Source organism: Saccostrea echinata, unplaced genomic scaffold, assembly GCF_033153115.1.
Source record: "Saccostrea echinata isolate AGI-Se365-2 ecotype Australia unplaced genomic scaffold, CSIRO_AGI_Sech_v1 ptg000002l, whole genome shotgun sequence".
NCBI classification, from domain to species: domain Eukaryota; kingdom Metazoa; phylum Mollusca; class Bivalvia; order Ostreida; family Ostreidae; genus Saccostrea; species Saccostrea echinata.
Genome location: NW_026889751.1, coordinates 19,782,373 through 19,836,886, shown reverse-complemented (window position 1 = coordinate 19,836,886; position 54,514 = coordinate 19,782,373). Strand labels below are relative to the sequence as shown.

The window sequence follows — 54,514 nt, the reverse complement described above, 5'->3', positions numbered from 1 at the left end:
TCGCTGCTGGAGTAAAGAAAGAGGCTTGACAGAACATATACTAGAACTTGCTATGCATCTTTGCAGGGACTTTTATGACATTTAGGGATCCAGTATACATTGTAGGTATGGTAATTTCAAATTCAATTTTGTTGTTGGAAATGTTAAAAAAATATTTCAAACTGACGTATGATTTTGAAGAATTTCCTCTATATAAGGGAACTTTAAGTTAGATTACCACTCATTTTAAAAGGAAGTTCCTCAATAATACAATATTGTTATAATGAGCCTTACAAGCAAAGACTATGTTGTTACCTGCTTTGTCATCTGGGACCAGTACATATTGATCGTGTAAACTAATTAATCAAAAGACCCAATTTTAGTTTATAAAATAAAATAGAAACAGAACTTCTTTTTTTTTTATCTTTATACTCCTTATTTTTTAATTGCAAAATTAATGTACATTTACCATCGGTTATAATTATTCATAAATCAAAATATAAATTTACTTAACAATCCGTTTGGTTTTTTTTTTTTTTAAGATATTTCTTGCGCACGGAAAAACGACCAACTTTATACAATCTACTTGTTTGCATGGTACGTGTCTCGTCAGATTTTTGACCCGAATAAACAAACAAGCTACATGTAGCTGTTGAAATTAACAGAAACCTTCAAAATCCGCGATTGCCTCAACAGATTGTTTATAACTGCCACAGACTTTCTTTTCGATTATGCAATAATGCAATTCCTCTACCGCAATCCAAACATAACTTTGTAGTCTGGCAAAATATGAAAGTCTGACATATAGTTTCAAAAATTTACTACCTTACTTATACTCTGATTTTTTATTATAAATCTTTATCACAGTAAAGATCTAGGTGATAGGGGACACACTGCTGTGTTAAAATTTTCAAAAGTTTTAAAATAGGCTAATGACATCATGTTCATTTTTGAAGAGGATTTAAAATTTTTACACACACACACAGTAGTTATTTGTGTCTATTTGTGATTTACTGAAGGATATTTGGCTGTTATTTCATAGCTGTAAACACAGACTTTATATCGCTATAATCCGAGGCGATTGACATACCGGGGGTATAAAAAAAATTATCAATTTTTATACCCGCATTATGTCAGTTGAATTAAAAAATGTAAAGGACTGTGATTATATTCAAGATCTAACATTTTAGAGATGCATTCTGGAAACTTACGTAAATTACAAATGTATAATTGATTAAAACTGATATAAAATTAAAGATAGTCCAAGGCCTTAAATAAGGTCTGTTAATAGTTCTAAAAACTATAATCACGAATATTATATTCAATATTTTTTTTCAAATGTAGTTTCCTAAAATGTTTTGACCGGCTTATTTTCACATATATAAAAATCTATATTTTATTTTTCTTTATATTTTCATTCTCAATGCACGAAACTTGGGTAGGACAAAATACTTGCTATCTTATAAATAAAAATACTTTCATTCATTTATAATCAATATGTGGAATGTTTGTTAAATACATTTGCAATTTACACTCCCGACTCCTGTGCGGCACTTTTGATGACGTCATCTTCCACCGAACAGACGACGTAATCAGAATTTATTTTAATCTCTTCCTCTTTCATCACATCTTCTTGAAATTCCGGAGTTTCGTCCAACTGGACGGAACTATAATATCCCCTTGGAGTTTCTTTCGATGACAGATGCCCTTTTTCATGTGCGTTTATTCTACGTTTTAACGTAAAACAGAGTATAGTATAACCTCCGTCTGTTCTTATGACAGGTGCGCGGGAGCTGGTGGATGACTGACGCTCAAGAGGAACCCTTACACTGACAGAGTAATTCTAAAAAGAAAGTGTCAATAAAATCTAAATTTTTAGAAATAGTTCTGCGACTTGGACATTATTTGTCCACTTTATACACGATTTGAATTTCAGTTAAAACGAATCTGATTCATTGTGTATCAATTTCTTATAAAACAAATTAATTTTTTGCTTGCTTGTGAATCGAACCATCTTCGCGTTGTAAATTATTGCTAGTCGCTCAGGTAAAATATTATACATGCTGTAGCATTGTGTCAAGAATATTTATTTCATAGGTTAAGAAAACAATGAATTTACTTACTTGTTTCGCTTTTCTGACAACGAATGCAATAGCAATGAAAACCAGTCTAATACAATGTAAAAGAAAAGAATAAAGTAATAAATTGCAAATCACCAAAAACTTAGACGCTAATTTCTCAAATATAGAATTAAAAATAAAACTTACAAAATAATTATAACTACAACTATCGCAATGGCTGCATTTGGGGAATGGTTTTCGATCTTCAGTGGGTGGAATGGAATGTAATTCGAAGTGTTCGTAAAACTTAAAATGGAATCATTTACCATCGCAGTGAATGGATTCGTGAAGTTTGTTACGTCAGTTATCACGTGACGATTGGTCGTCTGCGTGATATTCACTTGAGTTGTGGAGATTGAAGGTGTAGAGAGATATTGTGTAGTAAGGATACGGTCCGTTGAAGGTGTAGACATGGTTAAAGATGGTGTAGTAATGATGCTCTCCGTCGATTCTATACAAGACACATTCAAGACTTTAAAATCACTTTCAAGGGAGTCACAAGATGGGTGTCGATCCAGACATGCCTGTTTTTCGGTACACTTGATGTCCTCTGTAAACCACTGTTGGTAGTCTGTGTCATACTGTGACAGACAGACTTTGAGAAGGCTTGATAACAGGTCACAGTCATCGGGTACGTGTGAACACAACAAAGAAAATTTCCCAGGAGGCGGACATGGTACACAGCTATACCACTCCTCCACGGAAGGAGGGTATCTCTGAAAAAAAATTCAAGCTATCTACATTGTATAATCTTTTATTTAGGACTAATCTTATCAGAAAAGTTAACAATGTCTAAAAAACGTTTACATGTAATTCCTCTACTAATAGTCGAAAAGGTTATAAAATAGTATGCCATCAAACAAAATAGTCCCATTGTTACGTGCACTCGGGGGTCTGATCCAAGACTGAATGACGTACACTGTATAACTGCTTAGCAATTCCTAAGGAAAACTATGGGTTAATTCATGGGGATTTGTCTTCGTGGTGAAGAATTAATGAGTAATAATTATGTATATGACATTTTACATTTCGTGGAGGGCATGAATTCGAGGGTCTCTTCATACCTCGAATATAACGAAAATTAAACCCCACGAAAATTCATGATTTTAAAGTATTTTGTATTGCTTACGTTACAATGACACATCAAAAATGTATCCGCTTGACGTTACATTTAAAATTTTACAATTTTTGAAGGGAAATTGTCCTATTTTATACTTCATGATATAAAATCAAATTATAAGGATACATTCTATAGCTACCCTGGTTTTATTTGGATAACCTGGGTTGGGACCCTTTATGCGCTTTACGCTTATTTATTAACCTCTTCTCGGTTTATAAAGCGTAAACTGCTTCAACCCAAGTTACACAGTATAACTTGGGTAGCATTAAATTCATTTTTTAAATTATGTCTTTGAGTAATTGGAATATTCACGTGACACTTGTGTTCATGTGAAATGTATATACATGTATTCTCATTCGTAATTAAATAAAAGTTTTGTGCTTTAGTATTTCCTAATTAGTTAGCCTCTTGTGAATATAAGGGTCAATGCCGTTAAACTTTGAAGGGACCTGAAGTTTTCTATTGATGTGAATTCATCGGAGAATATACGTGAATATCTAAATTAGGCTCAAAAATATGTATGTTTCCCGACCGTAACTCGACCGACCCTACTACTTTTTATACCAAATCTGTATTTTGAACTGTCCTTTATTCACTAGACAGTTTTCTCATGCTGCAGTCAATAAAATGTATGTCTCAGACACCTTCAAAAGTGTCTATTCAAGTGTTTTAAAGAGTACATTTTATTTTTGTGTATGTTTATTTATAAATGACAAAAAACAGTGACCTGTGTCATTTTGAAATCAACATAACACATGTATAAATATAAAGTTATGTCGGAAAATAAATAAATGTCCTGAAATCAAGCCATTAGTGTCATCAATATACTCATGCAAATTACATGTAAAATATAATTAATTAATATAAAAATGTTTGCTCTGAAAAATTTGTAATTTTTTCCCCTGCCGACATTACCTTGATTGTACACATGCTTATAACTTCGCCAGCCCAACACATCAAAATGACGACTGGGCAGAAATGTCTAGTATTCATAACCAAACCGGTTCCTTGAAAATCTCTTCATGATGTAATTCAGAGATGTCGTAAATTTCAAAACTGTATCGATAAATAGTCACATAAATCCAAAATAGTATTTTCCTCTTCATTGCTCACGTAATCCATCTCTAAAAGAAATATTCTGTTCTATGTGATGTGTAGTAAGATGGCTAACGACTTACATAGATTCTTCTACTTTTTTCCCTTACAACTGAATTTTCCTTTTTCCAGAATGATGATATATGAAGTATGATTCCTGATTTATGAGTAATATTCCAGTGTCTCTTGATCGTGTGTCTTCGAACTCCTGAAATTGAGAAGAAAAATCAACTGTGTTGTGTGTGACATAGTTTCAGCGATAGCTATCGGTTTTGCAGACCTTCCCCCTTCCTCTTTACTACAACTGTTTGTTGTAGATACTTGACTAGAGAGTTTTTGTCGTGTAACGGATATGACAAAAGATTGATATATAAATGTGATAGTATGCGGAAATGACGTCAGCAAAAGAAAGACTGTTCAATATGGATATTTTGATCAGGAAGAAAAAATCAAGACAGAATCCACTGCAGTTTGTCAATATTACAAAGGATAAATCGAAGCTTTGCCCTTTTTTTGCAATTGTAACTAGATGCAGAAGTAAATGCAAATCAATTTAAATTGAAATTAAAAAATAAATTATCCAATAACCCTATCTATTCATTCTAATTAAAAAAAAGAAAACCAAAATCTCTTATCTAAATCTTGCATACGTATATTAAAGTTATCAATATCAGTGTCAGTACTTACGTTTCACTTACCTTGGAATCCTAAGTTTGCTTGCTTTTAAGTTCCAAAAACTTTGTGATCCGTATAACTGTGAGTTTTGTACACAAACTTGATGTACAAACTTGATGGATCAGGTAAGCATAATTACACCCACGCATACTGTTCAAATGCGCAGATCCCACTGGCTTGAAGCAACAGGTAAGGAATGTGTAATACACACATGTATATCAAAGAAGATAATCTGTAGCTTCTTACACACTTTGATGATTTTATGTTTTTTTTTAACCTATCAGAGAAAAAGATATATTCTTTGTTTCCTTCGATTGATTTCTTTTCTTTTCTTATTGAATGCCTAATTTGTTGCAACTTTTCAATAAAGAAAAGATAAAGAACAAGATAAGGTTTTGTCCAAAAACCTGCCCTGTCTAATCAACCAAAAATCAAGCAAAACACAATATAAAGTAGAATATGACACTGTACCTTTTTGCGTTTTTTGAACAGAATTCTTAAGGTTTCATCTTGAATAAACCTTTTTCTATCGATTTTTTATTTAACATTTTAGCTACTTTCCTTATGATTTAATCAGCAGTAATGTAGAGTTGCATTTATACAGGATTTTACATACATGTATATAGTTAAAGGTGGTTATAACCCTGTGATCTGGTCTCAACATTATAACACACCTTAATGTCAAGGGCAACTTGACATTGTTAAATTCATGACACACTTTAAATTCAGGACAACAATATACAAATACAGAAGTTTGAAAGGTAATACAAAAACAGTCTGAACACAATTTTTGACATAATTTCAACACCCCAATGTTCCCTTGCATTAAGATCATGACACACATTTATGTCATACTAGTATGCAAAGCAAAAACAAAAACGGAGAGCTTTGAATACAGATAAGTCATCAAATGTACAAAATTGTTGCTAAGACAACGTATTTGACATAATTCAAACCTCTCACTGTCCTGAAATCCAAGATACATGTATAATCTGGATTTAATATTTTGATTCACATGTAAACAAAAGAAAAATATAAAAACTCGAAATCGTTCTTAACCTGACAGACTAACTTGCATGATCATCCTACCAGATTTAAGAGATTTAACCTTGATTCATGACATTTTAGTCTGTCTGATGCCCCGAAATTTCGAAAATAAGCCTCAGTTTATGTTAATAGAACACTATCTGGGCGAACTGTCGTAAAGAAACTATGAAAGAGTTTAAATTTCCTACAGTTACTTTTCTAAATGATTGAATTTTTTTAATTGGCATGAGTTGCCTTGTATGTTTGTGTGCAATATCTACTTAAATAAAATGTGTACAAAAACTTCTCATAGATGCCCAGGTTTTATTAAAGATACTTGTTTTCCCCTAAATTGTACTCTGTTGTTGAAAGGGGATAAGGACATTGAGAAACAGATTATCTAGAACATTTTACATATAATAAGTGGTTATAAGCACTTGTGGAGTGTTTTCAGTTACATGTAATTGTAAATAAATGTTTATCTGTTATAATGATATATGTGCCAAATATTTGGTTATATTTTTGACAATGTATTAAAGCTAATCCTGAATTTTGTTTATTTTTGACATGGTAGTTAAAGTTGATCCTGAATTATGCTTATTTTTTGACAAAGAATTTTTAACTTGGTCCTGAATTTTGACAATTTTTTGATAATATAGTTTGAGGTTGTCCTGAATTTTGTCTATTTTTGATATCATAGTTTAGTTAGTTTTGAATTTTGTCTAATTTTTTTTTTTACAACGTAGCTAATTTGGTTCTGAATATTGCCTATTTTTTTTACGATGTATTCAAGTTGGCACTGAATTTTGTCTCGACTTTTTTTGCATTGTAGTTAAGTTGGTCCTGCTCAGCTACGTTAAGGAAACAAGTGAAAATGAGCTCGCGCTGGAAAGACCTATAGCTCCGCCTACCTCATGAATATTAATGAGGGAATACGTAAATCTCTATAATATTCTCCAAGATTTAAATGCACCAAATAATAAAACATTTCTTAAATACTATTTTGATTAATAATATATTTTTCCACCATATATATCTTCAAAAAACAAAGTATTTAAAAAAAATACAAATTGTTCCTGTCGTTTGGTTGCGTATCTACGTTCTCGCGACGCTTGGAAAACGCACATGGCCTGTGTGGTCCGGGGAAGACATGACAGGTGCGATGAGCAGTTGGCTTAAAAACAGCAACAGTTTGCAAGGATTAATGCATATAACTGAGTTTTGGTAAGCATAAAATATGTATACATGCAATTGTTTTTATGCATAAATATTAATTTTCCATCTGACATCAAAATGTTCTCGTATTTATCAGTTCACGGAAATGCTCCCTGTTAGCAAACTATTGCACAAGTACACAGACGTAAAATAATTTTTGGGGCATAATATCAAAGAATACATTTCCTCTGTAAAATATTTTTTGGTCATTAATGATTGCGTGGCAGAATTTTTCACAACAGTTATTTAACGTGCCGGTAATGGGTAAATTTCTACACTGCTAGACCTGACCTTGATTTCACTAGACCTGATCTTATATCTATGGTTTACTGAATTAATTAATATTACAATCTGAAGAATATGATCATGAAGAGAAAAACCCAGAGTTGAATAACATCGTCAGTCTAAGCAAATCTATGCTTATCATAAGTTGGTTTTCCTGCAAAGAAAATTAAAGAAAATAAACATCATTTTAATAAATTCAAGAAAATATCAGAAAGGAAGACGTATTTCAATGCGATTTAGTTCTATGACTGGTTAAATTAAATCACACCATGCAACAGTTGTAAAGAGTTAGCATTTAAGAGAAAGTCAAATGGCAGCACGATTTATGAAATATTGATATGTATACTAAGGCAAAAAGTGAAACCTGATCTAACACATCGGTAAACAAGAAAAATCTGTAAATTTGTTGTTAGTTTTGCTTCATTTGAACTTCGTCGAAATATTTTACACGACCATTCTGGCCACCATGAAACAAAATAAACTAGACCGGACCTAACTTTTACTAGGCTGAGTCTGTCGGACGTGCTTTAATGTTGAGCCCTGCATGCATTTAAAATCCCCCCCCCCCATGCATCATAATACCGTAAAGCTCATCTACTGGCTTTATGGGATTTGATCACTTTATTTTTAAGCCATCTTTAAGCATAGACATGCTTAAAATAAGCATGTCCAAGAAATATTATTATGATGACTGAGGGTAAATACTTCAACCAAAGCACACCTTTTACAAAATTGCGCAGTGACCTACATTATACATTTAAAGAAAAAAGAATACAGGGGTGTCCCTTAGAATTCAAATAGCAGCGGATATTAAAAAAGTAGACAGGGGTCTGGGGTTCCTCCCTTAAGAGGGAGATGAGAAGGAATACCAGAGTAACTGGTGATTACATTGGCAGGGAAATCCCTCACCCAGGTCTTCGGGACAACCATGAGAATATGTTTTCAAAGTATATACATATAAGTATTAGTGCTGCATAATGTGCACCCTTTTTGTTTAAAGATGACTAAAAGGCCAGTATAAATTGTGCCAGTCTATGCGAAAGTCTAAAATTTTTACAGGACATAATGTCTGGTAAAAATATATATTTTACCAGACCAAGCATTTACTTACCAGACCGACCTAAATTTTCTCTAGATACATCATTATGACAGAGATTGTTATAAGGAGGGGGGATTCTCACTGTTAAATTGAACCTCAAATAAATTCAGATTTGAGATTAAAAAAAAATTATTTTATTGAAATGAGCAAGCTTACTAATAATAATTTTCCTTTTTAAAAGGTAATAAACAATCCCATACAATTTTCTCTTTTTCTGGTTATTTGACACATACAAACGAAATACATCTTGTCAAAAATTTTTTTAAAACTTTAAAATGCACTTTAAAATATATTTATTTATTTCTTGAAGTAACTCATTACGGTACTCTTGTTTAATAATGAAAATAATTTTGCTCAACTGAATCTACGTATGAGCTATCTATGGATCTTTATTCCACGAAAGAGGAAATTCGAGTTGGAAATAAACGATCATGAAAGGATTCTCATAGATTAAAATTAAACATGTATTACTGCTAAATGGATCAAATAAAGGATATGTGTGGAAAATAAGACCATATGTACATGTAAATTCAGATTTTTAGGCCTTTATTTTTTTATCGGACAATTGGTCCTGTATCATGAATTTTTTTACTGACACGAACCAAATTTTACTGGTAAAAACTGACGGTCCGGTGACTTTCGAATAGACTGGTGTGCATGAAGAAAGCATGCAAAACAGAGCACATAAAAAAATATTCAATGGCTTTGAAGGAAAATACGAATAGCAACAAAAGTTTGGTGTTAAGATCTATTTTAAATAAGATAAAGTATGCAATTGTTTACTTTTTTTGAAGTTAAATTGACAGTTAATTGAAAATTTATTTATTAGGCCATAATAAAAAAATTACTAGAGATTGTCATCCCCGTCCGCCTCGATTTTTTTTTTTCCCCGCCTCAATTGTTTAATTTCTGTTTTCCTTCATCTTAATTCTGATCGGAATTGGTATGTAACTTACTATTCAACTGCTGACAAGATGGTTAATGCTGTAACATGTATTCAACAAGGATCATTGGTGGTGAAAGATTGGTTTGTGATGTTGTGTAGTAAGAGATATACATATTTAAATTGACCTCCAACTATGACTTTTATTCAGACATATTAAATAAATCTGCACCGATTGATCAGGTCAACAAAAAATTTTGATTTATAGAAATAAAAACAGAAATAAATGCCTCGATTTTTAAAAAAAAATTGGATGAGAATCTGCTTTTTTTTTTAATTATAGTTTTATTTAAATTTAAACATGTTAAAAAGAAATGAATAACCCTTCTGTAATTTAATTTAAATATAAATTCAGAAACAATATGTACAAGTAATTTGAAAGGCACACTGCACTCTTTAATTCAATAAAATTTCCCCCGTTCTTAAAAATTTCTTGTGGGCTTGGACACAGATTTGATGTTAATATATTTCAACCTAATATCATGATTTATATGTTGCAAGAGCATTTCACTCCAAAATGTAATAGAAGCATGCTTAAAAACTTCTTTTACCTGCAAATTGAATTTCAGCATGAAATACTTGCAAAGTGGTAGTTTTTAATCAATGACATGTTTATGAAGTTAAATACAGTAGACTGTTAATTCTTTTAATTAGACAAAATACATTTTATTACTCTTGAATTTGGTTTTAATGTATATATTTTATAAATTTTATAATGCTTTACCAGGTAATTCTCATGAATCATTGGTGTAAGATATATTTTATTACACAAAAAACTTGCTGCTCTCTTCTTTGCACTTTTCTTAATTATACTTTTATATATATTTTAATTTACCCAAACATAGTTCTAAAAAAATTAATTATGTTTTTGCTTATTTCATTATTTGTTAATAGAAATACATCCCCCATTGTCTCATTAATTCTTCAGCATATTGTATCAAGGTGTGGTCACTGTCAGTTGCCTTCAGCTGTGAATGACGCCTGCTAACTGCAAGTTGAAGCTTAGCCAAAGCCACCTCACATGAATGTTGAAGAGTTTTGTCCCCAGGTTGCTGTTTCAAAAGCCGTCTGTACTTCGCATACTCATTAACTGTAGGATCACCTGGGAGAAGGCAGGATACCTTAAATGTCATGGACTCCTGAAGGCTCTCTAAGTGTGGAAACAAGGATAAAATAAGTACATGTACCATTATGTTTCACTTAGTTGATAATTTATCTAAGGTTATATCATCATTATTATATTATCATTACATTAAAGACATCCTTATTGTTGTTAAAAGATTTTCTTATAAATCAATACAAGTCTCTCAGTGTCTCTGAAAAATAAAGCTGAACACGACTCGGAAATGGGCATATGTATGCCATATTAGATTTTTTATTGCTAATATCAACACGGGGGTATACCCTTCACATTGCTTACGCCTTACTGCTTTATTGTCAAGGGTGCCAGCGTGGAATGGTGATGTGTTCGTGCAGTTTATCTTACATGACCATATTTACATTTTATTGCTTTTTGAAGGTATTTGTTTGTATACTGCACTGACCTGTGCAACTGTTGTAAGTTTCTTTGGTATCTTTCTCTCTTGTCGTGGCAGATGTACACAGTTATTTTGTCGCTACCCAGTGTTTTACAATAGATAGCTTTATATTTATACATTTGATGTGCTGTTCTACTAAGCCAACTGTGAAATTGATTTGAATGCCCATTTTTGTGTATAGTCCTGCATAGAAATATACACAGAAAAACTCCTGTTTAAGTAAAGCCACAATGAGGCCAGTGGATCCATTAACGCATATTAAGCATAAAAAATACTTTTTACTCTCCCCCCCCCCCCCCCCCCAAAAAAAAACATCACCCAAAGGGTCTTCATGACGCAGAAAAAATAGCGAAAACAATTTTTTATAAAAATCCACTTTAGCCTTATTATTGTTGCCTTCATGAAAACAGTTTATTAGTTTACATTCCAACTTTCTAAGAATAAATCGTTGCTTTATTTCAAAGTGGCAGTGATTGAAATCAGCATTTCAACGTTAACAATCTATTAAATTTTATGATCTATCTAATTCTTAACGAAACAGGAAGTCTAAGTAAAAAAAAAAGGTATGCATGTGTATATGACATATGTATATTTATTTCAGCTTGGGTTGGTCAAAAAGGCTAATGATGATAATAAAACAGTGAGCAAAGCTCAAATCGTTCAAAAACAGTTGTGCAAAATGTTCAAACCACTTTCAGATGTTCTCTTTTGATCGACGTATTCCACGAAACCCAAATGGCGGAATCGGTAAAATGAAAAAAAAATTATATTTTACTTTCTGTTTCATTTTTAGATGTCAAATTATGATTTTAGAAAGCATAGCTAATATAATAGTTGAAAACAATCCCAAAATATAATTCTGGCCTTCAGAAATTCTCTTTGACTCCCAAAAGTTTACTTTGAAGGGTCATAATGACCCTTGGTTTTCAAACTTAGCAGAAACACTGGAGGCTACATAGATGTTCATAAAAATATAATGATATAGGGCAGGGAGAAATTCAAACATTGAGTATACTTTTGGTTTGTTTTAACATGTAAAATGTTAATATAAGGAATGTTTTAATTGGTGTGTAAATCACACAGACTTGCACGTAAGCATATTTTTTATCAAGGGCTATAGCGCTTCATGAAATATCCCTACATGACAAGTTGGTGTGTTTTACACACCAATAACACACAAAAATCTTTAAAAATTCCTGAAGTAGCATTCGTCCGTCTACGCAGGTGACAGTTGATTGAATAATGTTCAACTCAAGTGAACAGCTTATATAGGGGCCCTCAGATATAGCAACTGAATAAAAGAGTATGGTGGACAAATTCCTTTTATGAATCGTGTTGGCTTTAATTAGAAACTGAAATAACTGCTATGGCACTGGTTAAGGATTCACCCTATATATACCAGGTATAGGATCTCCCATGATTTGAGGTTTGATGTGATTTTTTGTCAAACTCGGGAATAAAAAATGCACAACATGTTGGATAAAAATTCTTATTATGTACCCAAGTGGGTATCACTCAATTTTACTGTAAATATCATACAATCACATGACGGTGTGATCCGACTTTCCAGATCACCACACTGTGGACTTCTGAATCCATATCATCCCTCTCTGAAATTGATGACGTAGTATACAGTCTTCGAAATGCCCGGGACTTGGTAAATTTGCTGGCGGGCATGTAAAAATTCTCAAATTAGATGCCCGGAGGGCATGTGTGAATTTTCATTTGCTTTACAATGTTTACTTGTAGTGATGGAAAATCGGAAAAAAATAAGAATCGATTATCGTTAATAATTTTTAACTTGAATGAAATAAATTTAGAAAAGTTAAACTTGTTCAGATTTCAGGCAGACTTTTACAAAAAAAATCATTAATTACATATAATATTCAAAAATGTTTATTAATTTTTCTTTTAATAAAGAGGAAAATAATATTTCTTTACTTAAAAAAAATTATTGTTTTGAATCAGAATGCGAATTTATTTTTTAAAAATCTCATTAATTATATTGAATGGGTATATTACTGATATTAGTCCCACCCTTCATTTACCTATCATTATTTATTTCTTGGAATTACAAGTTTTAAAAGTAGTTATCCAGAAAATGAAATTATACTTGTATTCCTGATAATAATTACGTTTACAGATTGTCTGTACTAGAATTGTTTTCCTGTGTATAGTAAAACCTCGTAATATTGTCCATTTTCTGTTATTAGTCTTACCCTACATTCAATCATGGCGGTAAATATTTTAAACATTCATCACTACTTTAAAACTCTTTTACATTACCTCTTTCATTATTTCTTTTTGCAAGAACTTTTTCCATTTTCTTATCTTGCTTATGTTTATCACAAGATGACATAAATTCAGACCCTAAAAGAAATGTAAAATTAAGCCAGGTATTGCCAAAATGAAGTAAATGATAAAATAAAAGCTAAAATTACAGTTGTGATTCTGTTCTGATATTTAGCAGAATTCTGCTAATTTGAATCAGAGTCTGACTTTTGATTTTCATCAATGCAAATTTTAAAGAAGTTATATTTTTTTTTAAAAAAGGATTGAAATCTTACATCTCTTTTCATTACTAGATTTTCTTCTACAGGATTTCCTTCCTTCTGTTGATACTTCATTGTCTGAACAGAAACAGAATTAATTACTGGAAGACATATTTTTTAGGTGTTGCTGTGGACAAAGATATTTGACCAATATTCCTGCAATGAGGATAAGAGCTAAAAGGATTATTTCTTGAAGAGTTAAAGTAAGTGATTTAGAAGACTGTGTATCAATTTTCTTTAACTTTTTTGCAGCAAAGTTTAAAATGGTACACTGGAATCAGCATTTCCTTCTGTGTGTAGAAATGAGTATGTTCATACAAGTTCTTGGAGGCTACTTTTTAGAGCTAGGTAGCAAGGGTTGTGTAACATGCTTAAAACCATGTGATAGTATGCTCATAAAAATGACTTTGGCCCATATTTTCTTGAAAACAAGAGAAAAATTCAATCACTTGTACCCATTTTGGGGGGGGGGGGGGGTGGAGGGAGCTAGGGGTCAAAGTTGTACATTTTACCGCATTTGAAACTGCAGTGTTTGTTTTGACGATTGCCATTATGTCATCCACACTATTATTAATAAAAATGGACACATTACTCTTATCATTCTGGGAATACAAAGGGGGACCTGGAAGCTTAAAATTTTGTATTATCCTTGATAAGGGTGAATTTGGATTTCAATGTGTATTTCAATTATTAACTGTTCATATCAAATCAAGATTAATTTTGATATGAATCAATAGCAGATTTATAACATGTCAAGAATAATTATGGTATGAATTATCTAATACCATAAAGGAATTCAACATGGCAGATCAACAAAACTTGTTGAACTTTACTGAGAAACCTGAAAAACCAGATTCAGATCATAGAGTAAGTTTTCTTTCCAATAGATTTTGACAAACCCAGAATGCAGATAGAATATTTTGAAATATTAATCAGTAATTTACAAGCATAAAATGTAACACAGATGCAATCGGAAGTATTTCAACTTCATTAAATTTGAATGCTGACATTGTTTGTGTATAATTTTAGGACTAATTAGATATTTAAAATTCTTACCCCTTATTTCATTGAACAGTTTCCTTTTACAGGATTTTCTTCCTTCTTTTGTTACTCCATTGTCTATTTAGCAAAGGAAGACTGAGTTAATTACTGGAGAACAATTATTGTAGGTGTTGCTGTTCAGAAAGAAAGTTTAGATTTCGAAGATTCCCATAATAAGGATTATAGTTAACTTGGGGTTATGTAGAAAGGATTATTTCCTGGAGAGAGATAAGGTAAGTAATTTAAAAGGTGATGTATCAAATTTCTTTACCTCTTTTTACTGCATTTGAAACTGCAGTATTTTTCTTGTCATTATTATAAATGGAAACATTTTGAGAATCTACAAAAAAGAAATACGGTTTTACATGTCTTTCCAAATTTTTTACTCCAAAAAAAATTTTTCACCCCTGCTTCAAAGGAGAAGGGGGATTACTGTTTATGCCTGTGTGTGTGTCTGTCTGTCTGTTTCAAATTTTCGTTGCAGTTATCTCAACAACTACTCTTCACAGATGCATGAAAATTTGGCACACTCTTTGTACATGTTGTATAGGCATGCCATATTGTGGGATTTGTTTAAGAAATAAGGTATCATTTTTAAACATCTATCAAGATAAAAATATGGGGTTGGTCACGTGATCAAATTCCATAAAGCACGAAGGGCTTTACGGTAAATTTGATAACATACCAACCCCTTATTCATATTTCAGACAGTAGATGTTTTAAAATGATGCCTTATTTCTTATATTTACATTTATGTATTCTTATGTCCTGTTCACACGGAGAGTTTAATTCGAATTAAACGTAAGTTACTGCGAATTAAATTTGAACCATGTTCACACGGAGAATTTAATGTGAATTAGTTTAATTCAAATTAATATACTGCGCATTAAATTACTTCGCATTAGCTCCGTGTGAACGCTAAGCGAAGCTAATTCCAATTAAATTTTGACACATGAAGTCAATGAGAAATTACCTCTAAACATTTATGATGTGAGAAACCTGTGTTTATACAGATATAGAAACACGTTGCTATTGTTATATATAGAAGAAGGCATTTGCAATTGTAAATATTTTTGTTTGAATCGGATGTCAACTTCCTGTTTATATATTTACATTTCCAATAAATTTCCCCTATGATTCTTTTCAAAATAGAAAAGGGTTCATTTTCTCATGAACTACCATGGATGAGCATGAATATCTCCATTGTTACGTCATAATACCCTACTTGACGTCAAAACTATAACTTGCGAACTGATTTTTACTTTAAAAATGACAGTTGAATGGCATAATTTGTTGCAACTCATCAGAAAAATAATGTAAATATAAGACATGAATTTAATTTTTGAAATTTTGTGAGGTACATGGACTACAACGTTTCACTCCAGCTAACGCGCTTCATGAAATATGCCGGCGTGAAGCGTCGTAGTTCATGTCCTCATGAATCTTTAAAAATTAAATTCATTTCTTAAATAGAAGCATCATCAGGTAGTGTAGATTTAAGTTTGTTCAAATCATGATCCCGGGGGGTAGGGCGGGGCCACAATAGGGAATCCAAGTTTTACATTGAAATATATAGGAAAAATCTTCTTCTCAAGAACCACTGGGCCAGAAAAACTGAAACGTATGTGCAAGCATCCTTATGTAGTGTAAATTCTAAATCATGACCCCCGGGGGTAGGGCGGGGCCACAATAGGTATTACAAGGGGGGAAATCTGGTAAAGAACAGCATGGCCAAAGTTACTCAGGTGAGCGATGTGGCCCATGGGCCTCTTGTTTTTGAAAAATCTTTTTCTCATGAAAAGCAAACTCATGTTTAGTCATATTGATGTAGAAGCAGGGCTGAAAGTTTTACATAAGGAATAATCTGATTATGAAGAAAAGCAGTCATTATTTGACTCAAGTAAGCATTATGGCCCATGTGGCCTCATTTATATTGCCACATGGGGGAATATATTATTATGTTTCTCAGATATTTTTTGTTTATCTTCTAGCTTTCCAACTCAAGTACAACAAACCAGAGAAGTCTTGCAACAAAAAGATGGTAGGTTTAGAAAAATTTTAATGCCTCTTTAAATTTATGGTTTGTCAGGTTTTTTGGTCCTGAATTGCATGTGCATATTGTAAACAATAGAAATACCATAATCCCTGAGTGTTTCCCTAGATGCAAATGGTTTACCTGTTACGGTCGCAATATTCCTGACTCCTTTATCCAGACCTTCATAGTTCATTTTGTCATCATTCAGTTGTGTCCCTCTCCTGAATACACCTAATGAAAAAATAGAATGGATAATTTCACCGTGGCACTGAGAATTAACCAGATATAACTGTATATTCTAGCTTCTGATTGGTGTGTTAGTGGGAACGTATTTCAAGGTATAATTTCTGAATTACCTGTCACGGATGCAATATTGCTGAGCCCATGCTCAACACCATCGTATTCTTCACCATCATTCAGTTTTGTCCTTGTCGTGAATGGACCTAATGAATCAAAGAATGGATAATTTCACTGTGGCACTGAGTTAGAGATAACGAGTTGACTGTATATTCTAACCTTAGGTAGGCATTTTAGTAGGAACATATTTCAAGATATTTTGGAATTACCTGTAATGGATGCAATATTGTTGAGTCCATGCTCAACACCATTGTAATCTTCACCATCATTAAGTTCGGTGTCTCTCCTTGATACACCTAATGAAACATGGAATGGATTTATGACTTGGTGGCACTGAGTTGAGATAACCAGATTTGACTGTATATTCTAGCCTTATGTAGGTTATTGGTAGGAATATATTTCTGAGTATAGTGTCTGAATTACCTGTCACATTTTCAGTATTGCTAACTCCGTTCTCCATTCTACTATAGTTATCTTTGTCGTCATTTAGTTCTGCCCCTGTCCTGAATGGACCTAATGAAATGGAATGAATTTATGACACTGTGGAACTGAGTTAGAGATAACCAGATTTGACTGTATATTCTAGCCTTAGGTAGATGTTTTGTTAGGAACATATTTCACAGTATAGTTTCTGATTTACCTGTTACGGTCGCAATATTCCTGACTCCTTTATCCAGACCTTCATAGTTCATTTTGTCATCATTCAGTTGTGTCCCTCTCCTGAATACACCTAATGAAAAAATAGAATGGATAATTTCACCGTGGCACTGAGAATTAACCAGATATAACTGTATATTCTAGCTTCTGATTGGTGTGCTAGTGGGAACGTATTTCAAGGTATAATTTCTGAATTACCTGTCACGGATGCAATATTGCTGAGCCCATGCTCAACACCATCGTATTCTTCACCATCATTCAGTTTTGTCCTTGTCGTGAATGGACCTAATGAATCAAAGAATGGATAATTTCACTGTGGCAGCTGAGTTAGAGATAACGAGTTGACTGTATATTCTAACCTTAGGTAGGCATTTTAGTAGGAACATATTTCAAGATATTTTGGAATTACCTGTAATGGATGCAGTATTGTTGAGTCCATGCTCAACACCATTGTAATCTTCACCATCATTAAGTTCGGTGTCTCTCCTTGATACTCCTAATGAAACATGGAATGGATTTATGACTTGGTGGCACTGAGTTGAGATAACCAGATTTGACTGTATATTCTAGCCTTATGTAGGTTATTGGTAGGAATATATTTCTGAGTATAGTGTCTGAATTACCTGTCACATTTTCAGTATTGCTAACTCCGTTCTCCATTCTACTATAGTTATCTTTGTCGTCATTTAGTTCTGCCCCTGTCCTGAATGGACCTAATGAAACGGAATGAATTTATGACACTGTGGAACTGAGTTAGAGATAACCAGATTTGACTGTATATTCTAGCCTTAGGTAGATGTTTTGTTAGGAACATATTTCACAGTATAGTTTCTGATTTACCTGTTACGGTCGCAATATTCCTGACTCCGTTATCCAGACCTTCATAGTTCATTTTGTCATCATTCAGTTGTGTCCCTCTCCTGAATACACCTAATGAAAAAATAGAATGGTTTATTTTATTGTGGTACTGAGTAGGAGAAAACAAGATTTTGACTGTATATTCTAGCCTTAGGTAGGTGTGTTGGTAGGAACATATTTAAGCTATGAACCATTATTATTTGAAAGATAATAGTCTCATAACTGCAACAGTGTGTACGAACAAATTATAAAAATTTGTTTGCACACACTGTTGCAGTTATGAGACTATATCTTTCAAAAAATAATGATTCATTGCTTTTATTTACATTTTTAACTCCTGGCCTTTCACTGCAAATGTGATTTATATGTCAAAATCCTTGTATTATTATTGGGGTAAGTTACAGTTAATGGAAGAGCCGTTGCCACAGCTTCTGTTCAAGGTGAGCATGATTTTTGATTTTGGCTTATGACATTGCATTTCCACAGCATTAATTATTTGTGACGTCAAAATAAAAAGCATATTTAACCTTTTGATCCGCTGTCCGTGTTATGGTGTTTTGAATGATTTCCACAAACTTCATATTCAAAATGCATGTGTAATGTAATTATTTCAAAGAATAGATTCTGAATTACCCGATGCAGTATTGCTGACTCCGTTCTCCATACCACCATTGTACTCTCTACCATTATTTAGTTCATTCTCTCTCCTGGGCTCTTTATCTGTGTGCGTTTTACCATTAGCTACATGTTCCACACTTCTGAATTGATCTAATGTAATGTAAAAAGGATATATTGCAGGCAGTGCATTTTGTATGTAAGAATTTTCAATATGTTGGTTTCAATATAGATTGGACATAATGAGATACTTTTTATGAATTTTCAAGATATTGATTATTTATTTGTAACATTTCTCAATCAATAGTTAATAAATACCTTCATTTTTAATGACTTTAATGAGTTTCCCATCCTTGTACAGTTTTAGTTTCCAAAGAGGAAGGTGTAATTTTCCAGACTCTAGTTCTTCTATGCATTTTTTCCAGGTTTGCTGCAGATGTGTACTTTGCTTTTCTGATGTTGTGAGATGGAAATGATAAAGATGGGGTTCAGCAAGAGACTCTGGATGAGATGGACCATCATGGAATATGATGTGACTTCCACTGAATGACCACCATTGATTCTCTCCTGGGAGAAGGAAGTCTGCAATCCTCTCGCAGTGCCTCTGAAAAAGGGTTGGCCTGTTTTTCAGCATTTCAAATGAGAACATGGTGTCTCCAAAGGATGGAAGCAGTTTGGCTTGATGGCTTATAGTTGACTCGTGAACTCTGGTGTAATCAATTTTGTTTCCTTTGCATTGTTGGGCAGTGAATCGGAGCATGGCATTGTCAATAACTTTTCCACATTGCCTGTTAGAAGTGTGCAAGGAAATGTTGCGAAGATCACCAAAAGACCGCTCCTCCTGTTCAGGTATAAGTGATCTTAAGCAAAATATCCTGTTTGTCTGTGGCGCATGAACTGTTAAAGAGTGGAAATGGCTGCCATAGAATTTTCGAGCTGTCATCTTCTTTGGTATGCCTATAACCGATTTACAAAGACTGCTGAATTTAAATGCTTGGTTATAAAGTCTTAGTATCTGCTTTGGTGATCTCTGGTTATAGTGCATATAGCATAAAGCTGTAATTTCAACAAGAGATGTGCATAATTCCAGGATATCTTGGGAGATTCTTTTCTCATGGTACATGGACAGGGCAAATTTAGCTAATTTAATGGCAAAGAGTCGTGCGTCAGAACCTCGGATCTGATTTTTGTCACCTATGGTTGTTGCAGAAAATTTTTCAAAGTCTTTTTCAACGGATTTATCATCAAAATGTGAGGGTAGCTCAGTTATGATATTTTGGACAACATTGGAAAGATCATGTAAGGGTTCACAGGCAGGGATTTCATATAAGGCCAAGTGGTCATGTAGATCTTCACCAGAACAGAACAGTGCAGGAGGGCGCTGGATTCCGTGAAGTATGGACTGTAACTTTTCTTGAAGCTGTGTTTTGCCTAGGTCATAAAGAAGCAATCCTCTAGACTCTAACTCTTTGACCAAGTCCTCCTTCTTCAGGTTGGAAAATGGTGACGGATTAGTTAAGCTAAATCTTCTCCAGAGAGAGCCTCCCTTGAAAACTTTACACCTATCTTCTAGAGATGGGGGATGAAATCCATAAGCAAACTCTAGGTTTTGGTGCTCTTTGGATGGTATTCCACAAAGGCAGCTAAAATTACCTCCCCTTTGCTGTCCTGATTCAAACTGCCTTGCTGGTCCATCACCACTAAAGACTCGCATGACGTCATGGACAGGTATTCCATTAACTTCCATTGGTTCTAGGAGCTCCTTTAGATCTTCTATTCTTGACAGTGTGTAAGATAATTGGTCAAGGTCTGTACTTTTGGATTGACCCAAAATGTAAAGATGCGGCTTCTCTACTGTAGCCTGAACATCAATGGGAGGACGATCTGGGAACTTTTGGCAGTATTCTTGGTTTGTTAGAAATATGTAGGGATCATACAGAGTAGACACCATGAATGATATATAACTGTGATTGAGGATGTCTGAGTGGTCATGCCATATCTTAAGGTGACGTGTTCTCTCTAATTTGATGAGATCTTCTTTCGTACCTTGGTCTTTCATGTTATATTTTGAGGATAGTATGTTCTTTACTTCTTTGTCTGTCATTTGGTCATACTCTGTGTCTGTTCTGAATTTCATTAACTCTATTTGGTCCTGATTCATGCTGTTCCGTATCTCTTTAAGTGGAATCTTTCGTCCATACACAGTTATTGGGTTTTCCTCTAGTTCTCCTGTTGAACTTAGCTTGTTTCTGTTGAAAATCTTTGGAACAATTTTTTCCCCTATATACAAAGCATTGGTTTTAACTTTTTCTTTAATGTCATCCTGAAGATGTCGGACAGGGCGTGGTGTGGGAATAGTAACTTGGGAACAAAGTCTCATCTTGGCTCTTCTAACTCTCTGGAAGTAGTCTCTGCCACTTACTCTGACACTAGTATTTAATTTTCCTGTATCGATTCCATTTTGTTCTGCAAGAGTTTTCATGACTTGACCTGCATTTTGGGGAATATTTCCATTCTTATTTCTAAGACCAAATTTTAGAGCGAGACTTCTCCAAATAACCGTTGTACCAGATTCAAGATGTTTCAAAAAATCAAGGAAATCATTTTTTTTCAACTGATAGTTCTTTGTCATGCCAATGTGACTTTTTTGTTTTTTTTTACCCTCTTTGATTTTGTTTGCTTGCTTTTCAGTTCTAACTTTGGCATTGTTTGGAGTTTCAAAGTAAGTATCAAGGCGCTCTCTATTCAGTTGACTGAATGATTTGCCAGATGCCAAAAAGTTGTTCAAATCATTTGAATTTTCGGAGATAATTGTGTGCATTTTTTCTTTATTTACTTTTGTTTGTTTGACTTTCTGTTTTTGTTTTTGTTCACTTGATGTTTTTTCTGTTAAATTGTAGTGTTTTGAAACTGTTGTTTTCATAGAAGTGTTAAATTCTTTCTCCATTATAGGATCCAAAATTTTGATGACTTGTTCTGGTTTTGAAATTTTCAAGTTTTTCACCTCTGTGAATAGTTCCTCAGTTTTTGACACCACAGTAGTTGCTTCCTTACTTACAGATTTATGGAGGACTGTTTCATTCAAAGACTGTGACTCGCACGGACTACAGTCAACCAAGTTATGCATTTTTCTTTCCTTTTCAGGTAGCATGCACCATTTTTGTAGACCAAAATGGTTAATGAACTGTGCCTTCTCACCGTTTTTGTTTGCATTTTTCCAGTAGCTATTTTTTGTTAAATAATTTTGTAGTCTTGGGAGTTGCCGTATAAAGATTGTGTAAGGCACATGCATTTTGGGGTATTTAAACATAACTTTGTTGTAGAATTCATACCGCTTTGATGCCGTGTAAAGATTACTGAATTTTCCAAGATCAGTAGATGCTGTTAAAGACGAACTATTGTTTTTTTGGCTATAGGAATTCCAAAAATCAATACTCTGGGGGTCTTTGCTATTTCTAGCTATAATTACTTTGGCAAAATTGCAATAATTCATTTTTTTTTTTACCTCAAGGTGACATTCTCCTCCGTGGCATGATGGCATATGTAATCTCGCAGTTATGTGAGATTTGAAGAAAAAAAGAAAAAAAAAAAGGAAATTGTCCTGTGCGTGTTTCAAAATTTATTTCAGCAAAAATAAAGACAGTTAATAATAATTACGATTTTTTTTAATTGGTAAAATAATTATTTTTGTACGGTACGTTAGCTATTTTGTAAGCGTATTAATATAATATAAAATTATTTGTATGACTGCAATGCATCAGATTCCCATTTAAGAGTAGTTATTTTAAAAAAGTAAAATCTCCCTAGTAAAATCTGAATTTCCAAGGAGTGTGTTTGTAATGGTATTGCATTTTTGGATTATATTTTACAGGCGCAGTATGGATGTTGTGGGTGTAATTTGTTATTTATTATTTATTGAATAAACTGGGGGGAAAAATAAAATTGTTCATGTGTTATAAATTTGGTCAAAAATCGAGGGAAAATAAGCAAAGCACATTGCCGTGCTTGATGAAATAGCGCAATGCAGAAGAAAACGAGGGGGGGGGGGTAAAGAGAGATTATTACGAGAGAAATGTTTTATGTAAGCATGGTTTACAACTTGTTGACAGATTTTCCATGCCTAGAAAAGAATTTCAATTGGGAAAGCCACAGTTGAGCAGTTGAAATGATAACGGGAGTGGGTGTAGAGGGGTATCTTACCTAAATATTGAGAAAAAGTTTATTTATATGAATGATTTGTCTCGGTAACCAGTTATATGAGTACGTATTAAAAAAGAAAAAGTAAGTCTAAGAATGTGTGCATAAGATTTATTCAAAAATATGCTTTTTTTTCATGGTATTATATTATGTTTCGAAAACCGGCGCCAAGGAAAACTTTTATGTATTGTCAATATATTAGAGTGATCTGCCCTTGAATCTGGTGCATGTAAGCGTTTTCATTTGAACGCCGTAGTGCTGTAAACATGTGTATACTTGATAAACGGCTCCAGTGCAAGGGCATACACTTGATAAGGTTAGCTGGTTTTTTGATATCTGTTTAATGCATACCTATTGTACATAAAAAGTGCTGGGAGCTTGACGAAATCTTCATGGATAAGAGTAGAGAGGTACATGTTGTTGGAAAGTCCCTTATATTTAGCAATTCGCCGCATCTCTTTTTGAATAAATATAATTAAAATAGTTATGATATTTAAGCTCCCAGCACTTTCTGGATACACAGAGGTCTACTCTACAGGATGACATTTTTTTTTTAAATAATTGGATAGGTTAAGCCCTTGCACTGGGCATGTTTATGAACCTCAGCTTTGGTCACCTATTTTTAGACGAATCACGTGACTGGGTGCCCCCGAGACAACAAAAAATATGCTTGTGCATTAAGAAACCCCCAACATTATAATATAAATATTTGGTTCCAGACTTGTTAAGATAACTACAAAATAAACGAAAATTTAATTAATATCACACAGTTTATACTTGTTAAATTCCACACTTTTTCATATATCCTTCCTTAACGTAGCTGAGTGATTTTTTTTCTCTCCAATTTTTGACATTGTAGTTTAAAGACGTTGAACTTCGTTCCTGGGCCTTTGAGCATATTTTTGTCTTGGCCTCTATTTGAAAAAACACCTGCATAATGTTTAAGGTCTTATATATTTGGATCCTACAATGCTAATTAAACTATATTCAATTAAAACCCCATGATTAAATTCCATACTGAAAGCATTAAGTGAGGAACTATATTTTGTGGCGAAAGTTTTTTTAGAAGAAAATGATCAATTTTTCTCTTTCGGAGTATTTACGGTTTTGTTAAGTGTGGATTCCTATTTTTACATGCAGCCTGTTATTTTGTGCAGTGAAATGTTTTATGCTGATCCTAAATTATATATTAAATCAACTGTCAAGAATTCTAACATCATATTTGACAAATATAGCATATAAATTGTGAAAGTCTTGGGGAAAAATATCCCAATTTAAGCTTAAAATTAACACTATTTTAGTAATATCTAAACATTAACATCACAGACCCCCACTTTTAATTTTCTTTTCTGAATATATTCGATAATTTTAACCAATGGCATTCTGCTTAAATTCAGAAAAATGGCATTACTTTCAAATGATTTTATTGGTTGTTAATTTTTTTGATGCCAGAAAAATGACATTTTTGAATGCAGAAAGGTCAACTAATTGACTATGCGAAGTAATTTGAAACTCTTTCGTTGTAACAAATTTTAATGTGTCTATTCAAGATGAAATAAGACTGTGTTTGTTCCCATAATTTATTTGGATAAAAAAAATATTAGAGGAAAAACTTTGAAAAAATTGATTTATGTGTTAGACGTAATTACAGCGCAAAAAGGTCATATTAAATGCTCCGTAGTGCCGAAAGAAGTGCATTGACCCCCATTTTTTTGTTTTGCTTTATAATTAAGCTATGAGTGTAGATTCTAAAAATATATTTCATAAAAAGTCTCAATACTTTTGATAACAGGATCCAACCTCCTTAAGCTGGTCTTGAATTTTGCCTATTTTTGACAGTAGTCGCTCCTGAATTTTGCCTATTTTTGACAGTAGTCGCTCCTGAATTTTGCCTATTTTTGATAATGTAGTATAAGTTGATCCTGAATTTTGCCGATTTTGACGATATAGTTTATTTTGGTCCTGGATTTGACTTATTTTGACAATGTAGTTTAAGTTGGTCCTGAATTTTGCCTATTTTTGACAATGTAATTTAAGTTGGTCCTGAATTTTTCATATTTTTGACACTGTAGTTGAGTTGAAAATGTGATCGGGGTCATAATGGCTCTCTTTATACAATCCTCACTAATTCTGACATAAATTTGGTATATTCAGATACCGTTATACGAGCGTGTTAGTATTTAACCAAATTTTCATATACGATATATACATGTATTAACAAATAATCTGTTGCCTTCGAAAATCCAGACATTCTCTTGGGTGAAACTTGCTGATCATAAATGATACTAACTTATTTTGCATGAAACCTGTTTCAAATTCTATTGATATCATATTTTTCTGTAAATGGGGCTATGCCCATCATGAGATTTATAATTTTGCATTTTGAAACACAATAACTTTTGTTGACTATAGGAAAAATAGAAAGTGTGCAAAAAAATTTTCTCTCAAAATGTACACAAAATTGTGGACCATAATACAAGTCATGTACTTTAGTTTTATCCAACCTTTTTTTCCCAATTGTTTCACTCCTGTAATATATTGTAAACACAATGCAGGTTAACTTTGTCAGCTACAATACTTTACAACATTCTGAAGAAACATTTCCAGCGGTTGAATTTTTTCTGAACTATTTGTAAATATTTATATCTACAGAAACGTCTGATAAACAACCACGCCTGTCGCTCCTGTTTTAACTCCTGATAAAATAAGAATGTTTTATTGTAAGGAACAGTGGAAAATAAACTATGTCCTGCGTTTTCCTTTTTTCAAATGTTTCTAAAAATATTGTTTCTATTTCGGAACAGCTGTATTTGAAATAAAATTTTATATATATTAATTTGCTATTAATTTCCATCCACAAAGAATACAGTGCTGCCATTATTCAACTGTGTTGGACCAATATCTGTTTTAAGGAGATATATATATATATATATATATATATATATATATATATATATATATATATATATATATATATATATATATTTATATATATATATATATATATATATATATATATATATATATATATATAAATTGCAAAGAATTTGATGTGAACAAAAGACATAATCGTGTCCCTTTCTACATGAAACCCTTTCCAATAAAACCAAAAATAAGACACTCTTACCAATTTATATGCACAAAGTACATGTATAATATACAGATTTTCAATGAGTATTAAGCATGCAAACCCGTAATATATTTGAGAAGGTTAAAATTTGCCTTCAAAATCCTATGCATATAAAAAATAAATATTGCACTCTACTTAAGGACAGATGATACAAACAAGAAAATGGATGCCTGGATTGGTAACTATATGTTTTTGAAGCTATTTTGGTTGTAAATAATGAGAATAATAAATTTCCAAAATATAAAGAAATTGTAAACTTTCTATGATGTTCAAAATTCTACCTTTCTGCACCCATCCTTATTAATCTATACAACTTTTTGTCACTTTAAATCCATTAGTGTGAAACTTTGAATGAAAAATTAAAATCTATGGGTTAGACTTACATAAACATGACTTAATTGATATTTTCAAGATTTTTGATAAAAAGTTTGTTTGAATCAACTGTCCTTAAGCAGTTCTATAGTCCATTAAATGCATAAAATAAATACAATATCTTTATTTTTAATATTAATAATTAATGTTTTGAGTATTAATATTTGGAATGTTTTGCTCAATGTTTAAGCCCCTTACAATCGTGTATCCTGGTCCACGTCATTAATGACGTATTCATTACAAATCTCGTTATCATTAATGACGTATTCATTACAAATCCCGTTATCATTAATGACGTATTCATTACAAATCTCGTCATCACAGTTTGCTTTAATACTGACATCCTCTTCGAACATTTCGTTGTTCTGAAACACGGTGTCAGTTTGATATTCGCCTCCAGGAACGGCATTGTAATATACCTTCTGAATTTCTTTTGACGTCAAGTGCCCGTTGTCCTGTGACGTCACTCTATGTTTGAGGAAGACACATAGTATGTTGCAGTCATTTTCTGTTCTTATGATCGCAGCACGCGAGTCAGTAGAAGTTTGGCGGTAAAGAGGGCTTTCAAAATTAACATAGTAAATCTAAAAACGAAACAGTATAATAATTCAACGCAAATTACATTAATATAATCATTAGTTTAAGCTCCGACACTTAACGTCATTTTATGGTGATAAATGCTTTTTACCGGATTAAATTTCTACTCAATTTTCTTGATCGCTATTGTTTCTTGCTAGGATCAATTCCTTGTATCTTTATTTAGTAAACTGTAGATGCTTCTAACTGATGTTTTTAAGTAAAATGAAAGTTTCAATCATTACACAGATCCAGGCACATAGTATCAAGAGGGGGGGGGGGGGGGGGCAAGGGAGGCCTGGCCCCAAACTTTTCTTCCAAACATAACCTTTTACTGTTGAAAATGTTCACTGAAAGATTGGACCCCCCCCCCCCCCCAATCTTTTTGTTGCAGTTAGTCAAATCAGAGAAATGTGTTAATGTAGTATGAATAAAATTTGGTTGTGAAAGAAGTTGGAACCCCCCTCCCCCAATGAAATAGAATTTTCGAGTTTGGACAATTTTCCTCTTTGTTTTTGCCTCAGGCTTCCAAAAACGATTCAAAAATGAAATGATACTACGTGTCTGAGATCTATACTTAGATTTTCATGATTGATATACATAGTGATTGTTGTTTTAAATTCTGAATGGCTAATACATGCACTTACTTCTTTTACTTTCCAGATAGCAAAAACTACAGCTGCGATGACAGCAAACCTGCCAAATGAAAAAAATTAAAAAGCTTATCTACATGTATTTGGTGAAATTCCAAATCAGAGAAACCGATTAAAGATAAATCAAAAATGAAACTTACACAATAACTATAACACCTATTATAATGAATATTAAGTGAGAGGATATCGGTTCCATTCTCGGTGGTTCTTGTGGAATAGGAGTAACAGCGGAAGTCAACACAGTGGTATTGATCACTTCTATAAATGATGACGTGATTGATTGTGTGAAGTTTGTCACGTGATCATTGGTCGTCTGCGTGGTCCTCATGTGGGTTGTGGAGAAGAGAGTTGTGGATGTGGTGTAATGCGGCGTTGTTGTGGTTGAAGATAGCGTAGTTGTGGTACTGTCCGTCCTTTGTCTACAAGACACGTTCAGGACTTCAAAAATACTTCCAAGGGGAAGACACACTGATTTATGTTTTTTCAGACATGCTTGTTTTTCGGAACATTTGATGTCATCTGTAAACCATTGCTTGTAGTATTGGTTATATTGAGAGAGGCAAATTTCAAGCAGTTTTGTCAACAATTCACAATTTTTGCTAAGATGTGAGCACAACAAGGAAAATTTCCCAGGAGGCGGACACGGAACACAGTTATACCATTCCTCCACAGTGAGAGGGTACCTCTGAAAATTAACAATTCCAACAGTATTTTTGTAGTGCTTTTTTTTTTAATGGAAAGCATTGTATAGATGTTCCACAAACATATAACCTTAATACATAATATTCACAGGCGCTTGACGTTTTTAACCTTTCTTTCAATAAATAAAAAAATCCCCGTACTATAATAATAACAAGGTTCGTCACGGTCGCCATCTTGAATTTTTCAGTTCAGCTACTTCGCCTCGATTTTTAGTCTACAATGTGTTTAAAATTAACGGATACAACTGTTTCCCTCAAGTACTTACTTTAACTATGCCTCCACTTTCGGGCAATTCAACTCAAATCACATTAAATCCTCTCTAATTCTTAAATTGTCGCTTCAAACTCAGTCTACTGCTACCGATTCCGTAAAACTTATTAGAAAAGGGAGGCCGGAAGTTGATGTTAGAACGTCACAGTCCGGGAAAGCCCTTTTCTGATTGGTGGATATCTTGAGAGTTATATTAATATTAAGAGCTGTTTAAAAATGGAGCTTGAGCAGTTCTAGACTACTGGTACGTATTTCATAAATAACTTAGTAATATATATTGATACATCTATAGTCCCTAATTGTTTGCAAATAAATATATATTTAGCCTAAAACTGTGTACTTTTTCAACTGCTATTTAAGAAACACTGAAATATTTAGGCTGAATAGTATACACTGTATTTTATATACAGAGGCGTAGTTACACACCTGAAAGTAAAGGGGGGCTTAAATCCAAATAAAAATTCAATTAACATAAAAGCGTTTACAATTTAATTCTGAAATTTAGGGGGGGGGGGGGGGTCTGGCAGATTTTGAAAATAAATTTAATTGTCCTTCATTGACATGGAAATAAAGCTGGGGAAAAATTGCCAGCCCAGTCCCCCCCCCTCCGGAATCAATTGGTCCTCCCTTAAAAATAAATGAATGGCAATATAATCTGTGAGGCCACCCGTAGGTCTTAGGCGAAGCCTTGATTGGGGCCGGGGGGGGGGGGAGCTCCTGGCTTGTACAAATATTTCAATCACATTCTTGCTGGGAATAGCATGGTATTTGGCTTTTCTTATGAAAGACAAGACAGTAATATTGTTTTTAACACGAAGTTTAACTTTCTCGGAAACTTATTGTAAATGTACTTGAGGCGTGCAGAATCTTTTACCGCTACATTTGTATCGTCTGCTCTCTGTTATAATATGTATCAATAATGTTCAGCAACAAGTATTTTAAATGTTAGTAGCAAAAATAATTTTAAAATCATATACTACAGTGGCGGATCCAGGAATCTTGAAAAGGGGGGGGGGGGGGGGGGCGGCGACCAGTATGGGGTCAGGGTAGGGGCTCACAGCGACACACAAAAAATTGCTTTATTAAATCTTATGTATATTTTGGACACAAAAGGAGGGGGCGGGTCCCCTACCCCCCCTCTAAATTCGCCAGTATACTATTTGATCAAGCAATTAGACGATAATTAAACTTAATTTCTCAAAGGTCTTATAGAATTATTAATGTGTTATAGAACACTTACTATAGATAAATGATTTATTTGGATTTGGCAATGATTCAATAAAAAGATTTCAAATAGACGTAATAATATAAAATTTGATTCGAAATAATGATAATTAATAATTTGAAACAAAAATATTTGCCGGATGGTGCTAATATTTTTTTCTTTCAACAATCTCTCTCCCTCTCTCTCTCTCTCTCTCTCTCTCTCTCTCTCTCTCTCTCTCTCTCTCTCTCTCTCTCAGACCTAGATTTTTTAAAAAAAACGATGTGTAGTAACGCACTTGCGTACTTGCAAAGACAGCTTAGCGCCTATAGAAAGAGAGGACATGGAGGTTCAGTGATCTGGGCCAGCTCACCACTGTGATGAAAAATAAAACATACGCATATCTATCCTTCTTTTTTTTTTTTTTTTTTTTATAATTTTCATCGCTTCCAAACACTGAAAATAGTAGCATTATAGGGAAGAAATATTTATGCCAGAATGCAAGGGGTCTGGTTTACACAAGAAATTACGTAGTAACCAGAATTCCAGGAACAAGCATAATTTTTATTTCCTCATGATTTTTTCTTCAACAAAATAAAAGAAAAAAATATTTCACATATTATTTCTGATGATTATGGAAAGCATCGGCCTGCTCAGTATCCAACATGTCGAAATAGTTTGTTACTGTCTTTGCATGATTTTTCCCGCGAAAGTCATATTTCTCTTAACCAATGAAATTTAAGTAGAGGGAATTCTCATTTACATAACAACATCAACTTCCGGCCTCCCTTTTCTAAGTTTTACGGAATCGGTAGCAGTAGACTGAGTTTGAAGCGACAATTTAAGAATTAGAGAGGATTTAATGTGATTTGAGTTGAATTGCCCGAAAGTGGAGGCATAGTTAAAGTAAGTACTTGAGGGAAACAGTTGTATCCGTAAATTTTAAACACATTGTAGACTAAAAATCGAGGCGAAGTAGCTGAACTGAAAAATTCAAGATGGCGACCGTGACGAACCTTGTTAATATTATAGTACGGGGAATTTTTTATTTATGGAAAGAAAGGTTAAAAACGTCAAGCGCCTGTGATAATATTATATATTGAATTGTACCATAGTTAGGTGTGATTTCTTTTGTTAAAACTGTGGGTCATCTGTACATGACTCACACTTTTCTATAAACTCTGCCCATCAAGCCAGGACAAAAAGAGCATTTCAAAAAACTAATCCACATTTTCTTTTAATCGAACAATCATCCGGACTAGATACACCATATATAAGAGCAAACAATATATTTAATCATAAAAAGCATAGGACGATATTTATAGGTTGAAAAACTGCATTTTAGACTTTGCCTTTCGTTAACAAATGAAAAACAAGTGCAGAAATCGCTTGATTATTTTTTTTCCATTTTTTTCTAAAAATATTCTTATGGCCAGTAAGCCATTACCTTAGTATTGGTATTGATATTGTTAGTATTTCTTAAATGATTCCAATATCATTCTATTTATAACCAGCCAAGAAAATTTGGTACATGTACATAAAATCAAAAATGTACTTAAGGGAGCCGACTGGGGTTTTATTGTGTGAAAACTACTATAGAGAAACTCTAATTTTATACCATATGTACCTTACATTTACTTCAGTATACATGCCAAGTTTAGTGAAAATCTACCGTATGCTTATTTTTAGGGACCATCTCAAAATACAGGTACATTTACTATAGGATTATATAGGAAAACACCCCTTTTCGCACTTCGGAACAAATTATTCAAATGCTACTATAGACTTTTTGCTCAAATTATATCATTTGATGAGTAATACTATATTGTACATTTTATGCAAGAAACACACAGTTCTACCGTCTGGTTTCCAGAGGGGGCATCTCAAAATGTCAAAATTCATGATATTTTCCTGTTTTTATGGAGGACTACAAAACATGACTAATGCCACAGATTTATATAAAAATAATAAAAAATGATTGAGAGATTCTCAATTTCCTATGTTCAAAATTTCAAGAGATCTATTTTATACTTTTTATTTTATGGCATAATTAATGACCCCTCTTAAAGAACTTCGGTTATTCATGACGTCAAAAACACACTACTCCGACGTCTATCTACCCATCATTTGAAAAATGGTTTAAAAAATCAGTTATTTAAAAACGTAATTAGATTTTTTAACCTGAGATTTTTCATATTTGTTAATTTTTATAAATTATGTAAAAATAGTTGCTTTAAAAGACTAAATACGCTTTCATTTATATTTCTATGCTGCGCGAAGTATTGCGCAATGAAAACCCCAGTCGGCCCCCTTAAATCATTGAATTTTATTGCATCTATTCTAAATATACAAATCCCTTTACTTTATTTAATGTTTTAAATCATTATAAAAAAGATGTCCATATGTACCACCATGCACAAGGAGCATAGGTACAAGTAAATTCAAAGAATTATGGCCCCCCGGACCTTTTGGTGATTTGGTGGATGGGATGCCATTATTTATGGCATATTGTAACTGTCTTGTTTGTGTGTCCTGTCTTTTCTGTGCATTGTACAAAAAAGACATAAATTATTAAATTAATAACAGTTATGGCAAAGATTATATCTTCTCAAAACTACATCCAACTTTAAGATCAAGGTCATGAGGTCAAATATCATAATACAATCCGAAAGGTCTTGTCACAAGTAATGCACAAGTGAAAAAAAATATCATAAATGAGAGTATATGATCGGAAAGGTCTTGAAACAGCTAATGGACATGTCAAATGTAAATGCCATATCTTCTCTCAATCAAAAGTTATCAGCAATGGTAAAATTTTTGAAAAATTAGGTCAGACTTCAAGGTCATTGGGTTAAAAATCATAGTACATTTGGAAATGCTTGTCACAGGTAATGCACGTGTCAAATATGAATGCCCTAATATCTTCGCTCCTTCAAAAGTTAGCAACACTGATAAAATGTTTGAAAATTAGATCTAACTTGAAGGTCAAGGTCATGCGGTCAAATATCAAGCACATTCGGAAAAATTTTGACACAGGTAATGCACTTGTCAAATAAGAAAGCCCTATCATATGTCATTCAAAACTAATCACCAAAATTAATTATTTTGAAAATTAGGTCAAACATAAAGGTCAAGGTTAAGGAGTCAAAAATCATAACATGCTCTGAAACATCTTCTCACAGGTAATGCACATGTCAAATATGAAAGCCCTATCTATTCTCAATCAAATTTTATGACTAATTTAAAGTAATGTTTTTTTTTTTGTTTGAGAGGTAGGTCAAACTTCAAGGGTGAGGTTAAGAGTAAAAAATCATAGTATATTTGGAAAGGTCTTGTCACAGGTAATGCACATTTCAAATATGAAAGCCCGATCTCTTCTCCATCAAAAGTTACATGTATAAGCAAAGATAATTTTTTTGAAAAAGTAGATCAAACTTCAAGGTCTTGGGGTCAAATACCATAGTATATTGAAAAGTTCTTGTCACATGTATAATATGAAAGCCCTATCTTTTCTCATTCAAAAGTTATGACCAATTTAAGTAAATAAATGTTAAAATTTTTTAAAAGTAGGTCAAACTTCTAGGTTAAGGTCACGGGGTCAAAAATCATAGTATATTTGGAAAGGTCTTGTCACAGGTAATGAACATGTCAAATGTGAAAGCCCTATCTTTTCTCATTCAAAAGTTAAGGCCAAGGTTAAAGTTTTTGTGACAGACTGACAGACGAATGAGATTTAATGTCCCCTTGCTTTCGCAAAAGCGGGGGACAAAAGGGTAACAGGAAAATAAAGAAATTAATTCAGTTAGAAAATAGTTAGAATTATTTGATTTTACTCAAATATCAAATCAAATCAACATTTTGTATTGAAAACAAGCACATTTTTCAGTAACATGTCAGTTAAAACTCGTACTATATGTGAAAGACTTAGAAATGATCAAATTACTAAATTATGGTACAAGTCACTTAACCCATACTCGTAATATTGTTGGTTATGTGCAGATACCCGATGGCCGTGGTATAATGACAAATCTGGAGCTACGCTCCCTCGTGTCATTATGACCACGCCCATCGGGTATCTGCACATAACCAACAATATTATATGGGGTAACTACTAATCATTTTTTATGTTATTCGATTTCTATTAACCATGTAAGTTATGAAGTTTAAAAAATTAAACGAATACGCAGGAAATTGCTATTGTTTATTTATAAAAGATTTATTTTTTGGGAGAACCGTGCTTAGATAAATATTTTTAATTATTTCAACAACAGATTACCGCAGTTCTTTTTAAGCCTATATACTGAAACGCAAAAGAAACGCAACATCCTAATTTTAGGGGGAAAATTATATACAGGTTATAACTTTGTACTTAAAAAGTTAGGAAATCTTCAGCTTTGCCAAATCAGTAATTTAACGGTTGAATGATTTTCATTCCATTACCGAAAGTTGATTTTGAGCCCTTTTTACAGAAATCAAAAATTGCATGTTTAATAAAACATTTGATAATAATTTGGGTTTTCAAGGGTTTGTAGCTGTTAATCATAAGTATTACACACTTATTTTCCGAAGAAAAAAATCCTTATTTCTTTTCCTGAGGTGATGCCAATATTTCCTTAAAATGACTGAAAGCACGCATTTTCATTGTTCTTGATGGAAATTCTCAAAATAAAGGTAAAGGTGTGTTGCAGATGTAAAAATGCACTACATAACGACTCATTATGCTCAGGCGTTTCATAAGCATGAACGACAGTTCTTTGACCGGAAGTCCAAGGGTTACTACACTACGCCAGGTTAGAGAAAATTCGATCTCAGTATCTGAAAAACAGGCACTTAAAAATGCCTAAGAATATTTATTTCGCTCCGATCAAGAGATTTATAAACCTAATGCATCGTAGAAATCGAGCTGCAATTGTTGTACATGGCGGACTAGCACGCTGAAATTGAATGGTCGGAAGGGGGGTGTTTTAAGAGTTATGTGTTACTTTCTAAGGTTTAAAGATAACATTTGATGTTTAAATCAGTATCTGATGTTTGTAAATAAAATTTTTACCTTACTGTATTCATTTTTGAATGTTATCTATATATAAATATATGTCAGTACTAACACTGTTGTAAACTATATGAATTATTTCACCTCTGCGGAAACATTTCCGCCGTGTTCTTTGAGTGTGTGGGATTATACTTATAAAATGTTCTCAAGGCTTTCATAATGTCGTAATTAAATGATGAAGACTTATTATAATTATAAGCATTTTCGTACAGGGTGTGGAATACCACTGTAACAAGTACTTACAGGCGATTTATATCTTTTTATTTTAAGTTAATCGTTTGGAAGGAAGGACACATTTATTCCTTTGTACAATACGTGTATGTCGTAAATTAGTCACAGTTTAAAATTTTTCTTACTTTCTCTCCTCTTCCCTTCAATCTAAATGCTTTGAAATCTGTGAAACATTACTAGTGGTACAGATGTCTAAACTTCATTGAAATGTTCTTTGATAATCTTACTGAATTTAAACATTGAAAAACTTATGGTACTGTACGTCAGACAGGGCGTGTCGTTAAAACGCAATAAAATAAATGAAAATTAACAAAGAAACTGATATGACAGATAAAATCCAGGGGGTGTGGCGTACAATTATCCTTGGTGTTGTTATTCGGTATAGTGAGCGAGATTGGGGGTCATTTTGCCATGCGTCATGTTAAGTGTTTCATCATGAGAAAGTGAAATGAACATATAAAAAGTTTGCAATGTAATTCATTTAAAACATATAACTGGTCACAGGTCAAGCCTTAGAGAAACTTTTAATCTTCTCATATACGAAAATAAAATAAATATTAACAATAGTATACATTCGTAATCTTCAAATCGTTAGACCTTTAATACTTTACAAAATACATTTTTTGTGTTATAAGGTCAATTTAGGCACCTAAGGGTATTAATTCCACTTAGCTCATTATAATTAATTAAATTGAAAGATGAAGTTTTGAAAAGGATGAATACCTTTACTTAAGACAATTAATTTAGACTTTCATGCATATATCTGGCGAATTTTTTGTGTTTACCTTCATTGAACACATGGCTAGAACTCCGCAAGCCGAACACAGCAAGGTGAGCACTGGAAAAAAATGTCCACTCATAACCACGTCAGTTCCTAGGATATCTCATGACGTCACTTCCTCTTTAATAAACGATAAAAATTATTTAAATAAAACTGACTATAGTGAAATTTCCTTGGTTCATAATAACAATGTCTCTTTCTTGTATTAATTTTCTGGCAAGTCTTAAGATGCAATGAGTTTAGACTGTCCCATATTTCACTCTAATAATGTTCTTTTGTTCCTTTTTATCGGTGCCTACTGCTTCTAAACTTATCAATGACGCTCTGCTGCGGATTCGCAATCATTTTATATCAAACACTTCACATCAAACATGCTTTTTGTTATCAATGAAAAGAAAAGCAACACCTCCTTTAGTTACTGCATCAATGCATCCCTGAATGACCCTGATGCCCTCGTCCCACACATTGTTTGATTTCAGAGTTTCCTTAATATAGAAGCTAAGCTACAGTGTACATATATTTATGCAGATGCTGAAGTACCAGGCAACTTTTGTACCTTTAAGGAGGGTCCACTCACTTATAACGGATGTGAAAAAAAATATTTAAGGGCGATGTTTCTTTAAGGACCTCTGACAAAAAGAAGAAAGGCGGAAGTGTTTTTAAGATTTTTTTCTTTGCGAACAGCAAATAATACTTCGAATCTGTTTCTTAATTAAGACTGACTCTCTATAATTAAGTATTTTGAGAAATATATATATATATAAATATATATATAAGACTTGTATCGAGTTTTTGTATTAATTCGAATGTCAAGTATAAGATATAATACATAATGAATTCATGAAAATGAAAACATAGAATAAAGGTGTTTAGCTGACGGAATTATTGTGTATATTTATATCACGTGATAACGTACTATTACATTAAGAGCATAATAAAGTTTGTTGCTGTTGAGAGTACTTGTACACGTATATATGTGCATGTCTGTACTTCTATCTTATCAGTTAATTATTCAAAAGTATTGTTATGAGAGGGTTACTATAACTATTTTCTCGAGATTTTTTTTAATAAACAGGCAAAAAAAAATGGGAAGAGGTGTTGGGGGCTGGACCATTGTTTGCAGAGGGTGTATCCCTCAAGCCACGACAACATGAACAGTTTAGAACACTATCCGACTTAGGCCACTGTTAAGACAGTTTCGACCCTTCGTGGAACCTTGAGTGAAAAGATGAAGCACAGCGCTTACAAGTAGTGGAATTTTATTTTACAAATCTCATACATGTTTTTAGCCCAAAATATGTTTATTAATTAGCAGTTTTCGTTTGGGAACTGTATCCTATCGCTTTGGCATGTAAACATGCTACTAAATTTCACCCATTGACCTATTTAATTCGACCTATATATATTAACCTCATTATAATGAGTCTGATCGTACAGAAAATTGTTATCTTAGTTTACTGCAACTTCACAACCTATGTTTCTGTAGCCTCATACATGCACATGTTAAGATGCTAGGAACTAAAATCAAAAGTTGATATATAAAGCAGCAATTCTTTATTTTTTACAGTTTTGCAGATCAGTTGAATATTCACGAAATTAACTTACCATTTAGCTTCTACCTACCACTTCTCTAAAGATACATACACTGTATAACGACTACGCGACAGACACTGATGCTCACGGCGTACTTGTACATTGTATGTCCTTGCAAAAGGAGCGTATTTTTTTTTTTAATTGTCAACAATTAAGTCCTTATCCTAATTTCATAATGATCCTTCAAAGTTTCATGTTGAAACAGTGGAGGCATGTTAACTATATATATGATGCTGCACACAACACTGAGCGATATAGAAGATTAATACACGTGCATTTAAGCCACTGAAATACACTGAAAATGCATAGAAAATACGCTGTGAAAAAATTAAACGTTCTCACAAGACAAACGCTCTGCAGAGTTCGATTTCTTTCTGGCATCTATCTACATCTACGGTTTCTCAAAACAGTTCAGTGTAAAAATCGTTATTACGTAACGGTGGCATGTTAAGAACTTGGGAATGAGTCACAAATAAATCGAAGTCAAACGCTTAATTAATACGGAACATGTGGGACACTTTATAGCGAATATCAATTAATATATTCAACATGTTCAAGGAGGTTTGACATTCAAACTGTAAAAAGAAATCATATGAATGAGAAAAAAGGAGATTTTTTAAATATCAATTATCAATTCGGTTAAATAGACTGTTAATTACCACTCCGCTCACTTCCGCATACTTTACGTTGTACTCGGTGATCTATTCAGTGGAACTCGATCGACCCTAATATACATGCATACAACGAAGGCGTTAAGAACTTTCAAGTCAGACAAGTGCATACACTGTAAACCAAAAACGATGTCTTCAATTGGATCAATAAAAATACGCCCTTTGTAGGTCTGTTAAGCTTGAGTTATGGGTTAATGGAGCTGCATGTTCTCATTAAAAAAAATATTGGTAAACATTCAGACCCGGTTTCAAAAGGGGGGGGGGGCAACTTCTCCCCCCCCCAAAAAATCTGACAAGCAAAAAAAAAACAAAACAAAAAACAAGCTGTGTTTGTGAAACATTGATGCCCCGATATGGAAACTTATAGCGAACTTTCTCAAATGCAAATCAAATATGTTGGTACCCAAAGTAAGGTCCTGTCTCGAGGAATATAACTGTGAAATAGAACGCTCTAGCAGCAACCATTAAAAAGGTTTGGAAAAGGTTGAAGTTTTTCAAAAGTAGGTCAAACATCAAGGTCAAATGGTCAAAATTAATGGTGCCCAAGGAAATCCCTTCTCACAAAAAATACACATGTGAAATATGAAAGGCCAAGCACCAACCGTTCAAAAGTTATGGCCAAGGTTAAAATTTTTCGAAAGTAGGTCAAACTCCAAGGTCAAAGGGTCAAAAGTTGGTTTTCAAAGGAAGTCTTGTCACAGGGATTACATATTTGAAGTATGAATGCCTTAGCAAAAACTGTTCAAAAGTAATGGCCAAGTAAAATAGTAGTGGCCAAGTAAAAAAGTAGGTCAAACTCCAAGGTCAATGGGCTATGATTGTTGGTATCTAAAGGAAGGACTTGTGATAAGAAATACACAGGTGAAGTGTGAAAGCCCTAGAACCAACTGTTTAAAAGTTATGGCCAAGGTTAATTAATATTCCAAAAGTAGGTCAAACTCCAAGGTCAATGTCAAAGGGTCAACGTTGCTGGTATCCAAAGAAAGGTTTTGTCACAAGAATTACATATCTGAAAGCTCAAGCTCCAACCGTTCAAAAGTTATGGCCAAGGTTAATTTTTTTTAAAAGTAGGTCAAACTCCTAGGTCAAGGTCGAAGGGTCAAAGTTGATGATATCCAAAGAAGGTCTTGTCACAAGCATTACACATGAATTATGAAAGCCCTAGCACAATCTGTTCAAAAGTTATGGCCAAGGTTAAAGTTGGGTAAAATTTTGCAAAACTAGGTTAAACTCCAAGGTCAAGGTTAAAAGGTAAGATATTATGGTACACAAAGAAAGGTCTTGTCACAAGAAATACACAAGTGAAATATGAAAGCCATAGCTCTTACCAGGTGAGCTAAATATGCCAGGAAACTCTCCAGAATTTATTTTGTTTTGTGTGTGCGCGTTTGTTTGTTTGTTTGTTTTTGTGGGGGGGGGGGGGGGGTGTTAACAGATCAATTTTCAACTTTCTTACCCACAATTGGTAGTCTTTTTTCAATAAAAATTGAAATAAAGCTATTTGAGATTCAATTTGTTTAAACGAAAGTTTTATCCTCTTTGGTAGATAAAATAAAATGGTCAGAGGGTTTTGGTCACTTCAAATAATATAAGTGAAGGTAGAACTCCCGGTTTTTATGAATATTTTAAAAACAGAATTAACAAATATGAGAAAAAAGCTCGACTCATATTTTTCTTGTATACGTTGAAGGTATTTACAGAGAAAAGATGTTGAAATTATTGTAAAAGTTATACAGTTAGCAAATGAATGGTGAAGCGTTTTCTACTTCGTAGTGCAGGAACGTCATGTATAACGAAGACGCTCAAATACCATTAAAGAAGTATTCTGTATTTTCTGTGAGGATTTTGAAGTTAATTAAAAAATAAGGAATTCCAAAGTTTAAAAAAATATCTTAATACGTATATACGATGATTCATTTGGGCAACGTTTCGCCCTTCTTTTCTTGAAGCAAAACCTTTGGTGTGGTTTCCCTCTTGAATTTCGGCACTTCGCCTTCTCTTTTCAAGTTTCACAGAAGAGTAGGGTGATTCAAGTGAGAAATTATTCATGCCGTACATTCCCTTTTATGATATCCATATTAATTTTGGGCGTGGTTTCTCATTCGAATTTCGGCGTTATGCCTTCCATGGACTTGATTTTACAAGATTTCTAATTTATGGTCCTTCTTTTACAACTCATGAAATATGATCAACTTATCTATAATTTTCGTATTATTACAGGTATCAATTGAACATTTCTATCATTCATAAACATTACACACACCAGTACAGGGGGTAACTGAAGAGCATCTTAATTAAGGTTCATAAACCCTCTGCTCACACATACAATGTTGCTCAAAATGATTTTCCAAAAGAAATGTAATTTATAAGTAAAATACAAATAATTATATCATAGCCTGCGGGGCAAAATTGGACAAAAAAGACACTTCAACTTTGCAAATCTATAAAGGAATAATAGACATTTATGTCATTAAGAGTTATCTCTCTTATCAGAGTATCAGTGAACATTAAGGAAGGATAATGTGTATGTGTGGGAGGATGTCATAGGTCTACATGTTGCTATGCATTCTCAGACTTAATGGAAATTAATCTTCGCAGTTCAACCTCTTCTCAAAAGACTTTCCTGGTAGATTTAACATGCATCAGAAAGAAGGGGGTGTACTCTTAGCGTGCTAAGAAAACACCAAAAAAAATTAAACAGCTTTCCGTTTGTTGATGAAGGCAATAAGGACACCGTTCGCTCAGTGGAAAATGTGTGAGGAACCTTTTAACACCCCTGGTTTAAAAGTTTAAGTGTGAACTTTTTTCCTTGTTTTCAAAGTCTGGCAATATCAAAGTTTAAAGTTACACCAGATCAATAATTTTTAATCAAATTTCCAGTGGACACTGCATGCACTGTTTTATTTAAAAGCATGATTCTAATCTTCCACTGCCCAGACTTGCAAAAGACTTTTTTTCTAAATATCCAGGGGTTCTGCTAGTGACAAATATTTCCAGCAAAATTAATTTGATAAGTAACACAATATGTAAATGTATCTTACCGAGATTTTATTTAGTACAAAAATTTTACATCAATTATAGATAACATTTAAAGTGTTCTATATACTAATAGTCACTACTAATTATAAATAACATTATCTTTACTTGTAATTAATGATAAATTACACCCCATGACCCATAATGCTTTCTGACAACTATTATGTTTTTTATTGCTTTTATGACAGTTCATATGTAATGGTTTAACATTAATAATTATAAGTATACATTATATACAATAATTACACTATATAAGTACAATATTATATACAGTATTCAATCAGTTACAGCAATATTACTGTTTAGCACCAACTTTCAATACATTCTCCATAACAATAAAAAGGAAACTGTACATAAAACACAGGAACTCACATTTTAAACACCTCTGAAGTACAGCTGAAAAAGATCTTTAAATATCAGGAAGACTTTAACAATGCATGCATCTATCTAACTCATGCTGAGTGTTTTGTCAACATCCTTAAAACTTTAATCAAGCTCTTTGAAGTGTTTAAAACATGGTTTCTCCCATTTTCTTACATGTATAATCACGGCCTTAAATTCAATCGTATTTAAACCACAACCACACAGTCCTAGCTATTTCGACTGGTTTTCTCTTATTTTGGTCCATCTTACAGATCCTATATTCATTTTTTAAAGAAATGCTTTATTGTATAATACTTTTATAATTTTTTTTAAACTCAAAATGTCAAACTCTTTTCAAGTCATACATAAATGTACAATGCATGCAACACAGCTAGTTAAAGAAGACTGAAGAAAAATTAGAGTTTTTATCAAATAAACTTTCAAAGCCAAGTTTTCAGGATGTACAAGTCACAGGATGGAAAAAAATATACATCTCAAGATTTTTGATGTATATCGAAGTACTTGTGTATAACTTTAAGGGGATTTAGTCTGCTTCATTAATATAATGAACATTATGAAAACTGTGCTTATTAAAACAATAACCAATAGGGTACAACCTATCCTTACAATTTGGTTAATATGTCAGTGTGTATATATAATCCTCCACCTGAAAGGTCTTGTTCATACAGTCAAACTCCTTTTATATCTCAAAAAAGGTAGGACTGTCATAAAATATACTGAGATATGTGAGAATTTGAGATGCTAAAGTTGAGATTTGTATTATCATGACAGGACTCACTGACAAAAAAGACCTTGAGATATCTCAGGGTCTGAGATGAATTTAAGATATATATTGTGACAGGACTTACTGACATAAAACCCTTGAGATATTTCAGATTTGAGATAAATTTAAGATTTGTATTATGATGGGATTCACTGTCAAAAAACCACGAGATATCTCTGGAATAAGAAATACTTAAGCATTATATAGAGGCAGGACTGTGATAAAAAAAAAAAACTTGAGATATCTCTCAGAGTTAGAGATAAAGTTGAGATTTATATTGTGACAGGATTCACTGACAAAAAAAACTTATGAGATATCTCAGGAGTTAGATATGTCTCAGAGTTTGGATACCAAAGTTTAGATTTGTATACATAATACATAATAACTCAAATTGACATACCAATGTATCTCAGAAATACATATTCCAGATACTGAAATTTTTACTGTATTAAATACATGCAAATGTACACACAGTGCAATGTGCATCACCAATGTGCATCACAGTTACATATATATATGTATGAAACATAGAATAATTAAATACTTCCACACATAAAGAGTATTTATAGACATGTACTTGTTTAATCACAGACACAACACGTACTCATCTGGCAAGAGAGCCCATGATTCATTAAATAAAATGCCACTGTTTTTTTCTGTATTGACTTCATCTCCTATCTTTAGATCTTTTTTCCTGACTTCTCTCCTCTGATATCTCCCAACTTCACTTTGCCCTTGCATCATATACCATTTTAAATGCCTGCAATAAAAACAATGACAATGAATGAACTTTAATAAAATGATCAAATTTAATGTCAGGAAACTAAAAAAACAGGAAGAGATAAACAGTGTGTGGTACTACCAGGAAGGAATATACAGTGTGCTATTCACATGTAAACATTTACACTGTTAGCTTCCTGTTTAGTTGGAAAAAGGATTTGCAGATCATAATATCATCAGTAAATAGCTTTTTCTAAATGAGATAAAATACACTTTTTTATTTTTAATTGACTGATTGAGTGATTGTAGTTTTACTTCCATTGCAAGTTACTCAAAATAGGTATATATGCTACTTAAATATAGAGATCACATCTGGTAAATTTTACCTTTTAGATAATAAAAAAATGAAACTTACACAATTGTAGAAACAAATTAAAGTTAAATGAAATTAAAAAGACACTAGATAAGAACACATTTGTAATTGTTATCTGAAGATTCTTTAGTTATAAATTTTTGAGTTCTTGTCAAATTCTTTTAATCACAAACTTAATGGATTTTCTGATTTTGGATGGACAGAGCATTTTTTAAAAATTTTAAGCTGTTTTTTTTTCTCTGTTCATAACTCAAAATTTTTCAAGGATATACACTGTAAATCATTTCTTCAATTGCTTTAAGAATTGAGAACATCATCTGAAATCTCAACAAAATTCCTTAAACAATAAAATGTTAAGACCTGCAATGTGGCAGGTCCCTTTTTATAGACAAGGAACTTCATTTAATTTCACATGTCCTTTTTAAAAACCTAGTTACAAGGGACTTCCTTTAACATCTAAGCTGGGTAAGATAGGTACATGTACCATATTTTGAGCCAGGTTGTGTGCATTAACAACAAATTTAAATTGCAGAGAAATGTAAACACATTTTGATATCTGAGAACATGGACGGTTTAAAATGTTTCCTTTCTATAAACTTTAAACAGATAATATTACAGAAATAAGACTCTGAAAATGAAAAACATTTTTTATTAATGTATTAAAAACTTGATCTAAATTGTATAATTTTATCTAAATAGTACAAATATTTTATTGCATACCTCTATAATCTATGTGGTAAATTTATCCCTCTATATTACCTTGGTGTCACCTATATTAAGTGTATATATATCGTATGTATCAGGAAAATGCTGTTTTTGTTTTTGTTTTTTGGGGTTTTCCTTGGGGGGGGGGGGGGGGGGTAAAACTCTGCAGATATTAATGAAAATGTTAATGTTTAACTCTGTGTTGCCTTACATTTATTTAATTTCTTTATATAAGAAAACTGGACACTTTAATTTCTCTCTCTCTCTCTCTCTCTCTCTATATATATATATACAACAGTGACCATAGAATCTTACTTTCTGCATGGCAGCAATCCAGATCTGTCCTGGCTTTTTGTTTCCCCCACTATCCACCATCATCTTAATAATGTTTGTTCCTCCAGTTGTGTCTGTGTATTTTATTGCAATGCCCCCTGCTAACGTGTTGCCTTCAAACCATATGTAATTTTTTTTTTATTTTCTACTAAATTCAATGAACATAAATTTAATACATAATGATGCCCAAGTGAGGTATCCAGGGATTTTACCCATAATCTTGATCTCTTTAGCTTTATTAAACTTTGACCTTGTGAACTAATAATGTGTCATCATGTTATAGCCAGTATTTTGTAGAAAATATGAGTTTCTAAATATTTAAGTGTACTATTTAATTAATAAACAAGAGGCCCAGGGGCCACATCACTCACCTGAGCACTGTGGCCAGGAAAAAAGGAAAAATCAGTTTAGTATTGAAAAGCTTAAATGCATAAATGGTCCCAACCTACCCCTAAAAGGGAGTGGGGGGGGGGGGGGTATGACTTGAACAAAATTAAATCTACACTGCTTACATAATTTCTTGACTAACTGTGACTTTTTCTCTACAAGTTTGAACTTTCACTGTGGCCCCACCCTACCTCTGGAGGTCATGATTTGAACAAATTTGAATCTACACTATCTGAGGATGCTTCCATATAAATATTACAAACCGTGGCTTTGCTGTTCTTGAGATTTTTAAAGGTTTTTCTTATATATTCCTATATAAAACTTTGAACGTTCATTGTGGCCCCACCCTACCCCCGGGGGTCATGATTTGAACAAACTTGAATCTACACTACCTGAAGATGCTTTCAAAAAAATATATCCAATCAAAGCTTTGCTGTTCTTGAGAAGATTTTTGAAGGTTTTTCCTATATATTCCTATGTAAAACTTTGATCATCCATTGTGGCCCCACCCTACCCCCCGGGGTCATGATTTGAACAAATCTGAATCTACACTACCTGACAATAATTCCATATGAGTTTCATCTTTCCTGGCCCATTGGTTCTTGAGAAGAAGATTTTTCAATAATGCCATTAATTTTTTGCTATTTCGTAATTATCTCCCCTTTGAGGAGGGAGTGGCCCTTCATTTGAACAAACTTGAATCCCCTTTACCCAAGGATACTTTATGTCAAATTTGATTGAAATTGGCCAAGTGGTTCTGGAGAAGAAGATGAAAATGTGAAAAGTTTATGACGACGACGCCAACGACGACGACGACAGACAACGGACAAATTTTGATCAGAAAAGCTCACTTGAGCCTTTGGCTCAGGTGAGCTAAAAATCCCATCAAACTCCAAAAGGATTCAATTCATCTATACTAGATACCCAGTTCCACCTACATGTAAACACTCACAGGTTTGGAGTTTGTAGAATGATAGGTATTCAACTTTAAAAGAGTTCATATATTAACATTTCAATAATCTTTCTGTTTGTGGAGAGGTCTGACCTGGTAGCCCACAAAAGTCTTTTGACATCTTTTATGTGTGCAGTGTTCATTCATCCTATCCATTCAACCTATCCATCCTATCCATAAGTCTCCATGTTTCAATTCATTTTCTTCATACATAGCAAATGTATACAATATATTTTAGGTAGGTATGGATGAAATGTTCTCACAGATTTATACATATATGGAGTTGTATTCAGTAATCCTCTATGGAATTCAACACGATAACAAAATGCAAAATGAGAGAAAATTAAAGTTCAAGGTCACAGGGTCAGTCAAGGTCAGAAAATTCTGACAAAATTGAGTAACTCTCACCAATTTGTATAAGAATATGTTATGATAAAAATATCTAGAATAGTTTCTTTGAAGCTGAGCTAAACTTAAACTGATGAATAATGAAGTCAAAACCATTGAGGTTAAGGTCAAAAAATTCTGACACACTTGAATAGCTCTTAGCAATGTGTATCAGCTAGTTTATGAATTTTGATAAAAATATCTTAAGAGTGTCTTTGAAACTGGACTAACTGCAAAGTGACAGACAAAGAGATGGATGACATCAGACATGACAAACACTGTACACCCCGACCATATTCGTGACAAGGCATAAGAAAATACACACAACACTAACCAAGTAATGATCTCCAGCATATCACAACAATACACAACAAAAATGAGTTTTTACAAGTTTACCTGTATAAATTTCATCTCCTGGGAGCATTATGGGGCAGAAAAAGACATGTATAATGGAATTTTTTATGGGCCAAAACATTGATAAATTAATTTCATTTCTATTGCCAATTTTTTCAAATGCACGATTCTAGCGACCATTTGATGACATTTTACTTTGTTGTTAATAAAAACAAGCTTTTCACCTTCTTCATCCTTTCCAGATGGTAGAATCTGCAAGGTGTCTATTTTCTCAATCTGAACAGGTTCGCGTTTATCATTATCTCCCTCAAACAGCAGCTGTCTATAAATAGATTTTAAAACATTTTGGGTCAGTAAGAAGACATTAATCATTTTGTTGTCTTGTGCCATCTATAGAAGCATTCAGTATTTAAATATCTTAAAAATACAGTCAAATTAGTTCTTCATGTTTCTTTTCATTTTCAGTTTCTTGCTTTGATTAATTTCTTTAATATTCTTCAATATTAATCTTTCTTTAGCTTATCAATGAAATGTTAAAAAATGATCTAAATTATATAAGAATGTCTTTTTATAACACAAGATTAAATGGAATTAACATATATAACATATATAATCTAACCCAGCTCAATACTGCACACACTATATGCTACAGCAACAATGTTCTACAAAATATTCATAACTCAAAGGCATATTACACTAAATGGATGAGAACCAACACTTGATTTATAAGTCACCATTATAAAATCACATACATAAATTTAAATTTATAATCTCAAGGTTTCATTGACTTAATTTTGATGTAAGAGATATTTCTGCACACTTAGGAGGTATACCTATTTGTACATCAAAAGGATTGGGAGTCACTATGACTATTGCAATATTAATTTTTCTTGCTACACACTGCCATGGGCAGATAAAAGGTACCAGATCTTTAAGGATATTTGGTGTAGTGAATGGCAATGATAAATAAAGTCGTAAAACTGCTTTATTCATGGCAGAAAGAAGAACAGACTAGCAATTTATTATTATAGGGTTAAAGTAACATTCCAACCATTTTTTGAGAGGGGACACAATTAAAAGTGTTTTTTACCTGTGATTGGCTGAAAGTTTGAGGAAGAAGAGAGATCCCTCATCTGGCCCCATATCTGACTCAGTCACATTGAAATAACCTCCTACAAAAACAGCATGCTCAGTACATGATCAACATTGTGAAACATTTTTACACCATATATACAGTGCAGTCAAAACTTGTTAACTTGAACTCAATGGGGCTGAAAAAAAAAACTTTGATACATCCGAGGATTCAACATAGACATTAAAATACATACAAGCAGTGGAACTACCTTTGACACATATAAATGGTATTTGAGAATCAATGTTTGGGATACCGAAGATTAACTGTAATTATATCAGAGAAATGTACCATTCAGCAGTGTTTTTAAATGCTTCTCGAAGAAGTCCTCCTCCTTCCTTGAAATCTCTGTGCAGACTTGGCAGTGGCGGACTGGGTCCAGGAATAGCATCCTGGGTAAATTCACCTTCTCTTGACAACAGTCATTACAGAAGCACTTTCCACAGCGACGGCAGTGATGCTGATTCAAGAATATGGAGAATCTCGGTTAACATGGTAACTTTATTTAGATTGTCTTGTAGTTTTTTTTTTTTTTAAAGAGTCAATATATTTATAACATTTTGAATCTTTTTATATTTGAATACATATCCTTCTGTTGCTCTTATAGTCTTTACCTTTCTTCTTTTAAAGAAATCAAATTTTGCTCTGCAGTTTTGACACTGTTTGCACTGAAAAAAAAAACACAAAAAACATTCCATTTAATAAACCGTGTCACAAAGGTTTGATCTGATAAAATACAATGCTACCCATTTTGGTAGGGAAAAAAATCTCCCGTTTTTATGATGGGCGTACATTTATATGCATAAATACGATGAAGTTTACGGTACTGTTTACTTTTGTCATTACTGGCACATTTAACTTACCTCATCGTCTGATACCCAGGGAGGTTCTGGAAGGGAAAAGGGGCTCGAGTCAGTGTCAGACACGGGGATCATTCGAAGTCCACTCTTAGATCTCTCGAGTTTCTTTTCAGATCCAGCCATCTTTGACAAACACCTTTCGGAACTCTCTTCTCAAAAAGAATCGGCTAATTGAAGCAAAGAACCTATAAGCATGCACCGGGCGACGAATACTATGTATTGGTTATCTGGTTATTATGTTCCCCAAACGAAGTTTGGGAACATATTGTTTTTACTCTGTTTCTTCTTCTTCTTATTATTATTATCATTATGTTCCCCAAACGAAGTTTGGGAACATATTGTTTTTACTCTGTTTCTTATTATTAGGGTCTTCCGTCTTCAGCGGAAGACCCTTCTATTATTCTTAGGTTTCTTTTTTACCTTTATTATTATTATTAGGGTCTTCCGTCTTCTGCGGAAGACCCTTCTATTATTCTATTGTTGATTTTTCACTTTTCTTATTATTATTATTATTATTATTCTTTTTTTTTTCCTTACCGATTTTGTGCAGAAGATTTCTCGGAGATCGCTCGATCGATTTGCTTCAAATTTTCAGGGTTAATGCGTTGCTATCTGAAGTTTATAACGCCGCTTCCGTTTTTGAGAAATCACTTCCGGTCGGAAGTTATCGCCCTTTGATCGATTTTTTGATAGACCTTGTGTCTGCACAAAAACTCAAGAACGACAAAAGCTAGAGTGCTGAAATTTTCAGTGGTGATAGAGGAGATGTTCTAGTTGTGCACCTTGGTTTTCAAATTTTCCGGAAGTGCGAAGTATGGAAGCTCGGTAGGGGTCAAAATTTAGGACGTGATTTATGAGTGAATTTTAGAGACATTTCTGATAATAACATTTTAAATAGAAGTATTTTGTTAAAACATATTGAACAAAAAGTCTTTAAAATCACAAGACCTTTTATTTGATATCAAGAAAAAGGGGCTGACCCCTCAAATTAGGGGCTCAGAAGGGCCAAAAGTCTTTCATCTATAACTTTTTAATGATCAATATTTTGTTATCAATTACTGAAGCAAAAATGTTCATCTTAACACTCTGCAACTATATATTATAAAATTTTGATCATATGTTACGTAATAAGGGGCCATAAGGGGCCAGAATGCTAAATCTTTGACACATTATATCTCGAAAAGGGGAAATATTTTGAAAAGCAATATTGAACAAAAGATGTTCAGAATAATGTTCTAAACAATATACACCCTTTTAATTTTTGCAAGACATTCCCATTAAGGAGTTGGAGGGCTGGCCCCTAAATATTGTTATTCTATATATCTCTTAAACGAAAGGAAATTTCTGAATAGTTGTTGAACAAAAAGTCTTCAAAATCACAAGACCTTTCATTTGATATCAAGAAAAAGGGGCTGACCCCTCAAATTAGGGGCTCAGAAGGGCCATAAATCTTTCATGTATAACTCTTTAATGATGAATATTTTGTTATAAATTACTGAAGCAAAAATGTTCATCTTAACTCTCTGCAACTATATATTATAAAATTTTGATCATATGTTACGTAAGAAGGGGCCATTAGGGGCCAGTATGCTAAATCTTTGACACATTATATCTCGAAAAGGGGAAATATTTTGATAAGCAATATTGAACAAAAGATGTTCAGAATAATGTTCTAAACAATATACACCCTTTTAATTTTTGCAAGACATCCCCATTAAGGACTTGGAGGGCTGGCCCCTAAATATTGTTATTCTATATATCTCTTAAACGAAAGGAAATTTCTGAATAGTTGTTGAACAAAAAGTCTTCAAAATCACAAGACCTTTCATTTGATATCAAGAAAAAGGGGCTGACCCCTCAAATTAGGGGCTCAGAAGGGCCAAAAGTCTTTCATCTATAACTCTTTAATGATGAATATTTTGTTATAAATTACTGAAGCAAAAATGTTCATCTTAACATTTTGCAACTATATATTATAAAATTTTGATCATATGTTACGTAATAAGGGGCCATAAGGGGCCAGAATTCTAAATCTTTGACACTTTATATCTCGAAAAGGGGAAATATTTTGATAAGTAATGTTGAACAAAAGATGTTCAGAATAATGTTCTAAACAATATACACCATTTTAATTTTTGCAAGACATCCCCATTAAGGACTTGGAGGGCTGGCCCCTAAATATTGTTATTCTATATATCTCTTAAACGAAAGGAAATTTCTGAATAGTTGTTGAACAAAAAGTCTTCAAAATCACAAGACCTTTCATTAGATATCAAGAAAAAGGGGCTGACCCCTCAAATTAGGGGCTCAGAAGGGCCAAAAATCTTTCATCTATAACTCTTTAATGATCAATATTTTGTCATAAATTACTGAAGCAAAAATGTTCATCTTAACATTCCGCACAGTATATATTATAAAATTTTGATTACATGTCAGGTAATAAGGGGCCATAAGGGGCCAGAATGCTAAATCGTTGACACTATATATCTCGAAAAGGGAAAATATTTTGAAAAGCAATATTGAACAAAAGATTGTTAGAATAATGTTCTTAACAATATACACCCTTTTAATTTTTGCAAGACATCCCCATTAAGGACTTGGAGGGCTGGCCCCTAAATATTGTTATTCTAGATATCTTTTAAGCTAAAGGAAATTTCTGAATAGTTGTTGAACAAAAAGTCTTCAGAATCACAAACCTTTCATTTGATATCAAGAAAAAGGGGCAGACCCCTCAAATTAGGGGCTCAGAAGGGCCAAAAGTCTGTCATCTTTAATTTTAATGATGAATATTTTGTTATAAATTACTGAAGCAAAAATGTTCATCTTAACATTCTATAACTATATATTATAAAACTTTGATCATATGTTTAAAATAATGGGCCAGAATGGGCCAGATTGCCAAATTTTTGACACATCGAACAAGGGGAAATATTTTGATAAACAATATTGAACAAAAGATGCTCAGAATAATGTTTTAAACAATATGCATCCTTTCACTTTTTATAGACGAATATCTCAGTCAAGGTCTTGACTAATCTTATCCAAAATCAGACGGAAGACCCACTCGTTGCTCGCAACGAGAACCATCTAGTTATTATTATTATTATTATTCTTTTTTCTCCTTACAAAATTTGTGCAGAGGATTTCTCAGAGATGGCTCGTTCGATTTCATTCAAATTTTTAAGGTAGATGCGTTGACATCTGAAGTTAATTCCGGCAAGACCCTTAAGGGATATTTACTTCCGGTCGAGAGTTATCGCCCTTTTATTAAAATTCAGAGGACCTCCTTGTCTGCGATGGAACTCAAAAACGGCTTAAGCTAGAGTGCTGAAATTTTCAGTGATGATAGAGGACATGTTGCCATTTTGCACCTGGGTTTAGATATTTTCCGGAAGTGCCTAGTATGGAAGCTCGGTAGGGGTCGAAATTTAGGACACGAATCATGAGCGAATTTTTGAGACTTTTTGTATCATATCTTTTAAAGTATAATTATTTTGTTAAAACATATTGAACAATATTTGTGCAGAATGACAAGATCTTTGACATGATATCAAGAAAAAAGGGCTGACTTATCATATGAGGGGCCAAGAGGGGCCAAAAGTCTTTAATCAATAACTCTTAAACAAGCAATATTTTTGTATACATTATTGAAGCAAAAATGTTCATCCTCACAATCTGCAACCATATATTTTAAAATTTTCATCAAATATTACGTAATTAGGGGCCATAAGGGGCCAGAATGCTTAATCTTTGACGCTTTATATCTCGAAAAGGGGAAACATTTTGAAAAGCATTATTGAACAAAAGTTGTTCAGAATGATGTTCTCAACAATGTGCATCCTTTTGATTTTTCCTAAACAGCCCCTATAAGGACTTAAAGGGGCGGCCCCTTAATATTTCAAGTCTACATATCTTGAAAACGAAACGAAACTTCTGAACAGTTGTTGAACAAAAAGTCTTCAGAATTACAAGACCTTTCATGTGATATCAAGAAAAAGGGGATGACCCCTCAAATGAGGGGCTCAGAGGGGCCAAAAGTCTTTCATCTATAACTCTTTAATGATGAATATTTTGTTATAAGTTATTGAAGCAAAAATGTTTATCTTTACATTCTGCAACTATATATAATAAAATTTTGATCATATGTTACGTAATAAGGGGCCATAAGGGGCCAGAATGCTAAATCTTTAACCCATTATATCTCGAAAAGGGGAAATATTTTGATAAGCAATATTGAACAAAAGATGTTCAAAATAATGTTCTAAACAATATACACCCTTATAATTTTTGCAAGACATCCCCATTAAGGAGTTGGAGGGCTGGCCCCTAAATATTGTTATTCTATATATCTCTTAAACTAAAGGAAATTTCTGAATAGTTGTTGAACAAAAAGTCTTCAAAATCACAAGACCTTTTATTTGATATCAAGAAAAAGGGGCTGACCCCTCAAATTAGGGGCTCAGAAGGGCCAAAAGTCTTTCATCTATAATTCTTTAATGATCAATATTTTGTTATAAATTACTGAAGCAAAAATGTTCATCTTAACACTCTGCAACTATCTATTATAAAATTTTGATCATATGTTACGTAATAAGGGGCCATAAGGGGCCAGAATGCTAAATCTTTGACACTTTATATCTCGAAAAGGGGAAATATTTTGATAAGCAATATTGAACAAAAGATGTTCAGAATAATGTTCTAAACAATATACACCCTTTTAATTTTTGCAAGACATCCCCATTAAGGACCTGGAGGGCTGGCCCCTAAATATTGTTATTCTATATATCTCTTAAACGAAAGGAAATTTCTGAATAGTTGTTGAACAAAAAGTCTTCAAAATCACAAGACCTTTTATTTGATATCAAGAAAAAGGGGCTGACCCCTCAAATTAGGGGCTCAGAAGGGCCAAAAGTCTTTCATCTATAATTCTTTAATGATCAATATTTTGTTATAAATTACTGAAGCAAAAATGTTTATCTTAACAATCTGCAACTATCTATTATAAAATTTTGATCATATGTTACGTAATAAAGGCTATAAGGGGCCAGAATGCTAAATCTTTGACGCTTTATATCTCGAAAAGGGGATATATTTTGATGAGCAATGTTGAACAAAAGATGTGCAGAATAATGTTTTAAACAATATGCATCCTTTCGCTTTTTACAGATGAATATCTCAGTCAAGATCTTGACTAATCTTATCCAAAATCTTACGGAAGACCCACTCGTTGCTCGCAACGAGATCCATCTAGTTATTATTCTTTTTTCTTCTTACAAAATTTGTGCAGACGATTTCTCGGAGATGGCTCGTTCGATTTCATTCAAATTTTCATGGTATATGCGTTGATATCTGAAGTTAATTCCGGCAATTTCGTTAAGTGATATTTACTTCCGGTCGGAAGTTATCGCCCTTTTATCAAAATTTAGAGGACCTCCTTGTCTGCGATGGAACTCAAAAACGGCTTAAGCTAGAGCGCTGAAATTTTCAG

The 54,514-nt window shown here is 33.1% G+C and overlaps 3 protein-coding genes and 1 long non-coding RNA gene across 5 annotated transcripts; 1 reads left to right on the top strand and 3 right to left on the bottom strand.

Annotated features, from left to right (window-relative positions):
- Nucleotides 1–1,361: 1,361 nt before the first annotated feature.
- Nucleotides 1,362–5,101, bottom strand: LOC133201209 (uncharacterized). 2 transcript variants are annotated; one of them, XM_061337006.1, is made up of 5 exons: nucleotides 5,013–5,101; nucleotides 4,135–4,522; nucleotides 2,247–2,815; nucleotides 2,103–2,148; nucleotides 1,362–1,822 (listed from the first exon to the last, which is right to left on the bottom strand). In XM_061337006.1, exons 2-5 carry the CDS (start codon nucleotides 4,210–4,212, stop codon nucleotides 1,508–1,510), a joined length of 1,008 nt encoding a protein of 335 aa, XP_061192990.1. In that variant the 5' UTR covers nucleotides 4,213–4,522; nucleotides 5,013–5,101; the 3' UTR covers nucleotides 1,362–1,507. The 2 variants fall into 2 exon arrangements, with proteins under 2 accessions (XP_061192990.1, XP_061192998.1); XM_061337014.1 differs by having other exon boundaries at nucleotides 5,002–5,076.
- A 9,748-nt stretch (nucleotides 5,102–14,849) lies between these two features.
- LOC133201201 (uncharacterized) lies at nucleotides 14,850–21,231 on the top strand. Its single transcript, XR_009723063.1, has 3 exons — nucleotides 14,850–14,921; nucleotides 16,680–16,729; nucleotides 19,636–21,231. It is a non-coding gene; the product is annotated as an uncharacterized LOC133201201 (long non-coding RNA).
- A 5,294-nt stretch (nucleotides 21,232–26,525) lies between these two features.
- Nucleotides 26,526–38,299, bottom strand: LOC133201195 (uncharacterized). The gene is made up of 5 exons (XM_061336988.1): nucleotides 37,982–38,299; nucleotides 36,381–36,496; nucleotides 28,279–28,823; nucleotides 28,133–28,181; nucleotides 26,526–27,493 (listed from the first exon to the last, which is right to left on the bottom strand). Exons 2-5 carry the CDS (start codon nucleotides 36,453–36,455, stop codon nucleotides 27,104–27,106), a joined length of 1,059 nt encoding a protein of 352 aa, XP_061192972.1. The 5' UTR covers nucleotides 36,456–36,496; nucleotides 37,982–38,299; the 3' UTR covers nucleotides 26,526–27,103.
- A 4,855-nt stretch (nucleotides 38,300–43,154) lies between these two features.
- On the bottom strand, nucleotides 43,155–49,163 carry LOC133201184 (zinc finger FYVE domain-containing protein 21-like). Its single transcript, XM_061336976.1, has 7 exons — nucleotides 49,030–49,163; nucleotides 48,781–48,834; nucleotides 48,458–48,626; nucleotides 48,125–48,206; nucleotides 47,259–47,356; nucleotides 44,937–45,067; nucleotides 43,155–43,583 (listed from the first exon to the last, which is right to left on the bottom strand). Exons 1-7 carry the CDS (start codon nucleotides 49,147–49,149, stop codon nucleotides 43,548–43,550), a joined length of 690 nt encoding a protein of 229 aa, XP_061192960.1. The 5' UTR covers nucleotides 49,150–49,163; the 3' UTR covers nucleotides 43,155–43,547.
- Between the last annotated feature and the right edge of the window lie 5,351 nt (nucleotides 49,164–54,514).

Excerpts from the sequence above, each read along its gene's own strand:
- LOC133201209 (XM_061337006.1), bottom strand. The coding sequence starts at position 4,212 with ATGAATACTAGACATTTCTGCCCAGTCGTCATTTTGATGTGTTGGGCT. Across the intron at positions 2,816-4,134 it reads TAAGCATGTGTACAATCAAG|AGATACCCTCCTTCCGTGGA; the intron begins GTAATGTCGGCA and ends ATTTTTTTTCAG. Across the intron at positions 2,149-2,246 it reads GTTGTAGTTATAATTATTTT|ACTGGTTTTCATTGCTATTG; the intron begins GTAAGTTTTATT and ends ACATTGTATTAG.
- LOC133201195 (XM_061336988.1), bottom strand. The coding sequence starts at position 36,455 with ATGAGTGGACATTTTTTTCCAGTGCTCACCTTGCTGTGTTCGGCTTGC. Across the intron at positions 28,182-28,278 it reads ATAGGTGTTATAGTTATTGT|GTTTGCTGTCATCGCAGCTG; the intron begins GTAAGTTTCATT and ends TTCATTTGGCAG. Across the intron at positions 27,494-28,132 it reads CTATCTGGAAAGTAAAAGAA|ATTTACTATGTTAATTTTGA; the intron begins GTAAGTGCATGT and ends TTTCGTTTTTAG.
- LOC133201184 (XM_061336976.1), bottom strand. The coding sequence starts at position 49,149 with ATGGCTGGATCTGAAAAGAAACTCGAGAGATCTAAGAGTGGACTTCGA. Across the intron at positions 48,207-48,457 it reads TTTAAAAACACTGCTGAATG|GAGGTTATTTCAATGTGACT; the intron begins GTACATTTCTCT and ends CTGTTTTTGTAG. Across the intron at positions 43,584-44,936 it reads GGATTGCTGCCATGCAGAAA|GCATTTAAAATGGTATATGA; the intron begins GTAAGATTCTAT and ends TTTTTATTGCAG.